A 72,089-nucleotide genomic window follows, 5' to 3' on the forward strand; every position below is an offset into this window, starting at 1 on the left:
CACACTCCCGCTTCATTAAATAACCTCAGACTTGTTATTCAATTTCTTCATCTCAGTTCTTTCAATCACAAATTATCAAGGTTGGATTAAGCATTCTCTAAGATTCTTTCTCTCTTGACTCTTCTCCCTGATATACTTGGGAGTGGCGCAGGGGAACCTTTGTTATTATTTGTCATCACATTGTATCTCTTTCTATATGCACTGCTTCAATACTATCATTCTAGTCCTTAAAACACTGTATGATTCTCCATTACCTACAGGATCAAGTTCAAACCCCTTCAGCTGACTTTCAAGACCCTCCTTTATTTATGCATCCTGCCCACTTTTTCAGATTATTTTTCATCAGTCCCTTATTTTAAAAACCCATTTGCAGCCAAAGTTGGTCTATTTTCATTCCCCAAATAGTCTTTTAATTTTTTTGACTTTGCACCTTTAGTCAAATTATACTATCCACACAGAATTTCCAAATCCAATGTTCTAACCTTGAAATCCCCCCATTCTTCAAAACCAAGTTCAATGACAACTTTTCCCATAAAGTCTTCAATAGCCCAAGTGATGCCTTTTTCTTTGAATTCTTATTGAATATCTCATTTATATCAACCCCAACTCTTTTATATTGTCTTTTATTTGTGTACTCATGCTACTAATATCTCCAAAGTTGCATGCTCTTTGGGGATGATGATCATTACTTAGAAATATTTACATCTTTATATATAAGCCTGTCAAAGTGACTTGCAGCAAAATGGTAGAAGAGAACCAGCTTGGTACTATTTGTACCAAGAGCTTCAAAGACTTATTTTATTTACTACTTATAACAATCCTACGGAGGTCCTTTATCCACAGAACAGTAAGTCACAACTAAACAAGAATTCATGCCCAGATGAGTCTGATTCTAAAATTTGTGAATTTCTCTACCAGAAAACATCTAACTTATATAGTATTTGCTCAATAAATATTGATGGACTCATGGTAAATGGCAGAGGCAGTCAGTGCTCACCAAATATCCATGCACTTGTCTGTTTTTTTTCAGCCCCTCTTGCAATTAGGTTGAGGCCCAAGACTGAGTTCTGCCAAGGTGAAGATGGAGACCATTGCTTCAGATGGCTACAAGGTAGTAGAGCACTCTTCACCATAATCAGATGGCAATGTGACAGGAAATTAACTTTCATTAGTTAAGTTACTGAGATTTTGAAGATTTGTCTATTGTTAGTTACTCCGAATAATAAGGAGATTGAGCAAATGAGCACAACTAATATGGTGATAGATAATTTCAAGAGGGTCTCTTGCATTGATTTAGGTGTCCATTTACTCATTCCTTGACATCTCATTACTGCTCTTAGAAGGGTCAGTTAAAAATCACTGCTGTCTTGAGTAGATGCTAATGAATCTTTAGCCCTTGAGCCCATGAATTGAGAAGTATGACTTTAACACATATGTATATCGACTCTCATATATGCATTTGTGTAACTCTTGTGTTAAATGAGCATGACTGGCCACCTGGGTGGCTCAGTGGGTTAAGCCTCTGCCTTCGGCTCAGGTCATGATCTCAAGGTCCTGGAATCGAGTCCCACATTGGGCTCTCTGCTCAGCGGGGAGCCTGCTTTCTCCTCTCTCTCTATGCCTGCCTCTCGGCATACTTGTGATCTATCTCTCTCTGTTTCAAATAAATAAATAAAAAATCTTTAAAAAATTAAAAAAAAATAAATGAGCATGACTCTTGAACTATTCTATCCCTAGATGTTTAATTAGTGAAGTTAGTCATTTTTTCTTTGACCTTGGTTACAAACAGTCAAGGCATGACTTTTTTGTTAAATTTACAAAATAAAAATTCCTACAGTCATTTTAAGTCAAAGTAAAGAGTTTCATTTTAATAATAACGTAATATCCACTTAATAATCAACACTTTAAACTTGATTTAAATTTGAGATTTCTCCCTTTTCCCCATCTCAGGTTTGTTGTGGATGGGAAGTCATCATTAGGAAGGGGTGGTTGTCTGGTTCCTTATTCCGTTCCTTTAGCTCCCTGATCCAGCAGGGTTGGAGCCCAGGAGAAGAACAAAGGAAAGGGAGACAAAAAGTTGTTCTCATTTGATTGAGACTATAGTGAGTAAATGCAGTGTTCTTTTTTGACAAAAGATTAAGCTGATTTTATTCCTACTTGCATGGGTTCTTCAGAGATTTCTTCTTCTATCCCTGAAGAAATTTATCCTCTACTTCCACTAAACCAGCAGAAATATCTCTGTTCCTACTTATCTTTGGAAGTTCCTTCTTTAGCCTCTGGAGTCTGGCCATTTACCTCCACTCTGTTTCTGCTGAGCTGGAACTTTTAACAGGACCTCAGTTGACCCCACACTGGTTTTCCCCCTCACATGACCAGTCCATGGGAAACACTCATCCATCTTTAGTCCCTCCAACTCGGGAGAGATAGACCATTCCCAACCAGCAACAAATCCTTTACTCAGAGCTTCTGGCCAGCCAATCTCTTACATATTAGTTTTGTTTGTTTGTGTGTTTGTTTGTTTTTACTGGACTCAGTTACTGGCCCAGCCAGCTCACTTACTTCAGGGGTAACTTAAAGCTCAGAGTGATCTCCTCAAAACCTCCATTTGAATATAAAGTAAAGGGAAAGCACCCCTACTTTGAAGGGGAAACATAAAACCCAATAACACTTTCCAAAATTCTTTTCCCCAAATCTCCTTATTTAACTCTAAAAAAGGTAACACTTCATACAATATAAGAGGCATATGAGTTATAACTATTATCTGGCCATCTCCTTTGGATACTTTTCTCCTCCTTATGGAATCTCCTCCTTATGGAATCCCATAAGGAATCCTCCTTGCCTCAATGCTTCAGATAACATTTCCACTTTTTTTTTAAAGATTTTATTTATTTATTTGACAGACAGAGATCACAAGTAGGCAGAGAGGCAGACAGAGAGAGAGAGAGAGAGAGGAGAAAGCAGGCTCCCCACAGAGCAGAGAGTCCGATGCAGGACTCTATCCCAGGACCCTGAGATCACGACCTGAGCCGAAGGCAGAGGCTTTAACCCACTGAGCCACCCAGGCGCCCCAACATTTCCACTTTAATGTTTAGTTAAATATACATACTGCTGCTGAGGTCAAATCTAAGAAGCGGAATTTGGGAGGGAGGGTTACTTTTTACTTTTTTACCATTTGATTTTTTTATCAAGCTTCATGATTTTTGTAATAATTATTTAATAAAAATTATCCTTAGGGGTCAAAATGTAAGTGTTATGAATTCCAGTTTATAATCCCTGTCAGGTATATTATTACTTCCATTAATTTACTGCCAAAATAATTATTTTGAAAATTGGCTTTCCTACAAGAAACTTTCAAGAAATAAGAGAGACAGAAAACATATAATGAGCGACAGCTCCCATAAAATAATGATTCATTGCGATTTTTCTGCAACTAGAATGAAAAGGGAGCAGCTGACAGCTGACTTGGGGATCTCTAGCGTAATCAGACAACTAATTTCAAGTATGTGGCATTTTAAATAAAAACTTCTGTGTTTTCCATCTGAGAGAGATTTCTCATGTCACTATAAAATCTCTGGATCAAAGATGTCAAAATTAACATAGTTTTACAATGTAGTATAATATTTATACAATATATTCTTGGAGGGCAAAAAAAAAAAAGTCATTTTAACTTACCCCCACTATCACCAGCACTGGTCCCCATATTAAAGAGCATATAGTACATGTTCAACAAATATTCATCACAGCATTTTTCAAAGAGAAGCCTGGCACCATCTCTGCCACATGCCCCCAAACTGGCCTCCTGATGTGATCCATCGTAGAAACATCTGGATTTCTGATCTGTCTACTCTGTGTTCCCAACAGCAGAGAGCTTTTCCCAGCCTGGATTCACTTGGAACAATCCTACTAAGGACAAACAGTCATTACCATTCCAATTTTCTAACTTTGAAAAGAGGAGTTATTTCCTGTCCTCTTTTTATATGTGTGGGAAAAGAAATGATTAGATTCAGACACATTTTTTCATAGTATTTCAGAATAAGAAAAACATGCCCCCTCTAAATTAGAATCCTAAGAACTGATTCACTGAATATGGTGAGCCACAATGACTTCATAGAGCAATTAAGGGATCACAAGGAACCAGAAAACACCGCCTTAGCTGCCTCCCTCAAAATTATAAAAACCCAGGTCCTATTTTAGTACACACCCCCTGACTCTACTTCTAACACTCATCCTGAGTTGGGTGATAAATATCTATTAAAACCACAGGCTGTGAGTGACTATGTCTGCCTTCTGCTCCTTGTGGCTTCCAACCCACCCAAGCAAAGGTGACATCGGCAGACAGTGGTTGATGGGATGGTTGTTAAAATTGAGCCAACTCCCAAACACACCCAGCAATAACTCCAAGCTCTGGAGAAAAATGCCTGTCAGACTTCCAGATGGAGCTGAGTTTCAGCAACCACAGCAGAGCCTGGAAGGAGGAGGGAGGCTGTGAGAGGCGAGTCTCCAAGGATGGGGTTCATCTGTGTCAGGACAGATGCTCGCGTGTTCCAGCAGAAGCCAAGTTCTTGAAGAGAAAAGTGTGGGCAGAGGGAGACTGTATGTTAGGGGAATGTCCTCTCTAATTGTAAGTATAGATCCAAGCATAGAGTAAATCTTGCATCCTGCTGGGTCAAACAATAAAACACTGTCTTTGGAATAGTCTCTGGAATAATCTGGACATTCAGGTAACTGGGTGCTATCCTTAGGTCAAGATCCCAGAAGCAGACTCCAAAGTAAAGTTTCATAAGTTTCATTAGGAAGTTTATTTAAAAACAACCAGTAGAGGCACAAGAAAAGGAAAAAGGAAGGAAAGGAAGTTGCCCTAGAGAGGGTAAATCTGGCCCAGTCCTGCAGGGGGAGCTGTAGAGACAGTGCAACCACTCCTCAGAGTCCAGGGGCAAGAGAACTGGTGTGTTCCACTGCTGCATCCATCTTTACCAGTCAAGGACTACTCCGGGTGGGATGGGAGAGGGGGTATAAGTTATCAGGCACTTGTAGCTTTTAGACCGTGCCGGTGAAACAAAGTTGAAGGTGTCCTCACACCCGGAGCAACACCAGTGGTCCTCAGACACCCATGCAGGTTGTTGAGAGTGAAAGCAGATGGGGGCCCCAGTGCCGGAAAATGGCAAAGGAACCAAAGGGATGTGGGTGGAGCAGTGACGGCATGTTCTATAGAGAGACCACTGCCTGCAGAGTTTGTCCAGTGGCTTCTCAGGAAGAAAGTATGACCTCTTCACAAAAACACAAGCCATCTGTGCTCATCTAACAAGGGGCCCTTGGGCTACTCATCAGAACTAGTTTTTGATGTAATTGCCCTGTTCTTGCAAGCTTAGAAAAGTTTCCCCAGACTAGTCTTTCTCTCCCCTTCTTCTGTATTCTTTCATAGCCCTACCAGTGACCTGGTCTTCCTAAGTCTTGTCCTCCCTTCCTCACTGTCCTCCCCCCTTCTCTTTCAATATTTCTCTTCCCTCTGTTTCTTCCTCTCCTGCTTTTCCAACTGTAACATCATTGTCTTACCTTGGGCTGCTTCTGATTCCACCTAAACACAATAGTTCAGATACCAAAAACTAGTTGGCATAAAAGTATATACAATCAAAACAAATGTGCATATATTTCCCCATTAAAATCAATTATTCGAGGGGGGGAGGAATCTCTGGGAAACTGACAGAGTAGTATTTGATTCGAAATGTCATTTAAACTCTTTAAGGTTTAATAAGGTGATTGTTTCCCTATACCTATAACATCATTAAAAAAAATAGGCTAGTTAAGTGCTTTGTGGTAGAATTCTATTTCTAGAGCTATTTGTTTATGTAATGGTGGCTTTCTGGCTCAGTTGGAGGTATTACCATGTGAAAACATTTGATGAGCCTGTCTTTTTAGCCAAAGTAAAACCTGAGAGTTTTAAACATACTTTGAAAGTCTAGTGGATACCAGCCAGAGATCAGTAATGTTTCCCCCTACTTGTACTTACACAAACTTGAGAAGAGATAGTCATAACTATTTCCTGTCCTTATTAATATCTGTACCTACTTTGAATCTCCCTAAAAACAATGCTGAAGGGAGAGTGAATATGTTTGGAAGACCATACCATGATAGTTACAGAGGATGCATTATTAGCAACTCCTCCAAATCAGCACCCAAAGCATTGATTTATGAAATGCTGTGAGGCTAAGGCACAGACACATCAACCAAAAATATGGACTTCGTTGCCTTTCTAAGCATACTTAGATGCTAAGAACCACAGGATAACTAGTTTATACTTTTAACAAATTTGCTTTGCAAATCAATGGGTAGAAAGAAATATAGTTCTTGGCTTTACTTATTTTTTTCACCATGCCCTAAAGTTTTAGTTTTCAGTTCCAAGGAAGGTCTTTTTATCCTAACCATAAAAGTACAGTTAAAAAAGAAATAATCAGTTGTTAAATATGTACTGTTGAAAGATACAACATAAATAAGACATAGATCTCGGTCTTGAGATGCTTATACACTAAGGAAATAAAATACACACTCATGACATAATTTGAGAGTAATGAACATCTACAAGTGAAAAATAATACTGACAGTAATTCAAAGTTGGAAAACAAAACAAATCCAATGTGGTTAGTATAAGAAGCAAGAAACCCTACCTGATAATGAGACACAGTCACAGGCTGGAACGGTGTTTTTTACGTGCCAAGCCTACATTTATTTAAGTTGTAAAGTAGGACTGGAATAGTCTCACTTTTTTTTTAAGAATTTACTACTTCCCTACAGTATCAGGACCTGCTGAGCTTAGAACATGAGGGAGTTTCAATGGTTTCTTATTACAAGTTCTCATAGACACTTTATAGTATTCACTTTGACTTTCATTTGTACAAATTCTATCCAGTGGGCAATAACGGAGTGATGTGTAAAGGTAAATAGCATGAGGACACATGAACAGGCTCTATGGCGGGTTGGGGTGGGGGACAAAGATGCCAAGATCAGCATAAACATGTACCTAGCTCCCTATCTCTCATCATCCCAGGAAGAGTTGTGTTAGGGTGAGTTGTGCTGTTAGACTCCACATCTGTGCTCTAGGGGAGGGCCCGTGCCCTCCTACCTTCTTATAGAGAAGAGAACCCAAACCAGTCTTGGCTGAGGAATAAGCAGACAGGCCATCTGCCTGTAAATTCCAGCTGGAGGCAAAGTTGTCTGAGCACGTCAGCTTATGAACCTGGAGACATTGTGAGACATTGGATTCAGGCTGCTACATGGGCAGGGAGGGGATGTGGTCCCATGAAGAGTTGGACACAGGCTCTGCCAACGGAGAATGGGAAGCCCTTGGTCTTGGCGAGCCCATTGCAGTTAGCCTCCAGGCACTCACTGGACAATCTTCCTTGCCTCACCACCATAGAAAACAGGGCATATTTATTTAAAAGAAATAGTTAGCATATATTTCATAGCTGTATCACTGGGAGTGGGGAAAGCATTGTATTCATTTTTAGCCCCCAACAGCCAGCACATTGCTGAACATGCGATAACATTCTAACAAACCTTTCCTGAATATTACATGGACCCAGCACCAGGGTCACTCTGGAGCATTTTGCTTCCTCTGCCACAGCTGCTGAGCTGATACCACAAGAGAGACTCATCTGTTTATAATGCAGCAAGATATAATCCTTATCAGAAATGTTTCTCTGTTGGTCTTCCTATCAACAATTCAGCAGCTGAACTCAACACCATTGACTCTTCATCACATCTCTTTGCATTTTCCCTTGGGGGAAGCCTAATGCTACTGCACCGGGGATCATATATTAAAGTAATAATGATAATAACAACTGAAGGCATTTACTGAATGCTGATTGTGTGTCAGGCATTGCCCTGAATGTATCACTTACATTATCTTAATTTTTAGAAGAAACCAGTAAGTTGGTTGTTATTGTGTCATATTTTTAGGGGGGAAATTAAGTGGGAAAGTAGAGATGTAAACCTATACTTGTAATGAGTTTTCTATTCATCTTGGCATTATCTGGCAAAGAAGGCACTGTAGACCAAAGCATCTAAGCCATAAGGGTTAGTGACTCTTACCTCTTATTATATCTCCAATACCAAAGTTCCATTAGGGCTTGTCTGCCTCGCTTCCTAATCTATTTTCAGTGATGAGATCAGGTCTTGGCATGAAGTAGAATCTCAATAAAATCATATAGTCAGTGAGGCCTCCAAACCTTCCTGTTCCAGAACAACAGAGAAATGTGCCTTGCTTCCTGTGCAATGCTTGGTAGAAGGCAAAAATGGTTAAAGAGGCAAAATCTGCTTTTAGGTCCACCCACCTCCATTCCTTGTGAGCTTTGTCCCTCAACACCTGCTGGTTTAGCATCCTTACTTTGCCTCTTTCAACATTTCTCCTTAGCCAGGATGTAAAATAAAGAGCAGTGAACTTACAATTTAAACAGTCCCCATTGGGCCGGGAGAGGGGGGTGGGGTTATGGACATCGGAGAGGATATGTGCTATAGTGAGTGCTGTGAAGTGTGTAAACCTGGAGATTCACAGACCTGTACTCCTGGGGATAAAAATACATTATATGTTTATTAAAAAAAATTAAAAATTTTAATAAAAAATTAAATAGTCCCCATTAAAAGCCCCACCCCTACCATTCTCCAACTGTGTGAATTTAAGCAAATCAGTTGAGTTTCTTAGACTCTATTAAAGACATTAATCCCTATCTCATAGAAATGGGAAAAAAAAGTTATAAACTTCAAAGTCACATATGCATGTTATATGTTATCACTGATTATCGTAAAGGATCTATTGAACTAGCTCAAATGAAAGTGTTTATCAGTGATAAATATTTCAGGGGTGGAATGTAGTCTTTTTGATTAGATGATGAATCCTTTGTTAATATATTCTAACACAAATAATTACTTTTACAACCTCCCTAAATGGTAACTTAGAACACTTTCAATTCTTTAAAAAAAAAAAAAATAGAATGAACCCTGATCCAATGTGACTGGTGACCTAATAAAAAGGGGGAAGTTGGACACAATCATATGCATAGAGAGAAGACAATATGAAGATCCTAGTAGATAAAGGCCGTCTTCAAGCAAAAGAGAAAGGCCTGGAACAGATCCTTTCCTCACAGCACTTGGAAGAGACCAATTCTACCAAAACCTTGATTTAAGACTTCTAGTCTCCCTGACTGTGAGACAGTAAATTTCTGTTGCTTAAGCCATCCGGTCTGGTACTTCGTTATGGCAGCCCTGGCAAGGAATACAAATACCCAGTATACAGATAAATCAGCTTTAGAATTTCTAATACCTACCTCTATAAGAAACAAATTTACCAAACAGAATATAGGGTTTATGTATAGCTGTTTTTGCCTTTAGCCTTATAGTGGTTAGTCAAGATATTGTGCTGAGTGAAATAAGTCAAGCAAAGAGAGTCAATTATCATATGGTTTTGCTTATTTGTGGAGCACAAGGAATAACACGGAGGACATGGGGAGATGGAGAGGAGAAGTGATTTGGGGGAAATAGGAGGGGATGATGAATGAACAATGAGAGACTGTGGACTCTGAAAAACAAACTGAGGATTTTGGAGGGGAGGGAGGAGGGGGGTTGGGTGAGCCTGGTGGTGGGTATTAAGGAGGGCACGCATTGCATGGAGCACTGGGTGTGGTGCATAAACAATGAATTCTGGTACACTGAAAAGAAGTTAAAAATAAATAAATAAATAAAATTTTTAAAGAGATATTGTTTTTTAAAGTAAGTTTCTTTTTTACCTATGCCTCTAATGGGGTTATATTATATATTTGAAATAGATTAATTCCATCCTAGGATCCTTCAACATCTTGGTTGACTTTTTAAAATGTGCATATAATAAATGATTTTGAGGGAAAAAAACAACACTTTCAATTCTATTTTCAGCCTTCCTGACTTGAACTACTTTTCCTGTGCATTTAATTTAATTTAATTTAATTTGTTATTCCTTATATCCCAGTGTTGTTAACATATGGTGTTACATTAGTTTCTAGTTTCATACAACATACTCAACAATTCAATGCATTACTCCATGTTTATTGTGCTAAGTGTAATCTTTAATCCCCATCACTTATTTCATCCATCCCCACAATGGCAGGGAATGTAGTCTTTCTGTATTTTTCAGAGAAACCCAAAAAGGCAACTGTCAGCTCTAACAATTTATTTTGGTCAACTTATAGTACCATTGCATCTCTTATCCATTAATAAACACAACATCTCTTGTGAACATAACAAGTAAAGCAGGTATCAGATGGTTTCATCCAACTCTGTAGGTGGCATCTAGTGTGAAAACAGACCATATGACCCATTCAACAGAAACTACTTGTCCCTACCACCACCTTTCCCCACACATACACTCGGAAAAAGACGATGTCAAATAAACAAAAGTTTTCTTTGACTAACTCAAACCCTGTAAATAATCTCAAAAGACACACTGGAAATTTAGGAGAAGGAAAAAATGTGTTTCCTTATTTTTTTACTTCTCCTCTAATAAAACAGAAAAGCCACTGCTTTGCTTGGGAGGACTGGAACAAATCTCACTGCACACCCAAGAGAGCTCTTGGTGATGAATATTTAATAGACGGGTCCGCTGTAAACAGCTGGAACTCCCTGGTGAATCACTCACTGCAGACACCCAAGCAATCTCGTCATTGAGGTCCCGCCTGCAGGTCTTTGGGCTCCTCCTCACCTCCCAGCATTAAGCTGTTTACAGCCTCCTTCATATTAAGATTTTTTGCCCATGTCGCTCAGAGGGTGATAGATGGCATTGGATTTTGTTTGCCTCTATTGATCTGGTTCATCCCCTCACTCAAATTCCCTCTCATTTGGCTGCAACCTACTTGACACATATTTGTTCTTCATTCACTGCCCTTTTCTAGTATTCTAGCTGGTCTGTGTACCCCCGACTCTATCAAGCATGGGCCCCAGTTTGTCTTATAAATAAGGAAATTAAACCGCACTCCCTGCCAGTGTCAGATTTTGCTTGTAAGTCAGGCATGTTGGTCAGATCTACCTCAAGCCTTTGGCCCCAAGTCACACTGCTCCTGACACAGCTGACGGAGGCCACCTTTACAAAGTGGTGGTGAATAGCAAAATCACACAGATGAGTTAACAATGGAACCAGTGCTACGTTCTAGTGGAGAATTCCAGAGAACTGCACGTGCTTTTTTTTCCTCTGAGGCCATGGCTAGAGGTGCACCTTCTCCCTGCTCCCATAAAAGAACAAAGAGTTCACAAAGAACAACTGAAGACCATTTGAGATCACTCGTTGCTTGGCATTCAAAATGGGAAGAAGTCCCGTTATTATAGGCATAATACTTTAAAAACCTAAGGGACCCACACAAACACGTTGGTCCTCCATTTGGAGGACTTAAAAAGAAACTCAAGAGGCCAGTGAATCCTACTCTGGGCCCTTCACTCCAGAGCAGTTATGTCATTTTAAGATGTGCCCCATGGGGGGGAGGGGATGTTCAGTTATTTACACAGTAGCTCCACCAATAACATTTGTGCTAAGCAACACTAATATTACACGGTGCACTTAACTCCGTAGTCAGCCTATTTCCTCCTAAGAGCTAATCCAGTGCTACTTAAGAAAAAATACTTAAGAAGAGTATGTTCTTCCTTTAAATCCAACCTCAATATCATGTGTTACATTTATTCTCCTTTCTTTTTGTTTTCCTCAAAGGAGATGGGGTCCATTTTATCACCATGAATGCCTTTTTTTTTTTTTTAAGTACCATAAATCCTAACATTGGTCTCTCTTCAGTTCCTTCTTGTTTCAGTTTAGTTGCTCAAATCCTTGGTTCTTTCTCCATGAACCTTTTTTCCCCTATCCCATTCCCACCTTCACTTCCTGGATTCTGTACAATCTCTATGGGACTGTTATGCAATGACCAGGGGCCAACAGAACGTTCTGGTAATTTCTGGCTAATTTGGAAACCCTAAGAGTCTGCCTTGGGTTGCTAAATTCATCACTCCTTAGTCCTTCCTCGGACACTCCTCGGTTTTTTCTAAAAGTTGCCCAACATTGCTGATTCACATTTATTTATTCAGTGTGCAGACACCAAACAGCAAATGACATTTCTATTAGCTTCACTCAAGGAGGCTGAGCTGCCTTGCAGAACAGTGATAGGGGTGAGGCTTTACCTCCAGACCCTGTTGCCAAAAGCCAACTGACCTCTTATTCTCTACTGACAAACTGATTCTCAAGAAGAGATTCAAAACTCCTTCTCAAATTCACAACACTAAAGTGTTGCCTATCTTTGAATGAGTCACACTTTTTTCGGGTCCAAAGCTTTCAACGAAATCAATGTGCCCTCTACAACAGAAGTGTTTAGAAGAAAAAATAAGGTGGCATTTCCTCTACGTTCATGCCAACTTTGCCTCCATATTATGCCACTTTTACCGAGAGTTTACTAGATTTCAAGCACTTTAAATGAGTCCATGCCCACAGAACTGCGCTGAACCTTGTACAAAGCCACCATCAGTGTGAATATTCTCTTTGCTTTACCTCTGCTCTCCCCAGCTTTTCTGGTCTCAGGACTTCAAATGGAGATGATTCTTTCCAAAAATGGCCCCAATTCTCCACCTCTCCCTATATTCACACCCCACAGCTACTATGAGAATGAGCTTCTATAAGATGACAGAGAACATGGAACAGGGCTCAATTATCTCAGCTGAAGCTACCCAGACCAACTACCCTGCATCCAACCTGCCTCCACAACTGTAGACACTGGAATGAGTCCAGTAGGGATCAGCCAAGCCTGGTCCTGATTAATGGAAATGACCTGCTGCCCCATGGATTCATGAGAAATAAGAAATGGTTGTTGTTTTAACCCACTAAATTTTGTGTTTTTTTTTTTAATACAAAATAACTAACGGATACACATCGCATACTCTGGTTCCTATTCTCTGCTTTTCACTATAATGAATGAGCCTTTCTCTCCTATATTTGATCCCTGCTGAAGAAGATGACTAACTACTGGTTAGTATGACGAACTACAGGTTAGTCAGTATGACTAACTACTGGTCTCCTGCTCTATAATTTTGGATAAAATGTACTCCATTGTGCATCTGCTGCTCCCAGTGCCCTGCTTCACAGGGAAAGGACTCAGACACCCAGACCAGATGAATACTTACTATCCCTATCCACAGCCCCTGTGAAGCTGCTCTTTTTTCTGCATTTCCTCCTCCTGGGAGAATCTCCTCCAACTATCTAGTCAGTCATGCACGCCACCACCAAGGAGTAACCCAAGGCTCCTTCTCCCTCATCCCTTCGAGACCACACCCTTCTATTTGTTATAACCCTATACCCCCTTTCAAAGCCATCCCCTCTATCCCTTATACCCCCGCTTCCAGAAGGGCTCCAGCCACCAGCAATCATAACCTCACGGCAAGTTTCCCAAGAAAGGTTTGCTGAGTGACCCTCAAGGATAAGCTGTGCACCAACTCACATCTCTCTTTGATCAGGTCATCAAAGAAAAGTTTGTAAAATATAATTGTTTTATATCTCCCCTTGCATTCTCCCCAGTCAACGATAACTTTGGTAAAATCATCTTTTGTTGCCATTGGATTCTCTTTCTAATAGTAGGTCCTATTATGAAAAGTCTAAATGTCCACAGGCTCTATTAATTTCTACTATAAATAATAATGAGTTGAATACATTTGGGCTTGATATGAGCATTACACAGGAATCAAATGGAAGGCAAGTTTACAAGGAGGGCCAATCTATCTGTCAATAATCACGACCATCACCTTGGTTTCCAGTTTTTCATATTTAACTTAAACAGCTCAAAATAATGTAATTAAAGGCATTTGGCGTCCCATTCATTACCTGCTCCGACCTCTGCTCTGGCCACATTATCATAGGGATACCATGATGGCTACACCGGTGAGTTTCAGACAAAAGGGATTGTATTGTTGCAGGAGTCTGGGTGGGTAGCACCCTGGATGTAAAACACTGTTTCTTCCTGACACTTCAAATCCTCCCAGATGGATCTTAACAGGCAAGATGCCAGAAGGAGGCTGCTCTGTCCTCTGAGGTTCATAGCTTATACACGCAAGCACTCACTGCTCACTCTTCTCTGCAAGGTGCTCACTGACTATTCTAATCAGGCCTTGACCTTGGAAGCAGACCATAGGAATCTCAGCCCTCGTTGGGAAACAGACCATGATTGTCCCAAACTGGCTCTGTGGCATGTGCCTAAATCCAAATGTGCATGCTTTTGTAACACTAAATACCTGAATAATCTGGCACTCAGGAAACAATGACTTCAGGGCAGTGCGGATGCAAGTGGTACACAAAATGAAGACTCTTGGCACTGGCGGAGGCACAGGAGGAAGCCCCCAGCCCCCGCCCCGCAGAACTTGAAGAGCTGCTGTCCTCACTCACCTGTGCTCCGAGGTGAGAATTCTCCCTCCCAATCCTGATTTTTCCATACCCCTGCAGAGATTATGCAATCTTTTCACATACTTTTTTTCAATCATCCTCATGACAATATTGCAGCTTCGGTATAATTACTATTTTTCCCATCTTATGAATGGAGATAATAAGACTAATGAAGGTACTAGGTTGTCCAATATTATGTGATAATAATAGTAATAATGGTTACTTTCTATTTTACTTTCATTTTCTTTTGGCCTGATAGACACGTAGCTAAGCAGGCTGCATTAGCGTCCCTTTAGAGAGCGGGAAATAGACACAGGGAGGTCACCACGAAGTGATATGTCTAAGGTTGTATACCTAACAAGTGTCAGAGTCTGAATTTGCCCCCAAGTTTGATGATTCAAATCTTGTGTTTGTTTGACTTTGGCTCAATTCCCCCACATTTCTGAGGGTCGCCTCCTTTGTAGCCTTTGGGAACCTGAGGATTTATGGAAGGATCTAGAGTCAGAGCTTTATTCCCTTGACCCCATACACAACCATTCTCTCCTCTTCCTCCATAAGGGAAAAACTGCAGCCAATCTTGTGTGCAGTTGGCTGTTACGTTCCATGAGTCCTACTTTTCTGACAGCAATGTAACCTGCCAAATTATCCTCTATAGAAGAGATTGACATCATCAAAGTGCCAGATCTGACTCTATTCTTTGAGCTGGATCCTTCCATCTGCATTGCACTAGCACTGAGAACAGCTTTCTTAGGGGCTTTCCACTAAATGTACTTACAAGTTTGCAGACAGAAGGATTTTACTCCCTCCACCTCCCATCAATAGCCACTTATTTGGAAAATTAAAATTCTTGGTATTTCCCTAGAAGATTCTGGTCCTTGGCTTATCACTGGTGGCAAAAGTTCAAGATAACAACAATGAATATTTATTGAGGATCTGCTAAGTTGTTAGTCACTGTGCTAACCACTTTAATATCTACCTTATTTAATTCTCATAATAACCTAATAAGCTAACTGTTGTTGTTATTTTACACATTAGGTTAAGAAACAAAAGAATTTGTCTGTCATCATACAGCTAATAAAGAGGCAAACTTGAGATTTGAATCTGGATTTTCTTTCTTTTTTTTTTATTGTGTTATGTTAGTCATCATAAAATTAATCATTAGTTTTTGATGCAGTATTCCAAGATTCATTATTTATGTACAACACCCACTGTCCCATGCAATACATGCCCTCCTTAGTATCACCTTAAAACCACTGGGCTCACCCATCCCCCTAACCCCCTCCCCTCTAAAACCCTCAGTTTGTTTCTCAGAGTCCACAGTGTCTCATGGTTCATCTCCCCCTCCGATTTGCCCCTTGACTTATTTCACTTGCCTTCATTTGACTTCACTTGACTTCATTTCATTCATTCATTCATTTCATTCATTCATTCATTCATTCACTTGACTTCATTTGTCCCTTCAATTATTTCACTCAGCATAATCTCCTCCAGTCCCATCCATGTTGATGCAAAAGTTGGGTATTCACCCTTTCTGTTGATTGTGTAATATTCCATTGTATATATGGACCACATCTTCTTTACCCATTTGTCTGTTGAAGGGCATCTCAGCTCTTTCCACAGTTGGTATATAGCTGTTGATAATAATTTCTGATAATTGTTTCTATTTCCTTGGTGTTTGTCATGATCTCACCCCTTTCATTCATAATTTTATTAATTTGGGTCCTTTCTCTTTTCTTTTGGAATAGTTTGGCTAGGGGTTTATCCATCTTATTAATTCTTTCGAAGAACAAGCTTCTAGTTTTGTTGATGTATTCTACTGCATCTCTAGTTTCTAACTCATTGATCTCTGCTCTAATCTCAATTATTTCCCTTCTTGTATGTGGGGTTGGCTTAATTTGTTACTGATTCCCCAGTTCTCAAAGCTGTAAAGAGAGTTGGTGTATTCAGGATTTTTTTAGTTTTTTTGAGCGAGGATTTGATGGCTATGCATTTCCCTCTTTGGACTGCCTTTGCTGTATCCCACAGTTTTGGACCAATGTGTCTTCATTCTCATTGGTTTCCATGAATTGTTTAAGTTCATTGATTCCCTGGTTGACTCAAACATTCTTGAGCAGGATGGTCTTTAGCTTCCAAGCATTTTTCAATGCGATCCCATTCAAAATACCAGTGACATTTTTCAAAGTGCTAGAACAAACAATCCTAAAATGTGTATGGAACCAGAAAAGACACTGAATCACTAAGGAAATTTTGAAGAAGAAAAAAAGAGCTGGGGGCATCACGTTGTCAGATTTCAAGCTTTGTTACGAAGCTGTGATCACCAAGACAGCATGGTACTGGCACAAAAACAGACACATAGACCAATGGAATGAAGTAGAGATCCCAGATATGGACCCTCAACTCTAAGGTCAAATAATCTTCGACAAAGCAGGAAAAATATCCAGTGGAAAAAAGGCAGTCTCTCCAATAAATGGTTTTGGGAAAATTGAACAGCTATCTATAGAACATGGATTTTCTGATGGCAAGTCCCACTTTCAATTTTTACCCTGATCGGAAGACATGTGATTTAGTAATAAGCACTGTTTAAGATTAAAAAAAAAAAAAACCATACTCTTTGATCTCAAATTCTATTCCTAAGTATTTATTATAAAGAAATAATCAGAAGTAACCTTAAATATTTATGCACAAGTTAAAATTCAACAGTTACTTATAATTGCACAAATATAACAAAAACATTTAAATAACTTTCACATATGCATTGTTTAATATTATGAAGTTGTGTTGCTTTTGAAGATAGAACATGACATTTAATCATATGAGAAACACCCAAGCTGCAATATACAGAAAAACACAGAATGTAAAATGGTATAGGGGCTTCTGTTACTAGATGAGATCTGTGCATTCTCACTTCCCCATCAAGGTCACTGTTCAGGAGAAAGGGTTTCTTGTTGAAATCTGAAATTTCCCAGGTGAAAAATACATCTGCAGAGTTCAGATGAGGCCAGGCATCACTTGTCCAGTCTCTCAAGTCCAGAAAAACGAGTTAATTCTTGAAGGAAATGACGTTAAACTTGTCTTGATTCAGCAAGCCACAACAGTTACAAACAAGGATAAGAGAAAATTTTTGGATGGCCTCTATGTCTCTGAAAAAGGAATGGTTAGCAGACTGATGAATAAGATCTAAGAGCTGTCCAGCTACAGAAAGAACAAGATGCCAGATGAGTCTTAAGGCCTACTTATAGTTTTTAAAGATGCAATGACAGCCTTCTATTGATTTGGGTGGGGAGGGCTACTGTATATACAATATAACCTCAAATTTGTCCAAAATAAAAAATTTATACACAGACATATAAAAAAAAGTAAATGAATAAAACATGCTAACTTGTAGTCATCTCTTTGTGAAAGAATTATAGTGAATTTTTCTTTTTTTGATTGTCTGTATTTCTTAATTCTCATCAATGAATTTCCAACGTTATTGTGCAATAGAAACAAAAAATTTACTATTTTTAAAAATTCCTACCATTATTTCAAGTAAGCAGAAGTTGAGCTGGCTCAAATCTAAAATACCATAAGAACCACACTTTTCTTGGCTACTCCCCAACTCAGAGAGCAAGGAAGGCAGTGTTAGAGAGCATTAAGCGCTAGGTGTGTGATTTTGAATCGGTCACATCCCCTCTCTGTGCCTCAGTAGGCTTTTCTGTAAAATGATCAGCCTGGATCAGAAAGTCCTGCCCCATGCCTGAGCCCACATCCTCCCTCAGTGGCCTCTAGATAGAACTATCTTTCAACATGCAATTCGATCTGGCCTTCCCCCATGACTAGAGAGAAAAATATTTATGAATTACTCTCCAGTTTAGAAATGGATCTCTGTCTGGGAACGAAGAATCACAAACCCCACTGGCAAATTAGAGTCCATTATCAGACACTGTAGCAGCAAGCTCAGCCCGGTGGTAATTGTATCTGCAATAATAAGGCTGTGAGGGCCACTTTAGGCCATTTGCTATGGGAATCAATCATCATTACAGTCTAGCAGTGAGTGGACATGGAAATGAGCCCATGTTACCAATGGCCGATTAGAGCAGAGATCCATCAAGAAGCTCATGGCAATGGAGTGGGGGTGGGTGGAAAGGGTGGGTAGGAACAGAACAGGTGGCCTGGGTCTCTATATCACTCACTGATATCACATGTCACCCAGGGAGATCACTCTGAGACTGCCCGTGATTCTGTTTAGGGTCCCTAGTAGGGCTCAGTGACTTTAAATAATATAAACTCTGCTTGACCATAACATGCTAATTTCACATAGATGTAAACTCCCTAGGGGATGATTAAATAGTTGAGTTCATCCTATGTATTGGTAACCTAGGTTTGCCATCACAAATGACCACAACTTAAGTACTATACAACATTGTGCCTATAGTTACCAATACTGAATTGTACCCTTAAAAATACATCAAGAGGACTTTTCCTATATATTCTCATGTTGGGTTCTTACCATAGTAAAATTAAATTTTAAAAAAAGAGCTTACATGGCTATACTAGACATTCTGATACATTGCTAGAAAAAAAGTATAGATTGATAAAACGCTTTTGGAAAGTAATTTGGCAGTATGAGTTAATATTCTCAAAATAGCTATACATCTTTGACTCAATAATTATGTTTTGGGAAATTGTTTCTTTAAAAAAATCTGAACTACATAAAGCCCCCATCCACAAGATGTTTATGACAGCATGGTTTATAGTAGCAAGGAAAATAAATAAATTTAAACAAAAGGGGATTACTTAAGTAAACAGTGTTATGCTTATATAATGAAGCAATATGTCACCACTGAAGTAACATGAATAGTTTATAATAACAAGAGGAGATGCTTATGTTATAATATTAAGTGCAACTGAGATATAGGGGGTCTGTATAATATGTTCTTGACTAGATTTTTAAACAGCAGAAAAAAGAAGAGTTACATCAAAATATTCATAACAGCTCTTTTTGAAAAACTGGGTGTTTTTTCCTTTTCTCCTTTTTCCCCACCTTTTTGGGTTTTACAACCTCTACAATTCACAAAAATTACTTTTTTATGGGAAAAAAGATAGCATGAAAATCAAAAATGCAAGCTTATATTAATGACAAGGCAAGCAGGATTTTTAGGGAAGGACTGAGAGGCAAAGGGAAGGATATTAAGATCAAAGATCTCCTAAAATCTAAGACAGGGCACAATAGATGTTTTGTCGGAGGCTCTGGCATTTGATATTAAATTCTGAAACAATGGATTTGTCTTGTTTTATGATCTAAATTACAGATTTGACACCGGTATGTACTACACAAATGTCTGTAGAATAAATGAATAGGCATTGTAGCCAAGTAAACGCATGGTATAAACAAATGCAGAAATCCGTGTACAGGGAAATTACATAAGTGGTTGAACAGAAAATGTCTTTCTGAAGGAAACAGTTTGAAGGCCCTTCCCTCTTTGCTTCTTAGGAATCCTGCTGGGAACCTGGATGCTTACTATCATTGACACCACTTTGTGAGGCTGTGGATTAAGTTTTACACCTTCAGGTATTGGTAATGGAAACTCAGAAGAGGAAAAAAAGATCATTAGGTTGAGGATCAAATCAACAGAAATTAGACTGACCTAGATTGATCCCCCCCCCCCAAAAATAGCTCTGGACAAGGGCTGAAATGAGAAACTAGTTGATTTAAAGGACAAACTACCCTTCAGTTTGGGGAATCAGAAACATTTTCGTATATATCCAAACTTTTGCAATATACTCCCTCTTTCTCCCATTTCTTAAATAAAAAAAAACTTCTACCTCTGTTTATAACCACATAGCATGTTAGCAATCAGGATGGTTTTGTGGCTCTGAGTTAGCACACGGAGCTCAAAATTTGGGACCCATTGAGCTAGTCAGATTGTATGGAACCAGAAGAGACCCCAAATCATTAAGGAAATGTTGAAAAACAAAAATACAACTGGGGGCATCACGTTACCTGATTTCAAAGCTGTAATCACCAAGACAGCATGGCACTGGCTTAAAAACAGACACATAGACCAGTGGAACAGAGTAGAGAGCCCAGATATGGACCCTTAACTCTATGGTCAAATAATCCTCGACAAAACAGGAAAAAATATACAGTGGAAAAAAGACAGTTTCTTCAATAAATGGTGCTGGGAAAACTGAACAGCTATATGTAGAAGAATGAAACTCGACCATTCTCTTACACCGTACACAAAGATAAACTCAAAATGGATAAAAGACCTCAACGTGAGACAGGAATCCATCAGAATCCTAGAGGAGAACATAAGCAGTAATCTCTTCGATATCAGCCACAGCAACTTCTTTCAAGAAATGTCTCCAAAGGCAAAGGAAAAAAAAGCGAAAATAAACTTTTGGGACTTCATCAAAATCAAAAGCTTCTGCACAGCAAAGGAAACAGTCAACAAAACAAAGAGGCAACCCACAGAATGGGAGAAGATATTTGCAAATGAAAGTACAGACAAAAGGTTGATATCCAGGATCTATAAAGAACTCCTCAAACTCAACACACACAAAACAGACAATCATATCAAAAAATGGGCAGAATATATGAACAGACACTTCTCCAATGAAGACATACAAATGGCTATCAGACACATGAAAACATGTTCATCCTCACTAGCCATCAGGGAGATTCAAATTAAAACCACATTGAGATACCACCTTACACCAGTTAGAATGGCCAAAATTAGCAAGACAGGAAACAACATGTGTTGGAGGGGATGTGGAGAAAGGGGATCCCTCTTATACTGTTGGTGGGAATGCAAGTTGGTGCAGCCACTTTGGAGAACAGGGTGGAGATTCCTCAAGAAATTAAAAATAGAGCTTCCCTATGACCCTGCAATTGCACTACTGGGTATTTACCCCAAAGATACAGATGTAGTGAAAAGAAGGGCCATCTGTACCCCAATGTTTATAACAGTAATGGCCACGGTCGCCAAACTGTGGAGAAAACCAAGATGCCCTTCAACGGATGAATGGATAAGGAAGATGTGTTCCATATACACTATGGAGTATTATGCCTCCATCAGAAAGGATGAATACCCAACTTTTGTAGCAACATGGATGGGACTGGAAGAGATTATGCTGAGTGAAATAAGTCAAACAGAGAGAGTCAATTATCATATGGTTTCACTTATTTGTGGAGCATAACAAATAACATGGAGGACAAGGGGAGATGGAGGGGTGAGTTGGGGGAAATTGGAAGGGGAGGTGAACCATGAGAGACTATGGACTCTGAAAAACAATCTGAGGGGTTTGAAGCAGCGGGGAATGGGAGGTTGGGGGAACCAGGTGGTGGGTATTAGAGAGGGCACGGATTGCATGGAGCACTAGGTGTGGTGCAAAAACAAGGAATGCTGTTATGCTGAAAAAAAAAAGAATTGGACGTCATAGGTTGCTCCTCTGGCATCTCTCAGTCACGGGGCTGGGTGTTGAGGCCTGTGCACAAGAACACATCCTGCCTCCTTCCTGACTTAGGAGCAGCACTGGGGAATGAAGCAGGGGTCCTTGTTCTGACAGCAAATCAACAAAGCTTTGGGGCGCCTGGGTGGCTCAGTCAGTTAAGTGTCTGCCTTCGGCTCAGGTCATGATCTCAGGGTCATGGGATCAAGTCCTGCATCAGGTTCTCTGCTCAGCAGGGAGCCTGCTTCTCCTTCTGCCTGAAGTTCCCCCTGCTTGTGCTCTCTCCTTCATACCCTCCCTCTCTCTAACAAATAAATAAATAAATAAATAAAACCTATTAAAAAAAAAAAAAGATTGCTCTGGCCATGGGTCCTCTGAAGTTTATTATCAAGTATAAAACAAACATTCTTATGTTTTGACTTCTGAGCCTGGTTACTGAAAGGTTTATGTCCCTTAGTCATATAGTTGCTCACACCCTTTTAGTGAACCAGAGAACAGCGGTCTGCTTGGTCTCCAGAACCAGGACAGGTAAAAATGCAATTCTGCCCATGATTGAATAGTGCAAAGTCAGGCACTTGTGACCAGGAACAGACTGGCCAGTCCCTAGAACTTCAGCTATGGCAGTTTCCCTAGTGGACTCTCAGGTGTTTCTGCATAAGATATTGTAACACGACATCAGTGGAGAACACACCTGGGCCAGCCATCATGGACAAGCAGCCTGACTGTCCCACTGAAAGGAAAGAAGGGGCTAATTCCATCAGGCCATAGGCTGATGAGAGCCACACTTCACTGACATGGCCATCCAACATGCTTGTATTTGTTCATTCAACAAAACCTTGGAAGGGCCTTTATGTGCTAGGCATGGTTACAGGTGCTAAAGACACTAAGATCGCAGTCTATAGAGAGAGACGGAGGCATAAACCAACAGTTACAATATGCACATGCTAGAGGACTGGAAGAGGTACCAATCTCAAATTGGAAGGAGATTGGGGAAAAAAAAAATCTCAGAGGAGAAGATGGCCAAATTGTGCTGTGAAACTCAGTGCCGTCATGGAGCAGAGACTTGGGAACCCCAGAGATAGAGTAGTAAAGTGCACTGCCTACATTTGCATAGAGTAAGAAAGTAGCCATTTTTCTAGGGCTACTAAGGGTACAACCACTCCACTCTTTGGGCCTCTGGAACCACAGGACACACTGGCTGCAGATAATAGGGTTTATGGTACAGAATTAGATCACTGCTTTCATGTATGTCCACAAAGAGATAGAGTGAATGCCTATCATGCCTGACCCTTGGCAGTATTTGCAGGAACTGCATCTCATTACTAGGGAAATGATTAAAAAGAAAATAAAGATGCATAAATTGTGGAAGCCACAGTTTAACCTGGTGTTGGGGTAAATCCTTGCTCACCCATGTAAACAGTGCCACCTCAGTCTGTGCTTTCCACTCACTGGATGAAAAGTATTTGGATTCTTTGTTGGCTAAAGAGAATCCTTTTGCTTGGCTGATCATTTGGGTTTCGGATGGAGTAGGCAGGATCTTCAGATTTTAGAACTTGCATCAGAGTGTCTGCTCAATTCTAAGAAAAGACCTTCATTTGTCTGGTTAAATGAGCTATGCCAGTTACATATGTCTTATAACTGAGGAGACAGGCCAAAATTGGTAAGATTTTGGAAGTCATTGAAGAAAAAAACTAAACCATACATTTTTGAATTATAAAATTGGGTGAAAACAAAGATCTGATTGAGTCCGAGAAATTTAGAAATTTAGGATTCTATGGAAAGTGGTGAAGAAATGAATTCTCCAGCCCAAGTTCTTCCAAATATGCTAATTTATAAAGCCAGGAGTGACAGTTCAGCTAGAAGAATTATAAAGAGACTATATTCTGAAAGGAGAGTTTCTACGTGAAACCACAGGGGTGATCTTCCTTTGAGTGCTGGTAGGTAAATGGCTTTACCTAGAAAGGAGTCAGAATCCCATGAAAGGGCTGAAGAGAACCAAGAGGATATCTGAACATTTTTTCTTCCTTTTGTTTATCTTTTCCCCTTCCAACTAACCTGGGAATACCCCATAGTTAATTTCAGAGTCCACGCCAAATTCATGGTCACAGACTGGACTGAACCTCCAAGTTGCCACTCCTTAAAATCTTTTCCTTAAAATTTTCTTTCTTTTAGAAGTTTTCTTGAACAATGACTCTCTTACAAAATATGGTACATAGAAAGTAACATCTTTATGACTTAGGTTCCAGTGAAGCAGAAGCCTGAGGATTTTATTTCCCTTAAAAATGAACAAGAGGCACAAATTAACTGGGAGAATTAAATCCATGTTTTATTAAACAGAGTTTTCAAAATGTGATTCTGGGCATCCAAAATGCCTGTGTGACGTGCGTCTTCCCAACATGAATCCTGCAAAGGAGACAGATGGAAAAATCTCCTGGGTTTTACGAACCTCCATGTCAAAGGGATTTTTTTAAGCCGTGAAGTCCAAATCTGCCCACACACTACCCATCATCTCCTAAGGGAGCGTCAGAACCACCAACAGCCAACAAAACCACCAGACTCTGGGCTCTGGTTGTTCCATAGCATGTGATGCTTGGATGAGTATTTCCTAGACTTGACCTATGCCATTAGATCCTAGAATGAAGACCCTTCACACTCTGGAAAAAAAACCAAACAAACAAAAAAAGATTTTATCTTTCAAACATAGGTTTCTGTGTGTTGTTTTTTTTTTTTTTAATGGCAAACAAAGGAAACATCAGTTACCCAGGGAAATGAACCGGAAGTTGTTGTTTTCACAGCTTCCAGGAGGCCAAGCTACCTACGAAAGACAAGTCCATTTTATTTTTTCTCCAGCAAAGCAATTACTGTCCTTCTCTTGGTGTCAGGTGCTCTTGTCACATCTGACACGCTGGTTTGATTGCCCAGAGAAGGAGCAAAACAATGAGCCCTTAGCATAGGGCTCCCTGAGGCTGCTGGCACCGAGTGCATTGGGTAAACACTCCACTTGGGCAGGAGAAAATTAATCTTTCAAACAAAAATGCTTTGTCACAATTCCACTCCTACAAATGAGAGAGAAAAGAGGAAAAGGACTCCAAGCGCTATTTCTTCACGAATGTGCTGAAGAAAGATATTCAATTAGAACAGATATCGTTGGTGTCCTTATTTATAGGTGTCTTCCAGAACACATGGCCAAGACATACCACTTTGGGAATAGGAGAATATGGGGATGTCAAAGCCTGGTTTTGTTTGGTGCTTTTGACATTTTTTCTGCCTGGGCTGTTTGTTACCTGTAGTCATGCTGGAGACAGAATAATGACATGAGCCTGGGAAGCCATCTGACGTGGCAATGTGGGTATGTCAGAGGCATTCAAAAGAAAATCACTTTAGGAAAGCAGTCAAACCACCACAACCATCTTTCTATCCTAAGATATTTTCCTAAGGGCACCTGGGTGGCCTAGTCAGTTAAGTGTCTGACTCTTGATTTTGGCTCACGCTGAGTATGAGGCCTGCTTGAGATTCTCTCTCTCCTTCTCCCTCTGCCCCCACCCTCTTGTGTGTGCACTCTCTCTAAACAGACTAAAATAAAATAAAATAAAATAAAATAAAATAAAGTAACAAAATATTTTCTTTAGAAAGGCCCAGAGTAGTGAACTTAGAAGTCTCCCAGTTTGGTCAAAGGGAAACTCTTTTGAAGTTGCTTGGCAAGGCAGACTGGGAACCTCAAAGAATGAGATGGACTGCCTGCTAGGGACCCTCCCAAAAGAGTGCTGGTCTGGTCACTGAAAGTCTAGGTCACCCACAGCCCGCTGGAGTCATGAGAAGGGAAAGTACTTTCCAACTTCAAGGGCTGTGGAACGGTGCTGGAGGGCAGTTGGTGGTGGTAATGGGGGAGTCAGTGTCTCTGTAAAGAGAAGCAGCAATGGTTACAGCAAAATCAAACAGCAACAAGGATGAATGGACCCTGGGGGTGGGGGACAGAGAGAGGGGTAGATTACAACTAGGGTGGGTCTGGCTGTAGGCAGATGTTTCAACATCAATATGATGTTGACAGAGGTGAGTTTCACTCCCTGTTTTTAACAGTTGTCACCCAAGGTCTTGATGAAAGCTTAGTGGAAATGGGAATCTGAACTTAAATATTGTACATTATTCACCTTTATAAGTAAATATCATTTATGGGATCCAAAATGAAGAACTACCCTTCCTGTCTCTTATCAGATGGAAACAGCCAGGTGAAAAGGACTAAAGCAGCTCCCAGTGCCAGGGATGGGGCTGAAAAGAAGCCAGTGAGGCTGGAACTATGAGTGGAAAGGATTAGGACTGAATGCCAATAAATTAGATTCTGTTAAAGAACTTCATATGACATCATTAAAAGAGAGAAAAGGCAAGTGTCAGCGGGAGAGGACAAGGATACTTGCCACAGACAAACCCAACAAAGGATTTGTGAACTAGAAGTATGTTTCAACTCCTACAGAGCAGTAGGAGTAATCAGATTTTAAAACATGAGCAAAAGACTTGCAACAACACTTCACAAAACAAGATACCCAAATGACCAATGAGCGTGTGAAAAATTACTCAACATCATTACTCATGACAGAAATGCAAATTAAGGGGCACCTGGGTGGGTAAGTCAGTTAAGTGCCTGCCTTCAGCTCAGGTCATAATCCCAGGGTCCTAAGATAAAGCCCTGCTTTGGGCTCCCTGCTCAGGTGGGAGCCTGCCTTTCCCTCTCTCAGTCCCCCTGCTTACGATGTCTCTGTCAAAAAAGAAAAAAAAGTCTTAAAAAAAAGAAATGCAAATTAGAACATAATTAAAATACTAGCAAATACTGCCCCTCTGCACATGCATACATATGTGTGTGCACAAAAATGACCAGGATTTAAAAGACTGAAAACACCAAACGTTTGCGAAAAAGCAGAACAACAGAAACCCTTCTTCATGGCCGCTGGGATTGGAAAATGGCATAAACACTTTGGAAAACAGATATCAGTTTTCTAAAGATGAACATATGCAGCACTGTGATCCAGCAATTTCACTGATAGGTATAAACCCAATAGATGTGAGCCACCCAAAGACAAGCAAGATTGTTCGTAGCAGCAAGATTGTTTGTAGCAGCTTTATTCATTATAACCCCAAACTGAAAACGATTTAAATGACCATCAGTGGCCAAATGAGTCAGTTGTATATACAACCATAGAGTGGAGCACTACAGAGTGACAAAGAAGTACTGGAAAATAGAGGAGAATGAGTGAAACGTTGCAGGGGAATGTTGAATGAATGAAGCCAGACAAAAGAAGTACGACACATGTGTGATTCAATTTATATGTGAAACCAGACAAAATTAATTTATGGTGACAGAAGTCACCATAATGGTCACATTTTAGGGAGAGATACAGCAGTGAGAGCACACGAAGGAGCCTTCTGAGATGCTGAAAATGTTCTGTATCTTGATCTAGGTGGTGGTTTTAATGGATGAGTGCATGTGTGAAAATTTATTAAGCTGCACACATAAGATACATGTGCTTTTCTCTGTGTTGTGTAAGTTGCACCCTGATCAGAAAGTTGCAAAGTAGTGTAATACTGCTTCTTTTTCATCTCCAGATCCTTTTTGGGACTCCAAATCTGCATTTACCATGTTACGGAGGAATTATTTGCCTTCCTTATTATGTATAAGTTGCTTGCAGATGGGCACCATCTTGTATTCGTCTGTATTTCTCCACTGCCAAGGGCAGTGCTTGCTATAGAAAAATTCCTCAATAAGTAGGTGTGAAACTCTCCTTAAAACACTCTAGTCCCATGTCATTTAGATTCTCAATCATGCATATTGTTCACCTCCAACCTCACACTTTAGTTATAAAGATAAAAATGGGAACAGACCTGGTCAATCCTTCCCACTTACTGAGGCTTCATTTGATAAAAATACATTGTATTCTCCCACCTGGGGGGACCCTGTTTAAACCAGAGGTTCTCAAGATTGAAGAGTATAACATCTAAGTGCAGAACTTATTAAATATGCTAATCCTTGGCTTTGCCCTCAGAGAGTCTGGTCCACAAGGTTAGGGAAGGAGCTCGGGTCTATACTTCTAACAAGCACTCCAGAAAGTTCTGATGGTGCACACTAGGATGAAAACAGGCCTGGACACACAAAACTTCTGGTTTTGTAGCAATTATAGGAATATTAATGAAGAGCGGGACATAGATTATAGGAATACTAACTGAATAACATGACATGCCCCCTCACCTAACAGGAGACCACCACAGTTTTTGTCTCCTCAGAGTATGAGAGTCTGTGGTGAGTTTTTCAAGAGAGGAATTTTCTGAAAACACCTTGATGCAGTGTTCTTACATGATCCATTAGGTTCTACCTTTCTTTGGAAGCCAGGAGGGATACACCATCTCTAATTCAACTAAAGAATTGGTTGTTATGTCTGAGCACCCACTTTTGACGCAATATATGTTATTGCACATTGGGAAAAGAAGGGAGCTCTGTGAGGTTCAATGACAGGTTTTTCTTTCTTAAAAAAAAAATGATATTGCAGGGAAATTTTTTGCCAATTCTTTTTTTTCAAGATAGAGGTCTTAGGGCCATGACACAGGCTGACAAGAAGCTGAAAACTCCAAATCAAGACTGGCACCTTGTCCCCAATTTCCATCAGTAAGTTGAGAGTGGGTTGTCAGATTCAACGTTTTCCTTATGTTGAATTATTTTATCAAGTAAATGGTGTTCTTTGGAGAAAATATATAAAAACAAAGGAGATCCATAAGTTTAAAAGTTAAGTTTCTCTTTTCTAAGCACTGACATACATATATATAGTACATATACATATATATTATATATACTTTATGTGTCTGTGTGTATACATATTATATATACCTTGTGTGTACATATATGTACACACACATGTGTATATATATAGAGAAAGAGACATAGAGAGAGAGATAAGGAGAGAGAGAACATTACTAAATCCTATATGCGGGGGCTTATACTTTACCATAACTCCTACTCCCTGGAGAAACCACTCAGAATCCAGGCACTCCTGTAATATACCTGGGTTAATGTATCTGTAATTCAAAACTAACAAGCCAAATATAAATAGATAAATAAATATACAGAGAGATAAATACATAGATAAGCCACGTGCAAACACATGAATGTATATCACAAGCAAGTAGGTGGCCATTCAGGAAAATTTAGTTTAGTTTCTCTGACTGGAATATAACAAATAGCTTTTTAGTTTTGCTTTGTCATCTATTTCTTCCTAATGCAGACAAGGAAAATATTCTTGAAAAACAGCTGTGAATGGATAGTGACAAATGGTTTCCTGTGGTCTAAGAACAAGCCAGCAATTACTGCCTGTGACGTTCTTTTAAATTCCAGAGGCAAAGGAAGTTCGATAATGTTGTATTGGCTTCATGGTTATTGAACGAAGAGGAGGAATCTTGAGATAAAACAGGGTTGTTGGTTTTTTCCTTCCTTTTAGAATGAAGTTATAAATATTTTCTCCACAGACACTACGAACTATCAGGGGATCTCTGAGCTTCAACATGGCTCCCTATATCTCTTTGGGCAATGGAAATGGTAGAAATGTTGAAGGAGGGGGCAGATGAGAACTTTTCCCAAAGAAGTCCAGTAATACTGGTTCCCTAGGAAACCTTGGGCTAGTCCTTAACATTTCGAGGCCTTCATCCCTGCATTGAGAGCCTTCTGAAAATGCTTTCTGGTCTGCTCTGATTTTATGATATTGGGATGGAACCCAGGGGCTACAATGAACTCTTTGGGAAGAAGAGCTGGAATCCCAAAAAGTAGAATTTAAGTGTGAGAGCTTATTCTCTGTTGACTAAAGATTCTGAATCTTCCCTGCTCTCCCTTCCATGTCCGATATTGTAATTACTGGGTAAAGCAGAGGCGTGTTCTGTCTTTGGGATTCAAGGAGAGTGGAGAAGAGCAGAGAGAGCTGAGAAGAGGCTTGAGGGAGAAAGTGAGAGCCGAAGGAAAGCCACAAAGGATGGGAGAGCATGAGCAAAACATCTCCACTCGGGAATATACCTGCTGTCATCTCCTCAGAGAGACCACATCTAAAGGAGTGCACCCCCACTGTCATGACCTTCCAGTCTGCAGCTTGAGAACTCCATTGTCTTCTTCATGGCATTTTTTTACTGCCTAAAATTACCTCATATATTTATTTCCTTGTTCCTGTCTCCCTCATTATCTATGAGGTAGGTCCTGCATCTCATTAGCTGCTGACTCCCCAAAGGCTGAAACAGTGTCTGGCACATAGTAGGTGCTCAGTGAGTACTAGTTAAGTTAATGAATGAGACCCATGGATGGATGGGTGGGATCAAGCTTCTGCATGCCCCTTTGTCTCTGAGGGATACCCTAGGCAGCCCCAGCTCAGAGCCTGAGAGCTAGAATGAACAACAGATCTGGTTTGTCTGGGACTGGGAGTCCTAGAGATGGGAGACCTTCAGTGTTAAGGCTGAGAAAGTCCTGGGCAAACCTGAACAAGTTGATCACTCTCCCTAGACACTTCTGAAGGTCTTAGGCAGCTTACATGAAAGGAGAGTGGAGTCAAAGTATGTATTTTCCTTTCAAAGTCACCTCTGTCTGGTTTATCCTCTGAATGAAAGTCATGGCTTGTCTCAGGCTTTCCCATACAGTATCAGGTAACGGCTCTATGTCTTTGGGCCTTGGGTGGCGACAGCTCAGTTAAGCCTAATATCTATACCATCACTTGTGGTTCTTCTCTATTCTCCATACCTTAATAAATAGTCCTTTCCCAAATAAACCTTCCTAGAATTACCTAAGGTTGAGTGAGCTGCTGTTTCCTACAAGGACCCTGACAGGCAGAAAAAAAAAATGGAAATCTTAGAAATAAGAGTCCCGAGAAATCATTAATGTGCAAAGGTACTTTACCTTCTAAACCTCTGGGTTCCCCATCTGTGAATCTGTGGCCACCTCACAAGGTGGTTAAAAGAAGTGACTAAGAATATCTGCTTAAAGCTATTGGTTAGCATATTGAAAGCATTCAGCATTGTCTTTTCAGCCACTGTTACTAGCTATTGTCCTTTTTTTAAAAATTTGTTTTCAGTGTAACAGAATTCATGTTTATGCACCACACCCAGTGCTCCATGCAATAGCTATTGTTTTTTGGGTTGTTTTTTTTTTTTGCTTTTTTTTTAATTTTTTATTTCTTTTCAGCGTAACAATATTCATTGTTTTTGCACCACACCCAGTGCTCCATGCAATCCGTGCCCTCTCTAATACCCACCACCTGGTTCCCCCAATTTCCCACCCCCCACCTCTTCAAAACTCTCAGATTGTTTTTCAGAGTCCATAGTCTCTCATGGTTATTGTTTTTTAACTTATGCTCTTCTTCACAGCAGAACGACTAGGGAAGGATCAGGTTTGCCCTGGGTTTGAGAAGGGTCCCAGAATTTCACCTCTCCAAAGGGCATGAAGTAATAGACAGAAATACTCTAGATTTGAAAATCCAAACATGCATTACTCTTCTCTTAATATTGTTACTTCAGAGCCTTGAGGGACACCTTTAATGTTCTATATGTTTTCAGATTTTGTGGTAAGTCTGATTTCTGTTTGAGGGGAGGGTTAGAGGTGGAGATTTGGTAAATTTTCAGGGAACCCCCTACCTGATGAATGAATCCACACCTCCCTGCTAGGCCAGATGGCTGAAAGAAACAAGAAACCGAGAGACCACAAAATGAAACCATTCTGAACTCAAGAAAAAGGTCCTCCATTTCTGATTTAATGATGCTATGAGCTTGGCAGACCTTAGGTGAAAACAGGCCATTGAGAATATCCCTGGGGGGCGGTGGATAAGCATGGAGGCTGAATATTAACTGCTTAAAAAAAGTGTTTTTTATTTTTCATTATAAGAAATAAAGTAAGTACAAGCAAGAACATGAAAATTCAATGATGAAATAAAACAGTTTAGGAAAGAGAGAGGGGTAGACAGAGCACTCATGTAATCCCAAAGTGAATGAAGACATACATATGTACATGCACAAGATGCTTTCCTCATAACTAAAAAAAAAAAAAAAAAAAAAAAAAAAAAAGTGGGACCAAAGGAGGAGTATATGGGGAAATAATGAACACTAAAGTTCATAACAAGGCCCAAGTTAAATCATGTTGTAGTATGTTAGTGTCCCCCCCCCAAAATCCATGTCCACTTGAAACCTCAGAATGTGTCCTTATTTGGAAATAGGGTCTTTGTGGATACAACCGATGAAGGGTCTCAAGATGAAATCTTTAGGGCTCATCCTAAATCTGATCCCTGATATCCTTGTAAGAGAAAGGAGAGGGAGATTTGGACATAAAGAGACCCACATGGATGCATGGCCACATGAAGGTGGGGGCAAAGATTGGAGAGAAGCATGCCCAAGACAAGGACTATCCAGAGATGCAAGAGGCTGGAGGAGGTAAGGAAGGAGTCTCCTCTAAAACCACTGAAGGGAGCATGGCCCTGCCAACATCTTGATCTCAAGATTTCCAGCCTCCAGAATTGTGATGGAACAAATTTCCATTGTTTTAAGCCACTCCAGTTGTAGTAATATGTTACAGCAGCTCTAGGACACTAGTGCACATGTCAAAGTTTACGCAGCAGGAGCTCAACAAATACAGTAGCTCGATCCGGTCATCTGCTGAATTTGCTGCACTGTCAAACCATAGAGGTCCCACCATGCTTACAACGTGGTCTTGTCTCAGAGTGAAGACCCAGCACTTCATGCTTCCTGTTTTAAATTTTGCAACCAGCGCACTTCATGTAGAATGAGAATAGGGTTCAGAATACGGAACTAGCAGACCGAGATTGACATACCTCCTAATCAAACCTGGCATTCCATTTCCAAACCGCTCATTGCAGCGTAAGTCATTGACTAATTACACCCAACAGAGACTGGCATCCAGCCCTGCAGGGATGTTTATATCATTGGCACCTCTCTCAAGCAGGGCACTATTAAGATGATACTGTGTCTCATCTTTGCAGGGGTATAAGTACAGTCTCAGACCTTGGTCATCCATCCATCCATCCAGGGTGGAATCTTAGCAGAAGACCGCTTGGCTAGGAACATTTTTAGTCTCTAACATCCCAGTGTTTTTCACATGGCCCTGGTGATGAGTCTTGTCTCCCTTTCACTGCCCACTTCTTTCCCTGCTGACGAAGCTGTGGCTTCCAAGTCCACTTTGTTTTCCCTTCTTATGTTCTTAAGTTGCACCATTTCTTTCATCACCACAATTCGGATTTGACTCCAAGTTGGCCACACTTGTGGTTGACTACTGTGCTAGTATTTTCCATTTTCCTCTCCCCATCACTCTCTGCCTTTCTCCTGGGCTCCAATGCATCAGCCTCAATGGTGTGCATCGGCTAGGATTCCTTGCCCTAGCTTCTGGTTAAGTAGGGGAGGTGCCACCAGGAAACAGGAGGGTAGAAGGAGAGACATGTCAGATCAGGTATTGATTTCCCATGGATCACCCTCCATGCCAGGCCTCTGTCTATGCAGCCACAGCTCCTGCTGGAGCCCCTCTTGCGAGGCTAGAGATCTGCTGGTCCTTCAGGCTTGGGGCTGCAGACTGCTTTACACAGGTGCCAGTCCCTGAGTACCAGCCTTTCCCTGTGGCTTCCTCAACTCTGTCCCCATATCTATAAACAGCACCTCTACTGAACTCTTTCTACTTACATCTCTGATACAGTTATCAATATTAATCTTGATTTGCACATTTAATACTTTGCCTAGCTGCAAGTGTTAAACACACACACACACACACACACACACACATGCACATAGTCTATATTGTAGAAAGAATATGGCTTCAGAATCAGACACCCCTAAATTAGCAGTTATGCCATTGGATTGCTCTGTTCATCCGAGTTTAGTTTCTGTGAGTCCCAGTTAACTCATCTGTGAAATAAGATCACGTACCTTGTAGGGTTATGAGGAAGCTTCAGTGAACTAACAGAGCATTTCTTATGTGCCTTTCCTTCATCTCCTCATTCAGCTTCCTACAAATATTCCAGACCCTGTCTAATCTACTTCCACATACTCTCAATGTATGGCCCTCATTAACCAGTCTCTTTTTTAGGCTTTGGGTGGTCCTGCCCACATATCAAAGCACTTTCCCATCAGGATTCACTTAAGCCCCAGTATATCATGTCAAGTGGGATGGATATGTTATTTCCAGAGGAGGTCGTTGAGGCAGACAGAGGGGTGAAATGACCTGTCCACAGTCATCAAAATGCCAGTGTCAAGTCTGCCATCTCTTATGCTTGGACTCTGTTCCCACCTTATTGCTTCCATCCTTCTGCAGGAGATCCCATCCACCATGGGGTTTCTGGTTTGTTCTGCTGGGTGTAAGATATGCCTGAGAAGACAATGATGATGACAGCTCTTTGTCACCAACCATGGGGCAGGGTGGGGGAGGTTGGAGAAGAAATTGTGGAGGAAGTCACTGTGGGCACAGAACCAGCCCCCATGCCTTGCACACAATGACTTGGACGGAAACAGATTCGCTTCTCAAATTGATGAATTGGCAGATGGACACCCAGCTGCTGGGTGTTTCCATCCTGATTGAAAAGCCTGTGTGACATGACCATGAGCAATAAACCAGAAAACTAGTCCTAAATAAGACCCTGTTTATCCCTCAGCCCTCAAGAATTGTGCTTCTGTGAACATAGCAATGCATGACAGAATACAGGTAGACTAAGGCTGGTCTGCAATGAATGCAAAGTTGTCATTTCACAAGTAAGGGAAAAGTCACATGCATCCCCAAGATTTCTGAAAAAAAAACAGAAATTAATTCAGAAAATGTGAACAAAGACAGAATAGAAAGGAAAAATTCTTAAGATTTGCTATTGGAGACTTCACTTTTAAGATTCATTTCAGCAAAACAAAAAGGAAAAGAAACATTAATATCTTTTTTCATGAACTATATAAAAGTAAATAGACCCATAAAAGGAGGTTAAAGAAAGAATCCAATCTACTTTCTCAGCAAAGAATCTTTAAGAAGGAAATACACTACTTTTAACAATCCCCAAATCCCCAAATTCAAAAAGATTTAGAAAGAGTTGTTACAACAACTTTGGAATTTCATTTTTGAATTGAATTTATTTAATTTTTTAAAAACCTTGAATTTACAGAAAACAGATAAAATGGTGAATAATAAAATTGTGATTGGTTCTATGTTCAGCAAAGGAACCTCTTCAAATTGTAACTGCTGTCCCCAGTCCATGGTTAATACTGATGGCCAGGATCATCCTCCAGGCCAACAATTAAGACAGAATGACAGATCGATCACCCACACCATTCATCAGAAAAGTGGGAAGCTATGCCTCTTAAAGGCAGTACATGCCCACTGCCAAGAGCTTAAAAAAAAAAAAAAAACAGAGAAAATCACACAGAAAAACAAAAGCAGTCACTGATTTCACATTGTAGAAGTATTCACTGTTAACATTGGGGAATGCCTTCCAATAGTTTTTTAGTTCTTATATCAATCAAATAAACAAACAAATAAGATTTAAAGATAACTATTATGTGAATGTGAATAAATAATGTGAAATATAAAGAAACTAAATATAAAGTTGTGTAAAATAGTGCATTTTATTTTATTCTATCATAGTTTATCAGTCTCCTATTATTACTCATGGTGATCTCCTCAGGTATTTCCATTATAAAACCAACAAAGTTCTGTTTGTAACTTTAAAATAAATTTTGGGGGGCTCCTAAGTGGCTCAGTTGGTTAAGTGTCTGTATTTGGCTCACATCATGATCTCAGGGTCCTCAGCAGGGAGTCTGCTTCTCCCTTTCCCTCTGTCCCTCCCCACCACTCGTGCTCAATATCTCTCAAATAAATAAAATCTTACAAAAATAAAAAATAAAATAAAGGAAATTTAGGGTTTATAACTTAGTACAGCCACTATGGAAAGCAATATGAAAGCTTCTCAGAAAAATTATAACTAAAACTACCATATGAGTCAGCAATTTCACTTTAGGGAATATACCCAAAGGTGGTGAAAACACTACAAAAGATATTTGCACTCCCATGTTCATAGCAACATTGTTTACATTAGCCCAGACATGGAAACAATGTAAGTGTGGATGAATTAATAAAGAAGACGTGGTGTATATATATGTGTATAAATATATATATGTGTATATACTTATGTACATAATTTATAAGTATTATTCAGCTATTAAAAAAAAGGAAATCCTGTCATTTGCAACAACATGGATGGATCTTGAAGGCATTAAGCTAAGTGAAGTAAGTCAGGCAAAGAAAGACAAATATTGTATGATCTCACTTATATGTGGAATCTAGAACAAAAAAGTACCAAACTCATAGAAAAAGAGATCAGACTTGTGGTTACCAGAAGCAGAGAGGAGGGAGAGGGGGAATTGGAGGAAGGAGGTCAAAAGGCACAAACTTCCAGTTATAAGATAAATAAGTAGTACAGGTATAGTGTACAACATGATGATTATAACTAAAACTGCTACATGATCTATAGGAAAGATATGAAAAGAGTGAATCCTAAGAATTCTCAGAAGGAGAATTTTTGTCCTTTAATTTTGTTCTTTTTTATTTTCTTTCTATGTATCAATACAAAAACTGAATGTTAGTTGACCCTATTGTGGTAAGCATTTCACAATATATGTAAATCAAACCATCATGCTGTGTGCCTAAAATTTGTACAGTGATATATGAGAATTATTTTTCAGTAAAACTGGAAAAAATAAATTTAGTCTTCTGACCCTAAGTGAAAATAAAAACCAAAAAACTAAACAACCAAATTCCATGCCATGCTTACATAAACTTCCCGTGTTATTTTAGACCCCAGGACCTTTGCATGTGCTATTTCTTCCATCTTAAATGCTCCCTTCCTTCTGTTTATCTCACTACAAACTCGTAGCTTTTGGTGAAGAGCACTTGACAATTCAGTCCCATATGTTTTTACTAGATAACAAAACAAAACAAAGCAAAACAAACCTTACACTTCATTCCCAGAAGGGAATAATATAAAAAAGGATGATTCCAGGTATTCTCTCCTCCCTCACTCAGTGCTTCTAAAAGGTATCATGTAAAATTTATAGCATTAGTGAACCCATCTCTCTTCAGAGGATAGAGTTAATACTAAAGCTCCGACTTTTTTGTGACTTCTTTCTTTTGGACTTCTGTTCCACTTGATATCAGAGGAGACTGGTTATGGTCACATTTCTGACCAGGTTAATACACTTCAAACTCAATTATCCTCTTGCTGCAACCCACAGGTCCTCCCTTAAAGTCATAAGTGAGTGTATTGATACCTATCTGATTTCTATGCATAGAAATCTATATAGCCAACGACTCTTGGTTTCAGCTCAGGCCGTGATCTCAGGGTGGTGAACACGCGTTCTGAGTCGGGCTCCGTGCTCAGCATAGAGTCCGCTTGAGATACTCTCTCCCTCTCCCTCCCCCTCTACTCCTCCCTCTACTCAGCTGTGCATATGTATGTGTTGGCTCTCACTTTCTCTAAAATAAATAAATAAATCTTTAAAAAAAATAATCTGTATGTCTCAGTGTTCAAAACCAGTTTAGAACTCAGAAGTCCTCCATGAACCACATCCCTTATAACAGAATTAATCTTTTACACAACAAAAATAACCTTTTACAAAATAATCTTTGGTAGCACTGAACACATTGAATCACAATTATTTGTTTATAGATGCATGTTTCTTTTGAGTCTGAGAATTCCTTGGGGCAGAAACTATGTCTTATTTATCTTTTTATTTCTAGCATAGTACTTGACACACAGACCTACTTAGCAAGAATTTGTTAAATAAACAAATGGCAAACTGTTAATAGTGTCACATATTTTAAACAATCAGACCAATTTTTTATCCAGGTGCTTTCCTAGAATTATTAGATTATTATAATCATAAGAAGTCCCTATACCACTGATTCTTACACTGTAGTATGTTTCAGAATCATCAGGAACATAATATAATTTCTGGACAACCAGAGTTTCTGATTAGCAGTCTGAGACCCCAGGATTTATATTTCTAAGACGCTCCTGAACCATGGTGATGCTGCTACTCTGGGGTCCACATTTTGAGAACCACTGTCCTAGAACAATATTTTCCAAACTATCATCAGTATCACCTCTGGTGTTTGCTTAATTTCCAAATATCACTATGATATTCTGAGTCAGAAAGGGGGACATGATTCTGTCGCAGCAAACTTCATGTGTGATTCTATTGTAGCAAATCCATTCACAGACATTTGGAAATCACTGGACTTGAGCCACACTCACAGGTAAACTTGGGAATGAGATGTAAAGAGTAATTTCCTGGCCATTGTTTTCTCTGACTTAGCTGAATGAGTAAATAAAGCAATTTTCTGGGGGAAATCTTGGTAATTCTGGATAAACTTTACTATTTAATTCCTGACTTCATACACTAAAGGACTCTGTTCTTCTGAACTTTCTGATCCGGATATAGCAAACCTCAGAGTAACAACCTCCCAATCAACAAATATTAATTAGGTACCTATTATGCACGAATCACTTATGGAGGACCCAACAGAGGAAGGAAAAAACAAAACATTTAGTTTTCTTCTAGAAGGATTTCATCATCTAGTTGTGAAGATAAGAAGGAGATCTATTTTTTTTAAAGATAGCTAAAAATTCCAAATAACAAGTGATAATTATCAAAGAATGCAGGTAAGGAAAGCTAAAATAACTTGAAGGGAGAGGAGAATGGATATCTAAAGCTGGCAAAGTAAAAAGAAATCATCTGAAGGAGAAGGCACTGCACAGCAGCATTGAAGAGAAAATTTGGGGAGGGTTATGCCTTCAACAAAGTTCCAAAGAGAGTTTGAAACCCAAGCCAATCGCAAAAGGAAAGTCCTAGTGATAGAAGTAGGACATCTTGACTTCTATAAAAACAGCAAGGGTATCTTTGTCAATTAGCTATTGGCTGTTTTCTGCAGATGACATTGCTCTGGAATAGTACGAATGATTCCTCAGTGCCATCTGGCATTTTCTGGCTAAGAACAGCTCCTGTGCTGAAACGCAAAAATGGTAGCAGTGAAAATAGCACAGAGAAAATGGTGGTCTATGTTTATTGACATGTCTTGGCATGGAGAAGTAAGAGTCAAGAACTGCTAGACTTTATAGAAACCACGTTCATTTTGGTGAGCCCTGAGGCCCTGGAATGCCTTTCTCCACTAGGCAATAAAGTTATTCAGTAAAATTATTGCCTCTGGGAAAAGAGGTTCAAGTAGAAATTAAATAGGCCTCTGACGAATAATAGCCCTTGGTTTAATTTTGAAGCAGGCAAGTGTGTGACCACCCACCCTTTAATTTATTGGAGCAATAATACCATCAAGGGGTTCCTTAGTTATTGAAAATCTTGTAGAATTTTCTAACATAATGCTTTAAGACAATCTTCTATTCATCTCTTCAGTGAATATGGGACCACATATGGAATCAGAAATAGAAAATATTGACTATTTCTAAATCAAAGCCAGGATGCACTAAAATAAGATAATTGCTTTAGTAGCTACACAAACAACATCAAGGGACTGGCCATGAATGAACAGAGTATTGGAAAGTCTAGCCATTGCCTAGCTGATTTCACGTGCTTATAGAAGTTCTGCCCATATCTATAACTTTGGTTACGGGATACGACCTGACCACTGTGTTTTTACCAATAAACTAATTTGGGAAGCAGCATTATAGGCAGTGGTGGACACAACCCAACCTTGGTAAACCAGATTCTCCTTCATAAAAAGTTGGATTCAGCACACTGAGTGACTGGGTCAGTTACTATCAGGACCCAAGACAAAGTCATGTAAACTTGAGGCTGCTGACCAGGCTGAGACGTAAACATACAGAGGATCCAGTGTGTGTGAGAAGAAATCCATGTGCTTACTTTGAGAACCTGTCTTATTAAGTATCAAGAATCACCTTCCATGTTTTTTCCTTGATCAAAATGAATCTTTACAGTTCTTAAGTAAATAAACATCACTGTAGGATCTTAATGGGATCGCCCCAGTCCCTCTTAAAATTCAGAGATTCCTTGCAATACTGGATGAAATTGGCTGACAGCACCCCAAAAGCTGTCCTGTAGCAATGGCATGAATGCTGTGGACACTGGTTTTTTGTAACCACAAACTTTTTCAGGAATGGTTATTCTTCCTCTATAATGATTAGAGAAATTTTCACACAACATGACCATTCTGCATATTCACATAGTCTCCAGGGACATGAGTCATGGGCTCAGGATTCCTCCTGAATGTAGTGTGACACAACTTTGGCAAAGGCCTCTAACAAAGCCCTGTGAGGGAACGCATGGCTAACAACCAGCCCACTACAACTGGAGGCTATTTTCATCTCATACTCAAATTCTTCAAGAGATTCTGTTGTAGTTTCTGTGGACTGTCTTCAAAAATATCTTCCCTATTCATCTCCCATTCCGGCCCCTAACCCTCCACATCCGTTCTGGGCTGGACACCATTTTGTATTTCCCCACATAACCCACCAAGTATAATTTTATGTTTGAACATACATACTGTGGCATGATATTTTTGAAACATTGACTGATTTTTTCCTTATGGTATTTGCCCTTTTTCTCCCTTGTATGTCCTGCTCCCACTCACTTCTCCTACCCCTATTCTGGATTCACTGCCTCAAGGAAGGACAAAAGACAGAAATGGTCTACTGACTTAGCTTTTGTATTTCCTAAAACACCAATGAATTAAGGAAATTACAACAACACATCTCAACAGAGAGAGTGTTCTAGAGAGAGGTAAAAGGTATATAGGTCTCAAGAAGGAGAGACCCCATACCACTCCAAGGCAAGGCTTCCAAGAGCTAACCAGACCTCAAAGGGAGACCATACCTAAAGTGCTGAATTTCCTTTCTGGACCAACACCCATAACTAAGGTCTGTTGGACTTCCGGGACAATAAAGACACCAGCATTCATGAGGTGGGTAGCCTGGCTTCTTTCCATATTCTAGGCACCTTGAATCTGGGTCTAGTAAGACAAAAGACTACAGTAGCATCTGAGATTACATTTTCCACTGTCCTAATTGCAATAGAGTTTTGGATCAGAATTAAGTTCAAGGAAAGGAATTAAGTAAAGTAGAAGGTACGCTTTTCAAAACTGAGCCTTACAGTTGCTGTATCAGTGTACTGCAGTCTTGTAACCAAATAGAATCTTGAGTGGGATTGGTTTATCTGTGTTCTCCTACAGACTCTCTGCAGCATGTGTTCTCTCTATTCTGGAAATGCTGCTGGCAAGTACACTTACCTCCGGAATGAAGGATCAGGTTTCTCTTGGAAGTTGCTCGCTTAATAATTTTTGAGGCACAGGGTAAATTGGTCGGTGAGACAAATGTTCTTCAGTGAGATTCATACAGCCTGTCTTTAACTGCTTATCACAAATGGTTAGGAGAGGGTACCTACTGCTTGTTATCTAAATTTATTTCATTTGTTTGCTTCCTTCTAAGACTTTCTTTTTTTTGTCTTTCTTCTTTCCAACAAGATCCTATTGTTACCTCCAGAAATAACATATTAAGCTGCAGAAATATAGATCAGAGATGAGTAGACTTTCAACAAATAAATTCATTTTAAAAACAGCACCATGGGTGGGGAAGTGTCTGGTGCAAGATGGTTGATTGGGCATGGGAGTGTAATACCCTCCTTGCCAGAAATTCCACTGAAATGACAGTGTTGGAGTGCAAGAAGAAATAAATCTGTAGCAATGAAGAAATTGGGAAGGAAGGTCGATTGTAGATGAAAGACTTCAACACATTTCTTGAATATGAAAGCAGATGGCAACATGTCGATGATGAGACAGAGTAGAAGAAGTTAAAGTCCAAATGTGAGTATGAGGGGAATTTCAGGGGAAGCAGCTGCCAGTTACCATGGCAAAGTGCCAGTGACTGTCTAGGTGAAGGGTTAATGGTTCCCTCTCACCCCCTTGTTTTTTTGTTTTCTTTTGGGCTTTGGGTTTTTTTTAATGGGGGTGGGAGAGAGACATTGTGAGTGTTCCCAGTCCACACTGCTGGGTGGACATAGGGGGCTCTTCTCCACAGAGTTCCTGGAGGAATTCTTCTGAAGGTCTATAAATTCTGTAGGGATCAGCAGAGCCAAGACTTAGTTCACATTCAATGGCCCTCAGGAGCTTCTGCCACACTCTGCAGCCCACAGTGCAGACTCCCTTCCCCAGGCTTGCCCTGTACAGGAACAGGAGCAGTGATGGTCAAGTGCACTCAGGTGTTCTCCGTCTTTATCCACACAGATGGATAGAACAAAGGGAACCAGGTTTTTAGTCCCAGAAGTGAAAGGAAAAATGACTGGAGGCTCTTCTCTAAAGTAATGAATGAATTGGCTGAAGACGGATTTGTATTTTAGTGTGAGTGTTGGTCTAAGAGAAAAGCTCTCCTTGTTCTGACATTTGGTGAGAAGAAATGAAACAGAATGTCTAACTAAAGGCTCGTTCCCCATGTATACATCCTAAAGCAAAATCTGCCTGTTAGCTAGACTTGTGCATTCATATGGAGTTTATCTCCCTTCCCATTTGCCAAACAATCCTATCAAGAAGCATATCAACCCCAACTCAGAAGAAACCAACAAGGGATAGTGATCATTAAGAAATCTTCCATTTATAAATATCTGTGTACAAACAAGATCATCAGATGTTTGAGTAAAATTACCAGAAGGAAATGAAAAGACCTAAATGCACAAAGTTCCAAGGAAACAGAAATAATTCAGGAACTAGAAAGCTACCTTTAAAGTATTTAATGAATATCCTCAAAGATATTTGAGAAGACATTGTATTCCTAAAGCAAGAATAGTATGATTGAAAGGGGAATAATTAGAAGACAATTTATAAATTAAATATATAGTACCTAAAATATTAAATTCAATTAAATCCAAAAATCTCTCCTAGGATTTAAAGCAAATAGCAAAGAGCAAACTTGAGGGATAATGATAAAATGTATAGAGGATTAACATAGGAGTGGCAGAAATCCAATAGTTGGCTAAGAGGAATTATAAAAAAAGAGAACAGAGAATGTGAATGGGAGAATTTTGGGGTTTTTTTTTTTTGTTTTGTTTTGTTTTGTTTGTGTTTTTTTTTTTCTTTTTTTTTTAATTTCTTTTCAGCGTAACAGTATTCATTGTTTTTGCACCACACCCAGTGCTCCATGCAATCCATGCCCTCTCTAATACCCACCACCTGTTTCCCCCAACCTCCCACCCCCTGCCCCTTCAAAACCCTCAGATTGTTTTTCAGAGTCCATAGTCTTTCATGGTTCACCTCCCCTTCTAATTTCCCTCAACTCCCTTCTCCTCTCCATCTCCCCTTGTCCTCCATGTTATTTGTTATGCTCCACAAATAAGTGAAACCATATGATAATTGACTCTCTCTGCTTGACTTATTTCACTCTTCATAATCTCTTCCAGCCCCGTCCATGTTGCTACAAAAGTTGGGTATTCATCCTTTCTGATGGAGGCATAATACTCCATAGTGTATATGGACCACATCTTCCTTATCCATTCATCCGTTGAAGGGCATCTTGGTTCTTTCCACAGTTTGGCGACCATGGCCATAGCAGCAATGGGAGAATTTTTTTAAAGACATAATAGGATATTTCCTCAAATGAAAGAAAGGCAAATCCTACATTTGATCAATCTATTGAGTACTGAGCAGGATGAATGAAAATAGCTACACAGCTAGTACATCTTTTTGAAATTTCAGAACACCAAAGATTGAAAAAAAATCACAAAAACTTCCACAGAAAAATGCAAGGAATCACCCAACTTTTCATTAGTCACATTAAAATCAGAAGGTAACAAATCAATGTTTTCAAAGTTCTGTGGGGAAAAAATATTTTGAGACCACAATTCCATACCCAGTCAAACTCCTATTGTGTGAGAGTAAAGCAAAGATATTTTCAGACATACAAAGTTCCAGTTTATGTGCCATATATTCTGTCTTAGGAGGTCTTCTGGGTATATATCCCAGTAAAACCAAGAAGAAGACCAAAAAGATGACATGGAATGTAGGACTGGCCTTGAAGCCAGGAGACTACTGAAGAGAAGCCCAAGGATAATGGCTGAGCAGCAGATGTAGACAACAGGTCCAGATTAGAACATTCTGAGAGCGACCATATTGTGTGGAGCCATGTGGGGGTAAAGGGATGCTGTGTAATAGTAGTTAGCATGATTAAAGGGTGGATACGTCGGAGGCTGTGATGAAGACCTATGGTTCTTTTTTAGGTAAGAAAAAAAGAATTCCAATTAGAAGTACCTCGTAAACATAAAGAAAAAAAAATCAGGTTCCAAAAGTGAAGACAAGAAAATATGACTTTATTCTGAGTGACCGATAAAGTATAAGACCAGAAAAATCCATGTGACCTGAAGATGAGAAACATTTTGCTTTGAGCACACAGGAATCATGACATTAGACCTGCCAAGCAGGACACATAGTCCTCAGCTCTTTCTCCGTCTCTGAAGTCAACATTTATATAGTCTTAACAATGTCAACGCGGCTTATTAGTTTCCCAATGCTAGAATCCACAGAGAGACAAAGCACAGAAGATTTAATTATCATCATAGAGTGGAATAGAAATGTTCTCAACTTTGACAAAGTGTAAAGCACAGCTACAGTTGCCTGAGGATGAGAGGTGGGAAGGCAGTGGGAGATGGAGGGGTTGTGGTCCCAGGAGAATCAAATCAAGAGACAGAATTTATGAGTGCAGAGTGGCCATTACCAGGGGCTGGGGTCAGGAAATGCTGGTCGAAGGGTACCAAACTTTGTATGTATAAGATGAATAATTTCTGGGGATTTAATGTACAGCATGGTGACTATAGTTAATAATACAGTGTTATATATTTGAAAGTCTCTAGGGAAGTTGATCTTAAATGTTCTCTCCATGGAAATGGTAATTATGTGGTGTGATAGCGGTACCAGCTAGCTCTATAGTGGTCATCATTCCGCACTGTGTAAGTGTATGAAATCAATATGTATACCTTAAGCTTATATGTCCATCGCATTTTAATAAAGCTGAAAAAAAAGAGATAAAGTTTATGGAATACTAAGTGGAGATTTATTATTAATGTTTACTGTCATAAAGGTAAAATATAATCACCAAAAATTGAAAAGAAAGGAGAAAAAGAAGGTGAGTACGAACAACAAAAGAAACTCTCGTTCCTACTGCAGCGCTCAATATTCTGGTCAAAAGGACCAGTTAGTTCTTTACTGCAAGCAGCAGGAATTAGGATAACTAGTTTAGACAGAAAACGAATTCCTTATAGGGTATTGGAATCAGAGTCCCTTAAAGGGTCATAGAACTGGTTACACAGTTTCACACAAGGCAGAGCCCAGCTACCTTGCAGGAGGGGCACAGCAGCCCTAGCATTAAACCGATAGAGAAGGAAAAGCAAATGTTAGCTCCTTAAACAGCTCTGCAGTGAGTGTTTTTTGTTTTGTTTTGTTGTTTTAGAGAAAGCATGCTTGAGCAGTAAGGGGAGGGGCAGAGGAAGACCAAGAGAGAGAATCTTAAACAGGCCCAGTGCCCAGCGCAGAGTTCGAGGTAGGGCTCAGTCTCATGACCCTGAGATCTTTACCTGAACCGAAATCAAGCATCCAGAGGCTTAACCGACTAAACCACCAGGCACACCTGCAATGAGTGGTTTTGTATGGGGCTGCTCTGAGGAAATCTTCCCACCTCCACCCCAACTCTGGCATAGACTCCATACACCCTCCCAATGCCACTCAGGCTTGGGTAACAGATGTTCTGCCACTATTGCCCCCATCACCTTGAAGCCCTGCTACCACTCTCAGCAAAGAAAGTGGATCTCCTAATACCAGTTTCCTCATTCTACTGCCTATTAGGTCACAGCCCATGTTGGTAGATCTGGTTAGTGGAGCCATTGCCACGAGCTTACTTCTTTCAAGCAAGGGAGGCCAGAGAACGAGTTTTGGCTTCTACCTTGGGGAGGTGGAACCCATAACAGCGGAATCTCCCTACAGAGGAATAGAAATAGGAAAAAAAAGGTATTCATAAGACATAGAATGCCAGGAACCTAGCAAGTGCCCATCACACTCAGTGTGACAAAGCAAGAAATCAAATAATATGTGCACGGAGAAATACGGCAGTAATAGCATAGCATTTAGAGATAGGGCATTTGTCCACCAGAAAAACAAAAAGAAATGGGTAAAAGGTTGCCTCTCCATAGTGGGATTAGGTGATAGTGATGTCAAGAGAGCAGAGCTCTTCTTTATAATCCTGCTTATGATTTTATTTGACACATGCATGTATAACTTGGATGAAGTACTCAATTTATAATTTAAAAACTCACCCTAAAACATTTTTACCTTGATATGGATTCAAAAGTGCCAAAACCCTACCAGCATTCACCTGCCCTACACAAATTCCTACTTCAAAATTTTAGTTTTCTTATATTTAAACATTAGCCAAATGCAAGGTGGTATTGAACTTAGTGAAGATGTTTTCTTTTCCCATAAGCACTGATTTTCTTTTATTTCAGGAGAGGAACTTTTGTAATAGCCTGCTGTCCTGAAGGAAATATAGGTTATGTACAGCATCCTGGCAAATGGTGCTGAAGCTGGGAAGGTTCTTTTGTGACACAGCCATTTATCAAGATAGAGTGAGAACCTGAACCACCAGGAACAGGGCACGGAGCCCAGCAAGGTTGTTCTGTGGAAAACTGCTTCCCCATTTCAAAACTAGTATAGACACTGTTTCCTGTGCCCTTGGTACATTTCCCATACTCTATCTAGAAATTGAGCTAGTACTATTTTATTTTTCTTCCCTTTTTTTTCTGCTTTGCTGTGCAAAAAGGTTGTAAAAAGAATAATAGCTAGTTTTTCCTATGAACCCATTGTTTGCCAGGGACCCTTCCATTGTTTCTTGTATTCATCTATTCAGCTAAGTTTATTGAGTACCTGTCATTTGCCCAGCACTGGGAATACAGCAATGAACAATCTAGATTGATCCCTGTAAACACTACAATTGGTCTAGGATAGAATGTTCATTAAGCTTAAAAGACTGGAATAAGGACTCCTAAAGGTTCAAGCCCCACATCACCATTAACTGGCTGACTGATTTTGAACCACTTGCCTTAATTCTCTATTCCTGGTGTCCTTGTCTGAACTGGGAATATTTGTTATCTCATGGGATTATGGTGAGGCTTAAATGACATACATGTAAACACTTGTCACGTTATTATTTCAGGAACAGGTAATTATGACAGAGTTATAGAGCAATAAGCATGAAAATAGGTTATAAAGGGAGTCCACAAGAAGCCACCTATTCCTGCCTGGGTAGGTTAAAAAAGGTATCCCAGAATTGACAGATCTAAGCCAAAGACAGATAAATGAGTAGGACTGTTAGTTAAGAAACAGGAGAAGAAGGTTGTTCCAGCTGGAGGGAACAAGGCCAAAGGGTTTTCAAAAGTATGCAACTTTCTATTATGTTCAGTGTGGGTGAATGTGGAGCATGAGTCAAAGTGCAACCAGGGAGGGAAGCAGGAACCAAATCAGGATTTGAAGACAACATTTTTAAAAACTTCATCTTTCCTCTAAAAGCAATGAGGAACCACGAGAGGACATTCAACAAAGGCATATTTTGACCAGGTCTGCTTGTAGAAATATCACTCCAGCTGCAATGTAAAAGATGCATAGAAAAGAGGAGAGGCTGGGGGCAAGGATAGCTATTAGAAGGCTTGTATTGATCCAAGAAAGAAAGAAAGGTGGCCAGTACAGGTACAATGGTGGGGACACAAGGAGGTAGAAGCTATTAGTTTGGGGAAAAGATTTAGTGTCGTGGCAAAGAAAGACAAAGTGGTCAAGGATGCTTCAATTGTAGGTGCATGAAAACATTCATGAGATGGAGAACACAGTAAGAGAAGCATATTTTGGGGTGAAAGTAATGAGTTTACCATTGAACATGTTGACTTTGAGAGGCCAGTGAGATATCCAAGTGAAAATAAGTACTAGGCAGTTAAAGATATGTCTTTAGTCCAAGAGAGGTCTGAGCCACAACAAGGTAGAGGGATATCCTAACAGCATTTCCTACCAGAGATTTTTCTTTTCCTTGTTGAGAAGAGTTGCCAATAATTCCATGGTTAAAAAAAAAAAAAAAAAAAACTTAATGAAGATCTTCCTTGTTTAATGAAGATCATCTTGGTTGGTTCCCCCTTTACTTAGATAAGCATGGATCTCACTGCCTTACTAGAGGGGAATAATAAGCCCTTGTGTTTTAAATGTGTTTTAAAAGCTGCTCTTAAATTCAAGAGAGTATGTGCTTGAGTGGGAAGGAATATGTGTCAGTCAGGATATACTAGGTTCTGCAGTGGTAACAAATAACATGAGCAATGCCACTAGCTTATAATAGCAAAGTTTCCATTTCTCCCTTTTCCTGTGTCCACTGTAGGTCAGTAAAGGGTTCTGCTCATTGTGGTCTCTCAAGTACCCATAATGACAGAGCAACCATATTTCTAAGCTTCCACTGTCTACAAGAAGGAAAAGAGAGCTCTGGAGGATCTAGGACCAGCCACAATATGCTCTTGCCTAAAAGTGGCCCCCATCACATCTGCTTACAAGTCATCAGTCATAACCAGTCATGTGGCCCCACTAAATCAGAAGAGGGTCAGAAAGTGCAATTGTATGGTATACCTGGCAGATGGAAAGCTGGAAATTTTGGGTAAATGGCATTAATGATCACCTCAAAAGGGACATGGATCTGGAGCCTATACCAACCGAGATCTCCCAGGAGCAGCTTAGGCATTCCTTGCTCTTCAAGATCTGTTGGAAGAGAGCGCCCAGCAGCACCCATGGTAGCAGCCTCTGGCATTGTGATTCAGAACCAACCTGGCAGTTCAGCATTCCTAGCACAGGCAATGCTCCTCTCTATGTAGTTCCACCTTCCACTGAGGCTCAGTTGTCACCACATTCCTAAATAGCCTCATCTCCTCTCAAGGGAAGACTCAAATGTCCCTGTGTATCTGTGTTCTGTGCGGCTTTGTGTCATTAAAGATGCTCCAGTGTCTAGCTGCTCTGGGCATTAGATGCAATCTTTTTTTTTTTTTTTAAAGATGTTATTTATTTATTTGACAGAGAGAGATCACAAGTAGACGGAGAGGCAGGCAGAGAGAGAGAGGGAAGCAGGCTTCCTGCCGAGCAGAGAGCCCGATGTGGGACTCGATCCCAGGACCCCGAGATCACGACCTGAGCCAAAGGCAGCGGCTTAACCCACTGAGCCACCCAGGCGCCCCCATTAGATGCAATCTTATGATATCAGGTGACTAACACCAAATCATCTCCTGGTTTGAACCTGGTGCCTTGAAGAAGTACCTGGGGAGCAAATGGAATGATTTTTAATCTCTCAGGCTTTGCCCAATTTGGGTGAGCCCCCTTCCTTGATAGGAACCCTGGGAAATTAGAAACCCACTCTCAAATCATCACTTTCATAAGGGTAAGCCTCTAATCAAGCACTAGTGTTTAGTGTGGAAATGGGGATCTGGTCTGTCGTTCGCACTTATCAACTCACCAAATCCAGCCTCTGTTCAGCATGCAGCATTTACCCAGCTCATAGGAGCAAGATAGGGCAAGCTGGACTAGACGCTTCCCAGTTCTCTGAGACTCCTGGAACCATAAAGGGAAAGGGAAGGGTGGGTTAGGGAAGCGGGCATGGGGAATGAAATGACCTGTGCATTTCCTGCACCAACATGTGGTCCCCAACTATGACCATCTGGAGACTGACTGGGATATGTTGTTTGAACCTAAATTCTGTAGTGGAGACTCCAATATATGGATGGCAGCTGATGTTGTAGATATGAATGGGACTGTGCAGCAAAAGTGTAAACAAGAACAGAAACTGAGTACCACCACCTTTAGAATAAAATATGGGAAAGGAAGAGTTGAAGACACTGGAAACTGAGAAGTACCCACAGAGGGAGAAGGAAGCGATCTAAGTGTGATTCTTGGAAGCTAAGGGAAGGGGCAATGCTGGTTAGTGTTCCTGAGAAACACAAGACAAAACTGATTTAATAAGAGAGCTGGTGCTGCTTATCTGGCCAGTGCAATCTCAGTGGCAGGATGGTGGTGGGCAGGATGGGGGTGGGAACCATGTAACAGAATGTGGAAGGTGATGGAGAGATGAGAAAGGAAAGATGGAAATATAAGCATCTTCACACGTATTACCTCCAAACATCATATATCTTGTAGCCCGCTATGATTTGTCTCCTCTTCAAAAAAGTAGGAAACATAGAATTGCCCAAGGTGCTTTGCTGGGAGGGAGCAGAGCTGAAATTTAAACATAAAGTCCTTTCTACACACCACTGCCTCCCCAGGCACCCTTGCAAGCCTTTGTCTCCTTAACCCTGATACCTGCCCCACAACAGGTGTCAGAATGGGCTCTTCGTACTCCGACATAAAACAGGACTAAGCAGTAGGAAGGAAGCTCTATGAATACGCTTGTCTGTTGGAGAAAAGGAATTACATGAAAAACTGGGGGGAAAAAAAAGCCAGCAGCAGCTTCCATTTCCTCTTCATGGCAACATGTGTGTTTGTTTTGTGGGCCCTGTTCATGAGCTCCTACTGCACATCTCAAAATTGATTGGACTCAGATACCCCTTTGCTATGGTGCAAAGATGCTGAACTGCCAAAAGCATGTTACAGGCTGTGCCTTTTTGAAAAACCAGCTTGAACTGATTGTTCTTCAGCTTTTCACATAAATTACAGAACATGAGGCCCACAGCTTTGCCCAAAGTTGTCAACAGGTTTTAATTGTCTCTGCTTTTCCGTACACACAGATGGCTTCGTTAAGCTGCTCTGCGCAGACCTCTGCCGTCTCCACTATGAAAAATCAGACACAACAAATGGAAAACGATTTGAAAAGAAAAATTATGATAAAACAAATTCCAAAGCAACTATTGCTATTTTTTTCCCCAGAAGGTAAATGTTATATGAAGGAACAGTAGAAGTGACAATGCAGAGATAGAGGCAAGGTAAGAAAAATCACAATGATAAGTGTGGATGTTTGAAGGCAGGTATGCAAGCTACTAAGAAAAGTAAACAGAAGTATTTGGAAAAGTCAGGAGATCCTTTTTATTAATGGCATCTATAATGGGACCGCAATCTCACATTTCTGTTTCCAAGTTCACTCAGAAAGGCAACAAGTGATCCAGCAATTCCACTCACAGAAGTCTCTCCTTCAGAAATCTGACTCTAGGTTTGGACTCAGGTCGTGAACTCAGTCATGAGATGGAGCCATTTCAGGTTCTGCTCTCAGGACAGAGTTTGCCTAAGATTCTCTCTCTCTCCTTCTGTCCCTCCTGCTTGAGCGCTCTCTCTCTCTCTCTCTCTCTCTCTCAAATAAATAAATAAAACTTTCTTTCTTTCTTTCTTTCTTTCTTTCTTTCTTTCTTTCTTTCTTTCTTTTTAAAGGAATGGGAAAATATGTATAGTATGTAACAAATTACATTGTAGCAGTTTTATAGTAGCAAAAACTGGGGAGTAAATTAGTTAAGCATAGTTCAACTATATGGCAAGATACCATACACTTTTAAAATTGATCATGATGCAGCCTATACTTAAGGACATAGATGACTGTGATTTATTAAGAGGGGAAAAAAGTCGAACACCCAGAAATGATTCAGTCTGTTTACCCAATGCCTGCCTATATGTTCCCCTATCCATAGAAGGAAGTCTGATCTATGCTTGTTGAAATGATAATAGTACTTAGGTTGTAGCAATGGACTTTTGGGTTATTTTAATTTTCTCCATTCTATCACTCTCTAATGTCTGGATTTCTTACACTTTAAGAAAACATATTATCTTTAAAATTAAAAACAACAACAACAACAATGAAGCCATTTTCATTTTGAAAAATAAATAAATCAATAAATCCCATGGTAACCAAGAAGCTCTCAGGTACTGCTTTCCTGAGCTGCTGCTGACAATGTGGAGCCTTCGGTGTGTAGTGCGATCCAGGCCAGAAAAGAGAGGTGAAAAGACCACCATATCTTGCAGATGACCACACCCACTTGCATTTGTACTCCATTGAGGAGGGCAACTGTCGTAACCTGGCTCTGTGCACAGCATCTGGTTCAAGAAGAAGCACTCAATTAGTAGATATTGAATAAAATATTTCACTTACAGGAGAGATACACATACATACCACCAGATATTTAAAAAGAGTGATGGATAATATAGCAGAAAAGGAAAAAGCCACAAAATTAAGAAATCTGGGATTCAAATCCCCACTCTAGATTTGTATTACATGAATTTACACAATTTATTTAACTCTGATGCTCAGATTTCTCATTTGAAAAATGAAAGATGATAAAACAGATAAAGATGGTAAAACAAGTAGCATGAGTGACATAGCACATTTAAGTGGCTAGTATATTGCAGATAATCAAATTATTGTTATTATTGGCATAATACCCATAATATTGGCAAGAACAGTAAGGAAAACCATTGGTTAAGAGACAGAAAATCTATGTTCTTATGAGGATTTCTGTTACGACTAATGGTGAGACCTTGGATAGCACCCTGGGCTCTGTGTCTGGTTCATACCTATCTCAACACTGTGTTAAGGCCAAAAAAGGATGCTTTATGAGAATGTCCTTTGCATAAATGTAAGGATTGTTCCTGAAATACTTAGAGTCATCCTTTAAAATAGGAGCCAACACAAAGAACAACAAATATGTATTCATTTCTGTTGTAGTCTTGCTACCCATTGGCAAAAGAGATAAGCAGTTCTGTGGAAGTTATCATGAAATTATTATTAACTACTGCCATTAAAAAAAAAGTATATTAAAAAACTGGTTGATACATTCTCATGGCACAAAATGCAAGATATCAAAGAGAATACCATCAAAAGTAAGAATCCTTCTCTCTGGTCTCCTCCAATATCCTGGTTTACCTTCTCTGAAGTAACCAAAGTAACCAATTCCTTTTGTATCCTCCAGAGACATTTTATATGTTAGCCTGCATATACACATATACTACACATATACACATATGCACAAACACATGCGTACATGTACACATACATGAATACATTGTGTTTACTCAAATAGCAACATGCTACATCCATTGTTATGCATATTCTTAAAAATTAACAATGTATTTCCCATATGCAATATGTAAAGAGCTACCCCATTCTTTTTAATGGCTGCATTGTATTCCATAATATGGATATATCATATCTATTGTCTATTAGCAGGATTGTAAGTTGTTTCCAACACAAAATGCTCTGGTGGATAGCCTTATATGTAAGTCATGTCACATGTATGAGCACATTTATGATAAATACATAGAAGTTCAAAGGGTATCACCATTTTACATTTTTTAAAAGATTTATTCATTTATTTGACAGAGAGAGCTCACAAGTAGGCAGAGAGGTAGGCAGAGAGAGAAACAGGCGGAGAGAGAGAGACAGGCTCCCCACTGAGCATAAAGCCCGATGCGGGGCTCGATCCCAGGACCCTGAAACCATGAGCTGAGCCAAAGGCAGAGGCCCAACCCACTGAGCCACCCAGGCGCCCCAACATTTTACATTTTTAAAGATATTGCTAATTGCAATTCATAGAGACTATACCAAATTACATTCCCACCAGCAATGTTATGAGAGAGCCTGTTTTTTAGTTTCCAGCCAATGCAACATGTATTGCTATATAATAGGTAAGACAAAAAATGATGTGTCATTATAGTTTTAACTACTATTTTCCTTGTTATATATAAAGTTGAATACCATTTTGTTTGAGAACTACTTGTATTTTCTTTATTATTAAATTGTTCTTCCATATCTTTTATCCATTTTCCTACTGGGTTGTTGGTTTTCTTACTGATTAGAAACTATCAGTGTGGTTTTTTTTTTTTTTGATGGCTTTATTCATTCTTAGGAAGGATTTCCTTACTTAAATTTTTAAAATATTATATATTTTTCTAATTCTTATAATTCCCCCTTTTAACATCTAAATTTTAATTAATCTCTAGATTTCTTTGTATATAATGTATAAGATGGGAATCCAATTTTTTCCAGATAATTTTCATGGTAATCCAAAATGGTTACCTCCATAGTCCCCATTTTCACCCTAAAGGTTACCTATTATTATTTACTAAACTCCTATATGCATTTCGGTTTATTTCTGGACTTCTTATTGTTTTATTTATCTGTTTTTCTAGCCATGAAGCAGTATCACATTGTTTTTATTTTGCAGCTTTAGAATATGCTTTGATATCTGATAGAGAGTTCTTTCTCTCCCTCTTTTTTAATGTTCCTAGCCATTCTGACTTGTTTTTTTCTCACATGATGCTTATAATCAATGTATCTAGTTAAGTGATTGTTGTAGTTGCATAACATTTATGGATTAATTTGAGAAAAAATTTATGAAGTTGACTTTTTCTACCCATGAAAAGACTATGGTCTTTTCTACTAGAATTCCTTTTTGAATGAGGTAAACAAAAATCAATCTTTATGTGCCAGGATGTCAGAATCCTAATACAAAGTTTTATTCAGAATCTACAGGCCCATTTATTTGATTGACACAAAACCCTGTTTTGCCTTAGATGTTCTGTTTCTATTTTTGCAGAAAAAGATACTCAACAACTTAAATAAGTCTTCTCTGAATGTCACATTTGCACAACAAGGGCAGAACCAAGACTAAATGAGTGACTCACATGTGGAATGCATCTATTTAATAATGCATTGACCTCCAAATGTTCTAAAATTAGTTAGGTGTTCTTGCCCAACCCAAAACACAACTTAGTTCCATTCCTTCATCCCAGATACTGCATGGTGCATCAGCCAACAAGAAAACATCTTGAAACTATCTCATTTGGAACCACTCAAAAAAATAGGCATTACCAGTTAACACTTGATAACTAGCTTTGAAAGATATTAAATGTCTTTGACAACTGATAATCTTGGAAATTTTTATTATTGAATATTCTCATCATATAATTATCGCATTATCTGACAATTTAATAGTGTAATTTATAATCAAGTGCCATCAACTCCCTAGACCAAGAAGGAGACCCCCAACTGATCATTAACTGATTTTTCCAAGGTCATACGGAGAGTCCATCAGGGAGATGAGATTAAAGGAAGGAACTATTTTCATGACCACAAGAGCCAATCAGCTCAGCCAGTTGTTTCTGAAACACAGTCTATTAGCTCTGGGCTTATTTTTTAAACAGCTCTTTGTCCATTAATTGATTACTTCCCTTACACATAGTTCTTGGGTGGGCCAGTTAATTCCCCAATTATTGTTCCATTGTCACTACTAACGCACAATCTGGTGTATCAGGGAGGAAAGGCAGGACAGGGTTAGGGACAAACCTATTCAATCTGAAGCATGACTCTGAACCTTATGAATTTGAACAAGTTATCAAAATAAATGTTTCAGGTGATGTGGCCCATGGACTACCTGAACCAGAATGTCTTAGGCGTTTCTTTAAAATATACATTCTAGGGGCGCCTGGGTGGCTCAGTGGGTTAAGCTCCTGCCTTCGGCTCAGGTCATGATCCCAGTGTCCTGGGATCGAGCCCCACATCGGGCTCTCTGCTCAGCAGGGAGCCTGCTTCCTCCTCTCTCTCTGTCTGCCTCTCTGCCTGCTTGTGATCTCTCTCTCTCTCTCTCTCTCTCTGTCAAATAAATAAATAAAATCTTTAAAATGTACATTCTTAAACCTCTTCCCTTATGTCCTAAACTAGGAACTCTGGGGCTGGCTAAGTCATCTTCATCATTAACAACATTCCCAGGAGATTCTTGTCCATGCAAATTGCCTCAACTTTATCTGTTCATCTATAAATTGGCACATGATAAACCTTTATCATAGGGTGGTTTTGGGAGTTTCAAATAATTATATACGCAAAGCACCTGGCACATAGAAGTAACTCAATAACATCACTTTCCTTCCTCTCCTCTTTTTCTCTTCTACCAAATAATAAGGAAAAATGGAGATGAATATAGCATGCTATTTTTAAGTTTTTTGTTCTTTGCTAGGAATAGATGAAGCCACTATCTTGTTCTTGGAACTAAATAAATCTTAGTCATCTAAAACGCAAACTGAAAATTTTTCATGAAAACCATTTAATTGATGTTATAGATCTGAACTTACCAGATGGCCACATAATTTTGAAATACAAGTAGGCAGTAATCCTCCACAATGTATACTTCAGTTATCAATCTACTGCCTCTTGTCTCTAAATTCATACTTCATTGCCTGCTCTGGGAAAATGGATACGGGCCCCTTAAATAGTATTCCTCTGCTAGATGGCATGCTATTAAACTTTGTCAGTAGAGGGCATTGGAGAGACATTACAAGAAGAAAGGATTTTGCTTCTTAGTTTCGGAGCGCTTGCTTGCCAGACTCCTGCCGTGTGCATGTCTTCCCCAGCACCCAGCTCCTATAGCGTCCATGATTTCCCCAATGCCCAGATCTTGCAATACGGGCAGGTTAGCCAGCACCAGATTCTTATAGCAATTATAAATCCTCCAGTTCCTAGCTCTTGCAGTACACAGAAACCAGCAGCTTCCCCCAGCACTCCCTTCAAGCTGAGATGCTAACTTCTAAATCTAGTCCTAGTGCGTTAACAGAAATCTGCTTTACCCTTCTACCAAAAAAAAAAAAAAAAAAGGCTAAAATATAGTCATCAGATGAACAGCATCCCAGGACAGCATTCTCCAAAAGAAAGGAGGCAAATAAGGCAAGTGTTCACCTTGATACTTGGAGTTTGCAAGCCACAGTGCAGCAGGAAGGGGGGAAGTCAGACAGAGCCCAGTGGTTGAGGACTCAAGTTTAATATTTGGATAGGCCAGAGTTGCTAAACTTCTCAGAGTAGGGTACTAGAGGAGAGAAAACTGAACAGAGAAATCTTTAAAAGATTCATCTTAAGTGCTTAACTAAGTTGACATGTGCATGCATTGGAAGAAACTACCATACTAAGAGGGAAAACACTGAAAAAGAGCAGGTGCAACAATCCCCAGAGACGGAAAGTATTTGCTGAAGTAGAAAGACCTCTGGATACTCAATAGAGTATTGAGTACTGTCCTTAGCAGGGAATTGCCTCAGTAGTGAAGCGAAGTGTAAAGTCCATTCTGGACCTGTTGTCTTAGCTTGGGCTGCTACGCAAAATGCCATTTTTACTGTTGGCTTAACCAACAGAGGTTTATTTCTCATAGTTCTGGAGCCTGAAAAATCCAAGACCAAGGTGCTTACTATCAGTGGCTGGTGAGAGTTCTCTTCCTGACTTGCTGATGGCTGCCTTCTTACTGTCCTCACATGTGGAAAGAGAGCAACTCTGGTGTTTCTTTCTCTTCTTAAAGGACATTAATCCCATCATGGGAGCCCCATCCACACCACCTCATGTAAACCTACTTACCACCCAGATCCTCCACCTTGAAGTACTTTCTTGTGGGGGATAAGACTTCATTACCTGAATCTAAAGGGGCACAAATTTTCAGTCCATAACACCTGCTTAGTAAAACTTCAAATTAAACCTCTCAAGAACTGGGCAGCTTTCAAGTAAATGAACTGTACTCCAGAACAACAACAAAAGAACTTAAAAGAATAACTCTCTCCCTCCCCAAAAAATAAAACAAGTTCCAAAAAACATAAAATTCAAAATGTTTAGCATCCAATACAAAGCATTAGGATTTCAAAGAAGCAGGAAAAGATGGGCCATAATCAAAAGAAAAATCAATCAATAGAAACAGACCCAGAAATGACAAAGATTATAGAATTAGTAGATGAGGACATTAAATACTTACTATAAATGTATTCCATATGTTCAAGGAGGCAAAGAAAACATGATCACGATAAGGAGAAAAATTAAAGATGTAAAAGATACTCAAACTATACTTCTAGATATAAAAAACTCACTAGATGGGAATAAGAGCAGATTAACACACAGCAGAAGAAAATATTAGTTAGTGCCATAGCAGCAGGAACTATCAATAATGAATACATGAAGAAAAAATACCAAAATAAATAAAATAATAATAATAAATGAACAGAGCTTCAGTGAGATATAAGACTATATCAACTAGTCTGATATATATGTAATTGAAATCCCCGTAGGACATTGTGGGGTGGGGGGGAAGAGATAAGTAATGGCTTAAAATTTTCCAAATTTGTTAAGAACTAACTAAAGCCCTACAGATCTGAAAAGCTCAACAAACCCTGAGCAGAAGAAATGTGAAGATAACCATACTAAGAAACATGGTCAAAGGGAAAAAGGAAAGGTGGGGGAATCAGAGGGAGAATTGAACCATGAGAGACTATGGATTCCAGGAAATAAACTGAGGGTTTTAGGGGGGAGGGGTAGGGGAATGTGTTGGCCCAGTGATGGGTATTAAGGAGGGTGTTATATGTAAACAATGAATCATGGAATACTACATCAAAAACTAATGATATACTGTATGGTACTAACATAATATAATAATTCTAAAAAAAAAAGAGCCAAATTGCTAAAAACCAGGGATAAAGGTGCAGAACCATTTCAATGGAGAAAGGATAGTCTTCAACATGTGGTGCTAGAACAATAGGATATCCACATGCAAAAAAAGAATCTTGATCCACACCAGGCGCCCTACATAAAAATTATAGAGTGGGTCACAGGCCGAAATGTGAAACTTAAAACATAAATATTCTAGAAGATCATATTTATGAGCTTAGATGGTCAAAAATTCTAGATAAGGTACCGAAAGTAAGACTCATATTTTAGAAGTTATAATTTGAACTATATTAATGTAAAACCTTTTAGTTTCAAAATGCATTATGGGGCACCTGGGTGGCTCAGTTGGTTAAGTGCCTGTCTTTGCCTCTGGTTGTGACCTCAGGGTTCTGAAGTTGAGCCTCACATCAGGCTTTCTGCTCAGCAGGGAATCTGCTACTTCTTTTCTCTTTATGCCCCTCCCCCTGCTTGTGCTTGCTTGCTCTCTCTGTCTCAAATTAATAAAGAAAATCTTTTAGGAAAACCCAAATGTGTTATGAAGAATATTAAAAGACAAGCCACCAATGTGGAATGAATATTTGCAAAATGACTGATAAAGGACTTGTATCCAAAATATAAAAAGAATTCTCACAACTCAAAAATAAGAAAACGAAATACCGATAAAAACAAAAAAGCAAAGATTTGAACAGACATTTCACCAAAGAAACATAAATGGCAGGTAAGCACATGAAAAGTTGCTCAATATTGTTAGTTAGGGAAATGCAAATTAAAACTCCAAAAAGTAAATATGACACAAAATCATGAGCAATAAAAGAAAAAATAAATAAACTGGACATCACCAAAATGAGAAACTTTTGTGCCTCAAAGGAAACAATTCCAGAAAGCGGGCATAAAAAAGAAAAGAAAAGTGAAGGTAGTCCACATAATGGGAGAAAACTTTTTCCAAATTATATATCTGTTAAGAGGTTATATCTAATATATATGCCATATATATTAGAGATATATGTATGTGTGTAACAAAATAAATCATATATATAAACATATGTATTATGTGTATATAAAACAACTCAATAATGAATCATCCAATTAAAGATAATTACCCAATTTAAAAATGGACAAAGTATCTAAATAGTTGTTTTTCAAAAGAAGATACACAAATAGCCAGTAAGTACACACACACACACACACACACAAATGCTCTACATCATTAGCCATGGGGGAAATGCAAATAAAAAGCATGATGAGATAACACTTGGCAGTCACTATGGAGGCAGAATGAAAAAGAATAAATGACCAGACCCAGGATTGATGAGGAACCCTCAGACACTGCTGGTGGGAATATAAGTTGTCATGGCCACTTTGGAAAATACAGTACCCCAAACAGTTTGGCAGTTTCTCAATCAGTTAAATACAGAATTACCATATGATAGAGCAATTCCACTTCTAAGTACCCAATATTTTTTATTTAAATTCAATTTAATTAACATATACTGTATTATTAGATTCAGAGGTAGAATTTAGTAATTCTTCAGTTGCATACAACACCTAGTGCTCGTTACTTCAAGTACCCTTCTTAATGCTTATTATCCAATTATCCCATCCTCCCACCCACCTCTCCTCCAGCAACCTTTAGTTTGTTTCTTATAGTTAGGAGTCTTTTATGGCTTGCCTCCCTCTTTTTTTCCCTCTTATTTTATTTTTCTTTCCCTTTTCCTGTGTTTATTTGTTTCTTAAAATCCACATATGAGTGAAATCATATGGTATTTGTCTTTCTCTGACTGACCTATTTCACTTAGCATAATACCCTTTAGTTCCAAAATTTCATTCTTTTTGATGGCTGAGTAATATTCCACCATATATATAATTTCTTCTTTATCCATTCATCTGTCAGTAGACATCTGTGTTCTTTCCATATTTTGACAATTGTGGACATTGCTGCTATAAACACTAGGATGCATGTGCTCCTTCAAATAACTATATTTGTATACTTTGGATAAATGCCGAGTAGTGCAAGTTCTGTATTGTAGCGTAGATCTATTTTTAACTTTTTGAGGAACCTCCATACTGTTTTCCAGAGTAGCTGCACCAGCTTGCATTCCTACCAACAGTGTAAGAGGGTTTCCCTTTCTCCACATCTTTGCCAACAACTTGTTTCCCAAGTTGTTAATTCTAGCCATTCTGACCAGTGCAAGGTGGTATCTCATTATGGTTTTGATTTGGATTTCCCTGATGCTGAGTGATGATGAACATTTTTTCATGCGTCTGTTGGCCATCTGTATGTCTTCTTTGGAGCAATGTCTGTTCATGCTTTCTGCCCATTTCTTGATTGGACTTTTTAATTTTCTAGGTGTTGAGTTTGATAAGTCCTTTATAGATTTTGAATACTAGTCCTTTATCTGATAAGACATTTGCAAATATCTTCTCCCATTCTGTAGGTTGCCTTTTAGTTTTGTTGACTCTTTCCTCTGCTGTGCAGAAGGAAAAGCATGTCTAAAGTGAAGATCACTGTGTTTTAAGAGAGTTAATGCCTGGCTTCCATACAGGTATAACAGTCCGAGGAGGGCACATGGTGTCCCAGAAGGAATGTTTTGCTTACAATTGTTGAGGCCCCAAAGTGAGTCCTATATCAGTCAGAGACACAAGTTGACAGTGTCTCTAAGATGGCCTTCTAGTTGGCTTTTGGACTTTAAATTTCCCAGCTCAGTTTGAACAATTGAGTCTAGTCCTTGATTCTGGAGGCACAGCCAGCAGGAGACAGTACAACCTGCCCCATTTGTACATACTGCTAACCAAGTGGCATCCATCCATCCCATAGAATGGCTGATCTTTGTGAATCGGGGTTCACAGGTTTTCTAGGTGAGAGGCTTAGGAGCTAGATTCATCCCCTGCTGTTTTCAAGACTTCTTGGTAACATTAAAGTGAATAGAGATCAGAGGTCAGAACTCCCTGGAGAGGGATGGCAGACCCAGTGGTCACTTAAATTTAAGGCGCTTCTAATTGTTTAGAAAAGCCACACCAGTCGGAAAACCCCTAAGGGTGATTCTGAAAGACGAAGGTCATTAATGTCCTCATCCACTATACACCCTTGAATCAAAGATGTTTCCTTCCTAGGTGTCAGAGTTGTTCTGCCTTTACCATAATGAACTTGTAATTTCCCACTCCAGTAGGTATAACTTCATCTTTTATACAATTATTCCCTACTTGCACCCACACCTTTCATCCAGAAAGGTCAGATACAAAAAGCACAAGGATATTTCATAAAACTTACAAAGATCTAGCATGTCCCCCACATGGGTCACTGTACAGGGACTCACTGAGCAGTATACTCAACCAAATGGTAATTATTCTTATCCTGACTGTCCTGGACAACAAGGATATCCTTATGGTCATTAAGTTTATCATATAGGATCATGTCATCCCACTAGAAAATCCAGGTGGCCAAACCATAAATAAATTGAATTCCCAGGCCCCTTTGGCTTGGGGCACCAACAAGTCCAGCCTGGAATTGCTTCAAGAGAAAGAAAGGATCCACCTAGGAATAGTCAGAGTGGATTTGCAAATATTCCTGTGGACCTAATTAACCTTTCCTATTCATCCTGCTCATTACTTAGGAAACACCAAGAAATAGTCTTTTTCTGAGGCAGCTCCCCTATGAAGTATGTGGATCAAGAGGACTTCTGCATAAGTGACTTAGACCTCTTGACCAGCGGCTGAGATTACTTTGCATAGTTCATGAGGGTGTCTTTAATCTGACAGTCTGTCATTTTCCAAGTAGCAGGCTAGATGCCTGGGTCACTGGCAATAGCCCAAGAGTCAGTAGATAGCCAACATTCGTCAGGGAACACATTGGCCAGAGATATGAGAACAACATGTACAATCCAGAAGTGCAGGAGATTAACTCCCATAAGGCTCACCTTGGACAAGTGGGATACAGGATCAGGTAGACAATTCCCTCTTCCCCTCCTAGATGGGCTGTCCTGCAACATAATTATAAGGCTTCTTAGAGGACAGCCACATGACATGGAGCAACTGGCCACCTAGACCTGTGGCCAGCTCACTGAAGGATCTTCTACTGACCCTCCCTTCTTTCTTCCCCTTGCCCCTGCTACCTTACTCTTGCTCTGTGATTGTATACTCCTCAATAAAGTAGTAGCACGAAGAGGGAAACAAAGGCAAGGACAATAAGAACAAATTCCAGTTGGGAATTTTGTATTCTGCATTATGTCATTCTACAAAATTCAACAGTTCGCAGCATGGTGACTAGGAGTATCAGAGAAGGTTATTATGTTGCAATTTTTGTGATAAGCTACTTAGGAAGGGGGATGGTAATTTAGAAGCAAAATCTAATTGAAAACATTCCAATTTTCTCTTTGTTAAAAACATTTTATATTGCCGATCTGTAAGGCACTATCATCCACTTGCTGTCCACATATCCTAATTGCAGGCCAGGTAGATAGGAGGACATAAACAGCCTCCCAGGCATTGGCCTTGCAAAATCAAACTTATAAACCAATGACAAACGTTACATTTTGTGACAGAGCAGGACAATAAATGCATTTAAAATAAATAAAACTTAAGAAAACTTTTTTTTTTTTTACTTTGAATCAAACTTATCATTCATTAGCATACATTTCCCTCTTCCCATCTGGAAACCAGAAATATTGATGATATATATCATGTAGCAGCATCCAAGAAAATCATTTAAGAACTGTAAGTTTGAATGTGTGCAAAAATTTGTATTTTATCTGTGTTTTTTGTATGATTGGAGTATTTTCCTCTTTTGGAGGAATTATGATTTAGATAAATTTTTCCAGCACTGCCTCTGAACTCAACGTATTCTGGGGTGTTTTAGAATTTATGTCCCACTCTGCATTTTTCAGTCCCACTATTTCTTTGTAAGGTATCCCAGTGGGAAGGAACCAGAAAACCATTTCTTTTTTTCTTCCCCAAGAATCTTAAAACTCACATTAAAAAGATGAAATAACCAACAATGGCTCCCAAGGGGAATCTGAGAAGCAGAGAAGATTCATGAGGGCTCCTTAATGCACACATTTCTCTCTATATATTCACAGCCCACATGAAGGTCAGAACCCACAGGTGGGAGGATACAGGGGCCTGAGCTTTGCTCACACTTTCACTTTATTTGTGTATTTATTTATATTTAGAGGTGGGGAAGGGACAGAGGAAGAGAGAGAGAGAGAGAATCTTAAGCAGGCTCTATGCCGAGCATGAAGCCCAATGCGGGCCTAATATCACTACCCTGAGATCATGACCTGAGCCGAAATCAAATCAACTGAACCACTCAGGCACCGCAACTTTGCCCACTTTTTTAAGGAGATAGCTAATGGTTGAGACACCATCTTCGTCACATGGTGTACTGCCCTAGCCCAGTGGAACGCACAATCCATTTCTTCCTACTTCAACACTTTCCACTTCTGTTTGGAAGGACTTGAACCACATGAAGGCTATACAAAAGGTTTTCCATGCACTAGCTGTTTGACTTACTATCAGGGAAATGTGATCCAAGTCACCGTAGGCTGAATGCCAGGAACACAGCAGTTTCCCTGGGTGATATCCTACTGGAGGTTCGCCCTTGCAGGGAAAGTGGTCAGCCTGGACAGGTCATGCAATTGAATGCACCCTGCGGACACCCCAACCAATAAATGCTTGTTCTGCCTTAATGGAGCCTGTGATGGTCTGAATGTTTGTGTGCCCCTGGAGAACATGTGTTGATGTTCTAACCCCCAGTGTAATGGTATTAGGAGTCGAGGTCTTTGGGAGGTGCTTAGGTCCTTAGGGTGGAGCCCTCATGAATATTAACGCTCTTGTCCAAAAAGCTCCAGAGAGATCCCTTGCCCTTCCGCTGTGTAAGGAGGTAATGAGAAGTCTGCAGCCCAGAAGAGGGCTCTCACCCAACCCTGCTGGCACCATGATTTCAGACTTTCAGCCTCCAGAGCCGTGAGCAATAAATTTCTGTGTTTATAAACCACCCAGTTAGTGGCATTTTGTTTTAACAGCCCAAATGGGCCAAGAGTGTACGTATAAGGGGCAGGGAGGAAGAAAGAAAGACATGGATCAGGGAGCATTCAGAATCTAGAGCAGCAGTTTGCAAACCAATCACACTTGCTGTTGGAACACAACCCGGATCCTCACCAATGTGACTGGGGCCATGTCAAATCCTGTGAGAAAACTCCAGGAGATGGAGGGCAAGAGCCCTCCTGGGCCAACACTTGGATTAAACAGGGGAGGATCCCTGGAGTGTTTCCTTGTCCTCCTTTAGATAGATCTGATAAGTGTGGAGAATTCTTAACTTGCTCTTATCATTTAAAGCTAAGAGATATTGTCATTTAAAGCCAAGAGATCATCCTTGTTGTTCACTTGTCTCACTTGATTGCCTGCACGTAAATCACATCTCACATGTGGCCCACACCCTGCGCTTAAATCTATATCCTGTTTGTAATCGGATCTTGTGGAAGGTATAAAGGAAGCGATTGTAAGAAATAAAGACACCTACTGATCATTAGTGGGTAGTCTCCCCATCATTTCCGCTCTGATCACTGTTGTACCCGAATTTTTGCATCTGAGAGACCACCAAGGAGCCAACACCAATGCAATCACACGAGGGTTTATTCAACAAGCTTAAGCTTGGGCCCAAGTATACCCGACACAGCGGAGTAGGGACTTGGACCCCGAGCTTAGTTAAGGCAGGGGTATTTATGGGTTCCCGTTACTAAAGCAGGGTGGGGATCTCTGGAACCAAAGCAGGGTGGGGTTCCTTAGAACTAAAGTAAAGTAGGGGAAAGTTCAGCCCTTGGGCACAGGGGTCTGAGATAACTGCCGGAGCTAAGATGGCTATACTTATGCTAAGGCTAAACCTGAGGTGGGATGGCCTTAATTTTTCTCGGCCTCCACAATCACCAGGATCTTCACCTAGAGAAGGTGACACTTGAATTCTTACGACCATGTAAATTCCTTGCTGGAGACCATGGAAGCAAAGAAAAGAGAGAGAAGCCAAGAAGGGAATGCTATAGCTGGGAAGAGAGACAAAGGCAAGCAGGATGCCAAGTTAATCAGACTAGTCTAGGTCATGGGCCAGTGGCTGAGAAACGTTAAGACTCCAAATTTCCTTTTAAGAAAAAAAAAAAGTTTCCATATAGTTTGACCTTTTGTTTAAGCATGTTCTATAAATTTAAAAATGCATCTAAGACATTGCCTCATCATGAAAAGCTGCTGATGGAGCAGATTGAGGAAGTGGGAACAACTTTTGTCGGTCTAGTGTCTGGGGTTTGGAATTAGACACGGGGGCACTAGCCCTTTGTATTTGGCACAAATTACCTGTTCTCTTTCCCAACACTGGGTCTTGATCTCAGCATTCTACAGGCCTTTCTTAAAGAGGGAAATCAGCGGTTAAGGCTGCTTGTCAGAGGGCTGGCTATTTTCAGTACTATCGTTATGACAACTCTTCATAAAGGATTATTAAGAAAAAAGGCCACCTCTTTGAAATCTACATAGAGTTGTTAAGGCAACAAACCCAAGATTAAATCTGGAAATGATTGCTCTGCCACCCCCTTCCTCTATCCTATTATCTATTTCACATGTTCTTGTTGGTGGTGCCAGCTAACAGATCATCACTACATCTCTGCCACCTCATCCCAGCAATCAAAGACAAGTGCGGATTTGAAAAATGGCATTGCCATGTGCATTTGTGTGTTTATTACATTAGTATGTCTGTGAGCTTGTGTATGAGTCTGGAAATAGTTCATCACTACGTTCTGTTTGTCACATGTAACCAAAGAGGCCGCCATCCTTTATCCAGATAAAGAAAGGACATCCAGAAAACTTCGGGGGCCCTTGGTGGATTTCTGCAGTCAAAGATTGGAAGAAAGACAGCACTTCCCATGGCGTAGAGATGGTGAATAACAAGGAGTGTGTAGAGTTAGCTGGTGCATACATAGAGTATGGGCAGGAGAAGAGGGGGAAATAAGGCTTGAGAAATAATGAGGACATTTGGAAATCTGCAAGGGCCAGGTTTGTGAACAGGGGAATGAGCGACATGCAAAGTGAAGCTTTACTAGGAATGACACAGCCCCAGTGTGAGAAGGGACAGGGACAGGCTTGAGGCAGCGCCAGCCCGTGATCAATCATATCAGCAGCTGAGGAAAAAAAACGTCATGAATTTGAGAGCTAGGATTCTGACTGTGAGGATGGGAAAAAGAGAGCAGAAGGGGGGATGTCACCAGTGGTGGGAGGATGTGCAGAGGCCTGGAAATCAGGGATGAAACTACAGGTGGTGGAAGAGCAGTTGGGGAGGAAGGGAGCCTGTGGAAGGAAGCGTGGGTCTAGGAAGGAAGGAGTCTAGGGTGGCAGATAATGTGTTCTGAATTGAGGAATGTCCCGCAGGCGATGAGAAATTCAGATGTAGGACACTTGAAAGCCATGAGGGCCAGAGATCCCATCTACATGATTCCCGAGTGAGAAGAATAACGGGGAGAAAACAGCAGGGAACTGAGGAGGAGATTCAGCCATAACACCACTTTCTAACCAGTGGATCTGTGAATCTGGTCATGGCAGAACCTAATCCAGGGAGCCTGTGTGGATGAAGATAGCTCATCCAAGACTCTGTATGGTATCCTGAATCCCAGCGGTCAGTGCATGGGCTGTAGATATTCTCCCCTCCCTGGACATGTGAGCTAAGAGTTCCTGGGGAAAAGCCTCGAATTTCACACACTTTGTGACCCAATTTCTATCTGGCTGACAGAAGCTCTTCTCATGCCGGATGACCGGTCTGAAAGCTGCTTTGTAGGATGGGTGGTGAGTTACGTGAGCATACTTTCAGACTCATTGAATTCCCTTCCGTTGGGCTTCGGCAAAAGAACTTTTGTTTTAAGTGCTACCTTTTACTTCTCTAGTAGGGACTGGCTGGGTGGAGTAACATGGCTGACTTGAGTGTATTTTCTGCAGTGGACCTAGGGGTGGGGTTGGTCTTGCAGGAGGGGATGGGAGGAAGGGACCTAAGGAGGCTGTGTGTGCCGTTAATGCTTCTGCCAGAGGCCTCTGCCTTATCTACACCACTGGCTTCCAAATCTGAGTGAATCACCTTGGGGGGGGGGGGGGGGGGGGGGGCTTTCGTTGCACAGATAATGTAGTCCAACCAGACAAACTCAATTAGAATTTCAGGAAGTGGAACTCAGGAATCTGATTCTCAAAAATCTCACCAGCTCTCTGGCATAGCTTACTCAAGACCTTTTCTTCAGGAATTACTGCCTTAGGGCATTCCATTCTTGCTCTGTAAGAAATACCAAGTGATTTTCAACAGTTTCAGGAATTTTCCTGGCAAGGTCTATAAAGAATGGGGGTGATGGCTTGCTGATGGGGAAAAAAAATGTTCTAAAATTGTCATTTGTTTTCACTGTGATATTTATTTGTAATATCACATCGCATAAAAACTTCACATAAAATGGGTGTCTTTAGCAGAAGAATTTTGGATCAAAAATGACTGAGAAACTTCACAGCCTGGGATGATGCTACACTTTGGTTCTGCAAAACTGATCTTATCAGTTTTACCAGAGTGCCACCTTTCTGAAACTAAGTCCTTTAGTGTTTAAGCTCTAGACAAATGCAGACTCTAGTGTCATGAGCTCCCCTTGGAGGGACATGGGGGTCCCTCCATTAATTAAGGAGAGCACACAGCATCTTAGTCAGAATCTTAGATTCCCCAATGCTGCCTGCCAGAGAAGGAGGTCTCCTTTTCCTTCACACCCTCCCCAAAACCTGGGGAGCCAGGGTGTACATTTCCCAGGGAACGATAGAAAAACATCTATATCACAGAGAGACCAGCTCAAGAAGCAATTCTTTTCTCTTACCTCCAGCAAAAAAAAACAAAAAACAAAAACAAACAAACAAAAAAAAACCCCTAACATCAAAACACATAAAGCTGAGAGCCAACATCAGGCACATACCTAAACAGATTTTTTTTTCTAGCCCCCAGCCCTCTTCTTTTAAAAACCTTGGGAGACCTAGAGTAAATAATTTGGGCAGCAAATGGGCAGATCTGGTCTCAGCTTTCCAACCCCTCTGAATCAGTCTTCTCATCTCTAAAGGGGAATGAGTGATCCCACCCACTTCACAGAGAGGGTTCGGAAGGTCAGAAGCATTCACAAGGTCATGGCAAGGGTCAGAGCAAGGGGTAGGAAACCCGGAGTAGCTACACCATGTAGCAGTGCTTCAGAATATAAGCCCATCTCCCCACCTCTGATGGCTTCCTTTCCCAAAGACGTTGGGTTCAGGTAGAGCTGTTTGCAGCTTTTCTTCCCCCAGAGCCCTGAGCAATCTCATGCACCCAGATTATCCATAACAGTCGATACAGCTCAAATCTCTCTCCCTAGTCTAGCTTTTTGGTTTTTAGGATTGGATTTGTGGCTGCAGCTTCCTACCTTCTCTCTCAGAAAAGATAGCACAGGTCCAATCTTTTGAGTGTTAGATGCAAAAGTTTTGGGGTTCCAGGCAGGGGTGCCTTCCCAGTTGAGCTCCTGGCCCAGGGCCATCCCTGCTGAGTCCACACTATGTGACACACTATGTGTTTCAGAGTTCCTGATCCTGCCTACTGGCCTGGTCTCTACCAGCTCCATTCTGTGCACAATACTGCAACCAGCTCTGCCTCTGGCCAACCAGAAACACCTCTTTCTCCCACATGTGGGACACAGTGGGAGGAAGGTCTGTCAGCAGGTCGATTTCTAAGAGACTTCATCTCTTGGCCTCCAAATGTGACCTTGTTTGGACCCACAGCTTTTTCTGCCCCATGTTGAGATTCTGCTTACATCACCCCAACCTGCCCATCTCTAGATCCCAAATGGCTTGTGGGTCCTGAGACATTCCCTTTGACCTCAACACAAATTGTCAGCTCTGTGGAATTCTCACCGCAAGCAGAAGACCAGCCTTATTCTTTCATTTGCCTTTTCTTCTTCCACAATGACTTCAAATCTCCTTTTTAAAAATTTGACGAATATTTATGGAACAGCCTCTGTGCTCGGGACTGGTGATTATTTCTTCACTACAACACATGTTTGCACATCTGGCATTGAGTGCAGTCATTCAGTAAAACATACTGAGAACTTACCATGCATTGGGCACTCAGTGTATAATGATGGGCAAGATGGACATAGCTCCTCAGATACCTTCTACCCAGGGAAGGTGACAGCAAAAACAGGAGCAGGATGAATACACAAAATGATTGCAAGTTTTAAATATTTTTAAAGATTTATTTATTTATTTTAGAGAAAGATTCTAGAAAAAGAGCATGGGGGCAAGGGAGGGGCAGAGGAAGAGGAAGAGAGAGAATCTCAAGCAGACTCTCTGCTGAGCATGGAGCCCCATACAGGGCTTGATCCCATGACTCTGAGATCATGACCTGACCTGAAACCAAGAGTCAGACATTCACCCAACAGAGCCATCCAGGTACCCCATAAAATGATTGCAAGTTTTAGAAGGGCTGTGCAAGAAACCGAAGGGCTGAGGTAGGGTTATCAGGAAGGAGGGCCACCTACTCTAATATGGTACCCAAGGAAGACCTCTTTGAAAAGGTGACATGAAAGCTGAAACCCAATGACTAAAAGGATCCAGCCAGATATAATAGGGTAAATGCATCCCAGGCAGAGGAAATAGCATATGCCAAGGACCTGGGACAGGAAAGACCTTGAGCTGTTTAGGAAACTGAGAAAAGACCAACCTTGTTGGATTTCAAGGAGAAGTGGGTGAGTGGACTGGTGAAATATTTTGGAAGATGGTGATAAACATTCCATGTGGAAATATATTGTGCAGGCCACCACAGAGAGTTCAAGATTGTTCCACTAGTGAAATTTATAGTTAGTCCCAGGGGTTCTAGGAGCCTTCTTGAAAATAGACCTTTGGCAGTTTTTCCTGGCATATGAGTGTTCCTAATGTGAGGTCACATTCCTGCACCCACCACACATTTTTGAGAGCTACTCTGTGCCAAACACCCAGTAGTCACATTAAATTAGAGCTCTCCCCCACACAGCAATCTATACACACATCTACTGGCCCATGTACATGCATTTTATTTCTCTGTTGCTCTAAAATAGAATTGTACTACATACAACACTTTACAATTTAGGTTTTTTCATTAGCAATATACTGTGGACATTTCTAGGGGCTTTCATTCAACTTTGCCCAGTACACACGCATCACCCATACATCGTCATCATCCTCAACCCTTCCCTTCCCCAAATATACACCAGGGAGAGACCTGGACAGGACATTACAAATGTACCTTTAAAAAAAGCAGAGTGTAGGGATGCCTGGGTGGCTCAGTGGGTTAAGCTTCTGCCTTCGGCTCAGGTCATGATCTCAGGGTCCTGGGATCAAGTCCCACTTCCGGCTCTCTACTTGGCGGGGAATCTGCTTCTTCCTCTCTCTCTGCCTGCCTCTCTGCCTACTTGTGATCTCTCTCTGTCAAATAAATAAATAAAAATCTTTTAAAAAAATAAATAAAAAAGGTATAGTGTAGAACTGTTGACTAAACTTCTTCTTTTTTTTTTTCTTAATGGAACAAGCACACATAGTAGTAGATCAGTGCTCTCTGTGGGGTAACTCCTGGGTTTATTTCATGTACTTTCTTCAGAGTAATTGTCTTCATGCCATAAAATATGATGGAGTGGCAGGAAAGAGGGGGGGATTCTAGGAGATGTGAAGGATTCCCAGCCACACACTGCATAAATCTTCTGAGGAGGCAGTTGAACATGGTAGAAAGAACACAGATTTTGGAGCCAGACTTCCTGGGTTCAAATTCTAGTTACTCTGCTGATTTTCCTCAGGGAACTATTTGAACTTCACTATATGTTTCCTCATCTACAAAAGGGACAGTAATCCACCATGGAACATCATTCAGCCTTAAAAAAGAAGGAAATCCTTTTGCGTGCCACAACATGATGAACCTTGACAACGTTATGCTCAGGGAAATAAGCCAGTCACAAGAAGATGTGTGATCCTGCTTGGAGGAGGTCCCTGGAGTCTTCAACTTCACAGAGACAGAAAGTAAAAGGTGGTTTCCAGGGGCTGGAGGGGGGAGAGAGTGGGGCGTTGTTTAATGGGTGCAAAGAGTCACTTTTACAATATGCAAAGGATTCCAGAGATGGCTGGAGGTAAAGATTGCATAATGATGTAAACACAACTAACATTATTGAATTGTACACTTAAAAATGGTTAAGATGGTAAATTTTATGTTAGATGTTTTTATTACAATGTTTTAAATGAATGAAGAAAAGGGATAGTAATACCTCATGGGGTTGGAAGAGAATAAAATCACATAAAATATTTAACATAGTGCAGTTCCTTCTTTCCCCACCACACACACACACACACACACACACGCATGCACGCGTGTGCAAGCACGTGCAAACACACACACTCCTCCTGCTCAGCTGTTTTCTCAGACTCCCCTGCCAAGTTTCCTTACAGCATAGACACCAAGACTAAGAACAAGTCATGTTCAATGACTTCTGTCCTCAGGAGTCTCCTCAGGCTGCATTCTAGAAGATTCTCCCATCTCCTGTCTTTCCTTACATGAATTCTCATTCCAAGGCATTTCAAGACATTCTGAGAATAATGGTTCTTTTTTTTTTTTTTTAAAGATTTTATTTATTTATTTGTCAGAGAGAGAGAGGGAGAGCGAGCGAGCACAGGCAGACAGAATGGCAGGCAGAGGCAGAGGGAGAAGCAGGCTCCCTGAC

The sequence above is a fragment of the Enhydra lutris genome, unplaced genomic scaffold (assembly GCF_002288905.1).
Source record: "Enhydra lutris kenyoni isolate GAN:26980312 unplaced genomic scaffold, ASM228890v2 scaffoldscaffold48, whole genome shotgun sequence".
Taxonomy (NCBI): Eukaryota; Metazoa; Chordata; class Mammalia; order Carnivora; family Mustelidae; genus Enhydra; species Enhydra lutris.